The 59408-nt window shown below is 33.3% G+C and overlaps 2 protein-coding genes across 4 annotated transcripts; both read left to right on the plus strand.

Annotated features, from left to right (window-relative positions):
* Nucleotides 1-1391: 1391 nt before the first annotated feature.
* LOC127738070 (uncharacterized) lies at nucleotides 1392-14358 on the plus strand. Of its 2 annotated transcripts, none has more exons than XM_052249150.1 (4): nucleotides 1392-1677; nucleotides 8994-9552; nucleotides 11401-11458; nucleotides 12902-14358. In XM_052249150.1, the coding sequence occupies exons 1-4, from the start codon at nucleotides 1564-1566 to the stop codon at nucleotides 12909-12911; spliced, it is 741 nt and encodes a 246-aa protein (XP_052105110.1). In that variant the 5' UTR covers nucleotides 1392-1563; the 3' UTR covers nucleotides 12912-14358. The 2 variants fall into 2 exon arrangements, with proteins under 2 accessions (XP_052105110.1, XP_052105109.1); XM_052249149.1 differs by having other exon boundaries at nucleotides 1401-1677; nucleotides 8994-9556.
* Nucleotides 14359-20218: 5860 nt separating this feature from the next.
* On the plus strand, nucleotides 20219-43937 carry LOC127738071 (uncharacterized). Of its 2 annotated transcripts, XM_052249152.1 has the most exons (6): nucleotides 20219-20303; nucleotides 20900-21025; nucleotides 23506-23617; nucleotides 40440-40984; nucleotides 42268-42301; nucleotides 42586-43937. In XM_052249152.1, the coding sequence occupies exons 3-6, from the start codon at nucleotides 23525-23527 to the stop codon at nucleotides 42817-42819; spliced, it is 906 nt and encodes a 301-aa protein (XP_052105112.1). In that variant the 5' UTR covers nucleotides 20219-20303; nucleotides 20900-21025; nucleotides 23506-23524; the 3' UTR covers nucleotides 42820-43937. The 2 variants fall into 2 exon arrangements, 1 of the variants encoding a protein (XP_052105112.1); XR_007999933.1 differs by lacking the exons at nucleotides 20219-20303; nucleotides 20900-21025; nucleotides 23506-23617 and adding an exon at nucleotides 34426-34831.
* The last annotated feature ends 15471 nt before the right edge of the window (nucleotides 43938-59408 follow it).

Raw genomic sequence — 59408 nt, forward strand, 5'->3', positions numbered from 1 at the left:
TTTAGTAGACAGAAACAAAACGTCTCTATATATTTATATTTAAACACAAGTTCTTCATTTCAGTATTACATAATAACGATAGAAGTAAACAATATTTTTTATATTGACTGTACAATAGTACATTTACTAATTTTGATTTTTAACACCATCTTATCAATTATGCAACTGGTTTGCTTCTTCTCAAATTCAAGATCATTATGTAATTAATCTTCTCTTTCTTTAAACAAAAAATATATAAACAGCAAGAAGCTGCCATAAGAGCCTGTACCGCTCACCTGGTTCATGTATTATGGTGTATTGTGGGACATTGAGATCATATTCTCCCAAAAAACCTTCACGGTTTTTCATTCAATACTATAAATATGAGTAAAAGGGTATACACGGACATTTAGGCAAGCTTTCACGTACTGTGCATATTTAAATCCATGGGAAGTAAAATCCCGAGTATTGTCTTTTTCTCAAATTGTTTATTGTATTTACACGGAATCCATTGAATGTGCACTGACTGATTTTAGTATGGGAACATGATCAATATATTAGTCGTAATTTGCTTTGAACTAGCTTTAAACATATCATGTCTTTTTCACCTGATTTTTGTAGTTTGTTCTTATGTTTATTATTACACCCTTGTTCCAGGTAAGGGACAGGGATGAGCGTTCACTGACATGTTTAACCCCGCCCCATATTTATGTGCCAGTCCCAAGTCAGGAGCCTGTAATTCAGTGGTTGTCATTGGTTGCTGTATTCATATTTGTTTTGCGTTTTTTTGTTTTGTACATAAATCAAGCCGTTGGTTTTTTCGTTTGGAGTGTTTTACATTTTTTTTTCATTTCGGAACCTTTCATATACTAATATTTATTGGTTTAATATCAGAGAGTTTTTATTGGTATTTAGACAAGTGCAATTTTGAATTTTGTGTAACATCCTTTTTCCAGGTATATTTTTTTTTATAGATACTCCCGGAAGGTTAACCGTCACACGAATCCTATATTTAAGTAAGGAGATAAATTTGATAAATAGAATGTTAGATTATGGATGTACTATATATAGCTAAATTTGTGAAACAATTCAAAAGAGAAAACCAACGACAATTCAAAAGAGATAACCAACAATAATTCAAAATATAAAACCAACGGCCTGATTAATTACATTAAACGAAGATCAAACATTCATGGTCAATGTACGCCAAGTGATTGCAATAACGCAATCTGTCCCTTAAACCAAGTGAGCCAACAAACTGAGAAAAGCATCGTTGATATTATGAAATAAACATTCTTCAGAAACATTCAGCTTCTAATCTCACAAGATTGTAATTTATAGCTATCTTTTAAAATGCTAAAACTTCGAAGCAACGTCATTCATTTTATAATTACATGTACTAGTACTTGAGAGAGAAAAAGTTTAGAATCAAGTGTTGAAAGTAAAACAATTATAAACCACTTGACTCAGGGAAAGTTTGATAAAAATAGATTATGTGTGAGAGTATTTATTCTAAGTAATTAGGAAGCGGATATATTTACATTTTGTACAAGGAAATGATACATATCCAAGCTAGCCAGTGTGATGGTTGGACTATTGAATTATATTACATTTCTATTGGCATTCCATGTTACGTATTCAGAGGACAATTCCACAATACTGTTTTGTAACGGAATAAACGGTGGTTTCTGTTCAAAGGTAAGACATGTGTGTTGCAATGTAATGTCATTCATATCACACCCATATTTGTAAAGGATTAGCCATTTAATCAGTTTACTCAAACATACACTGCATTTAGTACTTAATCTGAAAATCTGAAAAGACAATCATAATATATTGAAGTGCCTTTCCTTATTAATCTTAATGTGGAATATTCTCGGGTTCTTTTATAGCTTGTATCGAAGGGAATATTTATAAAACAGCTAAAAATGATTTAATTAGGTTTAGACAGAACATACAAAATATACCAAACTGAGCTTTAACACAATACCTGAAACAAAGTACAATAAAGGGGTACGCAACAGATCAACTAAAACATGTCAAATACTAAACAGTCTGAGCAGAGTGGATAAAAAACGCTTCCATTGAAGGGGTGACAGGATAAGTATACAAAACAGTCTGAGCAGAGTGGATAAAGAACGCTTCCATTGAATAGGTGACAGGATAAATATACAAAACAGTCTGAGCAGAGTGGATCAAGAACGCTTCCATTGAAGGGGTGACAGGATAAATATACAAAACAGTCTGAGCAGAGTGGATAAAGAACGTTTCCATTGAAAAGGTGACAGGATAAATATACAAAACAGTCTGAGCAGAGTGGATAAAGAACGCTTCCATTGAAGAGGTGACAGGATAAATATACAAAACAGTCTGAGCAGAGTGGATAAAGAACGCTTCCATTGAAAAGGTGACAGGATAAATATACAAAACAGTCTGAGCAGAGTGGATAAAGAACGCTTCCATTGAAGAGGTGACAGGATAATTATACAAAACAGTCTGAGCAGAGTGGATAAAGAACGCTTCCATTGAAGAGGTGACAGGATAAATATAAAAAACAGTCTAAGCAGAGTGGATAAAGAACGCTTCCATTGAAAAGGTGACAGGATAAATATACAAAACAGTCTGAGCAGAGTGGATAAAGAACGCTTCCATTGAAAAGGTGACAGGATAAATATACAAAACAGTCTGAGCAGAGTGGATAAAGAACGCTTCCATTGAATAGGTGACACTATATATATACAAAACAGTCTGAGCAGAGTGGATAAAGAACGCTTCCATTGAATAGGTGACAGGATAAATATACAAAACAGTCTGAGCAGAGTGGATAAAGAACGCTTCCATTGAAAAGGTGACAGGATAAATATACAAAACAGTCTGAGCAGGGTGGATTAAGAACGCTTCCAGTGAAGGGGTGACATGATATATATACTAAACAGTCTGAGCAGAGTGGATAAAGAACGCTTCCATTGAAAAGGTGACAGGATATATATACTAAACAGTCTGAGTAGAGTGGATAAAGAACGCTTCCATTGAAAAGGTGACAGGATAAATATACAAAACAGTCTGAGCAGAGTGGATAAAGAACGCTTCCATTGAAGAGGTGACAGGATATATATACTAAACAGTCTGAGTAGAGTGGATAAAGAACGCTTCCATTGAAGAGGTGACAGGATAAATATACAAAACAGTCTGAGCAGAGTGGATCAAGAACGCTTCCATTGAAGAGGTGACAGGATAAATATACAAAACAGTCTGAGCAGAGTGGATCAAGAACGCTTCCATTGAATAGGTGACAGGATAAATATACAAAACAGTCTGAGCAGAGTGGATAAAGAACGCTTCAATTGAAGAGGTGACAGGATAAATATACAAAACAGTCTGAGCAGAGTGGATAAAGAACGCTTCCATTGAAGAGGTGACAGGATCAATATACAAACCAGTCTGAGCAGAGTGGATAAAGAACGCTTCCATTGAAGAGGTGACAGGATAAATATACAAAACAGTCTGAGCAGAGTGGATCAAGAACGCTTCCATTGAATAGGTGACAGGAAAAATATACAAAACAGTCTGAGCAGAGTGGATAAAGAACGCTTCCATTGAATAGGTGACACTATATATATACAAAACAGTCTGAGCAGAGTGGATACAGAATGCTTCCATTGAATAGGTGACAGGATAAATATACAAAACAGTCTGAACTAGGTGACAGGATAAATATACAAAACAGTCTGAGCAGAGTGGATCAAGAACGCTTCCATTGAATAGGTGACAGGATAAATATACAAAACAGTCTGAGCAGAGTGGATAAAGAACGCTTCCATTGAATAGGTGACACTATATATATACAAAACAGTCTGAGCAGAGTGGATAAAGAACGCTTCCATTGAAGAGGTGACAGGATAAATATACAAAACAGTCTGAGTAGAGTGGATAAAGAACGCTTCCATTGAAGAGGTGACAGGATAAATATAAAAAACAGTCTGAGCAGAGTGGATAAAGAACGCTTCCATTGAAAAGGTGACAGGATAAATATACAAAACAGTCTGAGCAGAGTGGATAAAGAACGCTTCCATTGAATAGGTGACACTATATATATACAAAACAGTCTGAGCAGAGTGGATAAAGAATGCTTCCATTGAATAGGTGACAGGATAAATATACAAAACAGTCTGAACTAGGTGACAGGATAAATATACAAAACAGTCTGAGCAGAGTGGATCAAGAACGCTTCCATTGAATAGGTGACAGGATAAATATACAAAACAGTCTGAGCAGAGTGGATAAAGAACGCTTCCATTGAATAGGTGACACTATATATATACAAAACAGTCTGAGCAGAGTGGATAAAGAACGCTTCCATTGAAGAGGTGACAGGATAAATATACAAAACAGTCTGAGCAGAGTGGATCAAGAACGCTTCCATTGAATAGGCGACAGGATAAATATACAAAACAGTCTGAGTAGAGTGGATAAAGAACGCTTCCATTGAATAGGTGACACTATATATATACAAAACAGTCTGAGCAGAGTGGATCAAGAACGCTTCCATTGAATAGGTGACAGGATAAATATACAAAACAGTCTGAGCAGAGTGGATAAAAAACGCTTCCATTGAATAGGTGACAGGATACATATACAAAACAGTCTGAGCAGAGTGGATAAAGAACGCTTCCATTGAAAAGGTGACAGGATAAATATACAAAACAGTCTGAGCAGAGTGGATAAAGAACACTTCCATTGAAGGGGTGACAGGATATATATATACTAAACAGTCTGAGCAGAGTGGATAAACAACGCTTCCATTGAATAGGTGACACTATATATATACAAAACTGTCTGAGCAGAGTGGATAAAGAACGCTTCCATTGAAAAGGTGACAGGATAAATATACAAAACAGTCTGAGCAGAGTGGATAAAAAAACGCTTCCATTGAAAAGGTGACAGGATAAATATACAAAACAGTCTGAGCAGAGTGGATAAAGAACGCTTCCATTGAATAGGTGACAGGATAAATATACAAAACAGTCTGAGCAGAGTGGATAAAGAACGCTTCCATTGAATAGGTGACACTATATATATACAAAACAGGCAGAGAAAAATTGTCATAGTAGAGTTATTTAGAAATACTGAATACACATAATCGTTTTTCAGAATAGTTTAAACAGGCAAATTATATTAAATAAAGAATGAAGTCTATAGGAAGAATAACTTCTTAAACTGATAACACCATTGGGGTAGTAACCATGGCAACAGACTGATTGAAAGGCACAATATAGATAGGGGATAGAATAGTTCCGTCATTAAAACGTCTAAGATTAAAACAAAAACAAAAAAACTACAATCTTTCAAAAGTTTTTTCCAACAGTATAAACATAAAAAAAAAATATTAAGTAACTTTTTTGCGGGCGAACTTTTTTTAAATGTTTCAAAATAAAAATAAAAATCTCAGCACAACATAAAAATTAAGCAAGTATTTAAACAATTAAAAGTACATTTACTACTTGTAATATATATTTTATTTATCAACATCAAGCACATTTGCAAGCATCCCATTCCCTTTCAATAATATCGAATTTTTAAAATTGCATGAAATTGTGAATAAATGTACGTGATATATCTTCTGAATCCCTATTTTTTGTTTACCAAATTATATAATTTGAGTTTGATCCTTACATAAAGTTTTATATTATTCATGCTTGGAAGGAAATGTTCTTCAGATATAACATCCTTATTGCCAATGTTAGTTGCAATGATTTACAAAATAATTATTAACCTCGAGAAATCTCCTTTGTCATTGTAATGATTTTGTTTTCTGGAAGTGGGTCCCCCAGATTGATTCACTTTTTAAAACTTATTTTAAAAACTGTTCTTCTACTGACTATGCATACATTATTTACCAGTAGTCTTGAACAACAACAATACTTCATTCTCTAAAAACCAATACCATCAAAGGTACAGAGAATGACATGCAAACACAATATACAAATAATACATAGTATGGTAGAGGTGAGTTAACATTGTTGTAGTATTAGATAGAATTTGAAAAAAAAACAACAGAAAAAAAAAAAAACATTGAATCTAATGATATCAATCATAACTCCTCTGCAGTCGTTGGTATATCTACGAACCAGCTGTAGGAAATGTGTCAACTTAAAAAATGTTACATGATTTTTAATGATTAAAGACCACAGGAATGTTATTGTAAAATGAATCATGTACTTCAATGAATTAATTGGTATCGATACTAAATAGTTTTTTTTCTGTTGTAAGAGCTCTTTAGAGCTGATATTAGGTTTTGTATTGTATATCTGTGCCGATTCTTCATAAAATTTACTTACCCTTTTACTTAATAAGTGTAATCTTGGAACCTGACAATAGAAACATTACATCAACCGTGACTTCATTAATTGATGGGACAACTCTCCACAAGAGACAAAGTGCCTAAGCACTTTATATCTGGTGAACAAGTATGGATGGTGTTTTCTTCATTTTGTGTAGTATCTTAAGATATCTTTTCAAACTAAATGTAACCTTTGACATTTTTTAATAAGACCTACACTGTAAATCTAAGTGTTAATAAATAGAACACTGCTTGAACGCTTTTTTGTAACACTTTTTGAACGTGTAATGGTGTTCCAAATGTTTACACTAGTGTTCATCAATTGAATGTGTGGTGTTCAGTTTTTAATGCCTTTGTGTTTCATTTTTGAACACTTGATGTTAGAGTTCTTAACACTTAGTGTTCAACGATTTAACGTGTCCGAATGTTCAAAATCTTAATACGTCGACGCGTTCAACAGCCATGTAACACTTTTTGAACACATAAAAGATGTTTAAAGCCAAAGTGTTAAGATTCAGAACACCAGACGTTAACTTTCAGAACAGTTGACATAAGTGTTCAAAGTGATGGTGTTCAAATGTGGAACATGTTCTATTTTCAAGCGTACATAATTTTCCATAAGTACTCAACTTAAATAAACTGTTATAAAAACTATATTCAATCAGGCAAAATATAACAATAAAACATATTTTAACAAGTAATTCTTTATGTAATCAAATGAGCATATTATATGTAAGAAAAGTACACCAGATACCTTATGATATCACAAGTAACAGTCAGTGAAATCACATACATAATGTTTTTAAACTGACTTAATATATATCACAAATAATGATTTTCCCCTAAATGACTAGATAGTTGCAACATCATTTGTATCCTAACCAAAAAAGCATGTCAATGTGATAAGTAGATAGTTTATGATATAGGTATTTGTCACAATGAAAGTTTAAAAGTTTGCAAATTCCAACAGTTCTTGTACGATCACATACAATGTACGCTCCACTTTTCAGTGCATCTTCACTTAAAGCTATCAACTGGGTGGCATTTTATGTGGTGTTATCAACTTCCAATGTCAAAATCTTCCACATCAAGGAATGTCTATGAGCCTATATATCCTGCAAAATAAAATTAAAAATTAATAGAAGAGAGATTTTCATAAAGCATCAAATTATGCAATGCTTGTTATGCTTAATGTCGATATATACTAGTGTACAAATTGATATTCTATAGCAATGAAATGCAAGTTTTGACATTATAAATTACAAAAGTCGATTTCTTGACCTAAGGTGAACAGATAGAAATGATGCACCCACATAAGCTATTAATATACATATATTGTCATACCTTTTTTCGAAATCTTTCTTTTTTCCACCACTTTATAGCATGCAGAAATGACCTTTTTGGGATTATTGGCTACCGGTTCCTAATTCAAACATTTTAATCTAACGATTCCTGCAAATAAAATAAAAAATGCATTTTTAAGTCAAAAATGGTGTTCCAAATGTTTGCACTAGTGTTCATCAATTGAATGTGTGGTGTTCAGTTTTTAATGCCTTTGTGTTTCATTTTTGAACACTTGATGTTAGAGTTCTTAACACTTAGTGTTCATCAATTGAATGTGTGGTGTTCAGTTTTTAATGCCTTTGTATTTCATTTGTTAACACTTGATGTTAGAGTTCTTAACACTTGGTGTTCAGCTAATGTATGTGGATGTCGAAAATCATCATTTATTCTGTATAACAGACAGACTGTTTATTCATCAGTTTAGGAAATCATCAGAACAAAGCTGACAGTTATTTACGTTTATATCTAAAGCCCGTTTTTTAATTCGTCTTTTATGTTGAATAATGAAAATTTGGATATAACAGTTATGAATATTTGACAAATATATATCTGGCATGAGAAAATAACAAGGAAGCCATCGAACTACCTATGGAGATTATTCTAACTTGTTACGTACTTCTTTTGTGTTCATATGGGATAGAAGTCCCTTCTCCAGTTCTCTTTCTTATGTGTATCCATTCTTCGTTTAACCGCCTAAATCGCCAGCCGATATCTGTTTCCGGTATTTGGTATCCTGGTATATTTTTTTTAACACGAGGTGTTCAAAATTTCGAGCAATTTGAACACTGATTAAACATGTAATGTTAAAAAAATGAACGGATCATGAAATAAGATAAACATCGACATATTTTTATTACGATATTATCATAACAGGCCTCATTGATATGCATAATTATGTCACTTATAAGTAAAACTAGTATATATAAATAAATAATAAAATAAATTCATAAACTATACATATATGCCTGCTTGGAAGTTTAATATTTCACAATTACTAAAATATTAGCCAAAAATTCACAAGATCATCATCCTGCGTATACATTCATATTTTTTAAAGAATTTCTTTTTGAATTTGCCAATTGGAAGGATAGAAAATCGGACAAACGACTATCTTCTTTTTTAGATCAGAATTTGAACACCGGTGTTCACTGCGTCTAAACACACATGTTAATATTTTTAACACAAACGTTAAAACTTTGAACACGTCTCTAAGCATGAACATATGACGTTAAAATATTGAACATTCGGTGTACAAATTTTGAACGCGTCCGGACGCGTCAGGCGTCAGGCGTCAGGTATATTTACAGTGTACAAACTATTATCTTTTCAGGTTTTACAGCCAGTGGAACCTTTTAATTCAAGTAAAGTGGCGATTCTAGACAACAAACTCAGTTCGGTGACATGTCCTCCAGATGGCATGAAACTTGTTCTGTTCGAATGTACATCTTGGGATAGATGTGACTGCAATACAACCCTGGAAGTCTATGAACAATGTTTTGGTAATAAGTTATTTTGCAACGAACTAGTCACTTCATATAGTACATTTACGTACAAATGCAACAAAGAATTGCAATTATATTGTCCATCTCATACAATCTCGACATACAAATCAACATCGAGAAAGTCGTCGACATCAACAACAACTATTTCTTCGTCTGACCATTTCAGGAATACGACGAGTAAACAAACCTCCACGCAAACTTCTCAGTCAACAAAAACAAAGATATCCACGACATTAACAACCATATCAAAAGAATTAACAACGGTGTCAAAAGAATCATTACCTACACATATTCCTGAGCCAAAGTACCCAAAAGAAGAACAGAAGACAAAAGATGCCGTGAATGCAGTAGTGATCTTTAGTATTTTATGCGTTGTTGGAGCTACTGGTGGGTATGTTCATTAGATAGTCAACTCTTTAAAGAATGCATCCTAAACTTTAACCATGAACAAGTACCCAGGGAATGTTTACAACAACAAGGGTTGTATTCTACATTTACAAAGATGATGCAATACAGATATTGTTTTATATCCTTTTTATCATACTAGTACGTCCCTGGCTCTCCTAAGCTTTCCCGGTAAAGATAGTTTCGGAAATATTCATGAAATACAACAAAATCGGTATCACAAGATTGTGTTGTATATATATAAGGAATGGAGCCTAATACACACGTTGAAGTCTCTTTAAAATTTGTCCATGTTGGATACTAAAAAAACAGTAATAATAAAGTATCGGATCAGACACAATTGATCGATCTGTTGATTGATTGCTACTTTTCATTGGCAAATATTACATGCAAAATCAGGACAAGGGCAAGAAACGATAAAGTAATATCAATATCTGAAGAGCTTCGATGATTTTTCATATATTGCACAGGTATATAATCATTTTAAAAGGTGAATGGTATTTTCGGGACGTAATGATTTCTGTCATACATGTTGACTGCTCGTCAATTACCATATACCTATTTGTTATATCAAAGTGAGGTTCCGTGTTTGTTATATCAAAGTGAGGTTACATGTTTGTTTTACCAAAGTGAGATTACATGTTTGTTACATCAAAGTGAGGTGACATGTTTGTTATATCAAAGTGAGGTTACATGTTTGTTATATCAAAGTGAGGTTACATGTTTGTTATATCAAAGTGAGGTTACATGTTTTGTTATATCAAAGTGAGGCTACATGTTTGTTATATCAAAGTGAAGTTACATGTTTGTTACATCAAAGTGAGGTGACATGTTTGTTATATCACGCATCAAAGTGAAGTTACATTTTTGTTATATCAAAGTGAGGTTAACTTTATGTAACACTCAGATAATTAACTTTATATAACATCAACATTTTTGTTTAACCAAATTGAAGTTCCTATTTATATACCAAATTGAAGTTCCTTTTTCATATACCAAATTGAAGTTCCTTTTTTATACACCAAATTGACGTTTATTTTTTGTTACACAAAAAATTAAATTACCTTTTTGTTACATGTATATCAAAGTGAAGTTACCTTTTTTTATAGCAAGAGAGGTTTCCTTTATATTACACTAAGTGAAGCCACCTTTATATAACATCAGAGTGACTTTACCTTTTTGATACACAAAAGCGAAGTTACCTTTTGTTACACGAGGTGAATTTTACCTTTTTGCTTGTTTTATACCTAAATGAATTTCCATTTTATCACACAATAAGTAAAGGTCCCTTTACGTTATACCAAAGCAAAGTTATTTAGTTGTAATACTAGTACTAATTTAAAGTTAAGTTACCTTTTTGCTACACAAAAGTGAAGTTATCTCTTTTTATTATTCCTAAGCCAGTAGAATTACCTTTTTGTTATAGCAAAGTGAAGTAATCTTAAAATATTGCACCAAAGTGAAGTTACCTTTTTGTTACACCAATGTGAATTTACAAAGTGTGGATCGTTTGTGTTATAACGAAGAGAACTAAGCTACTATTTTTGCTACACAAAAATGAAGCTAATTCTATGTTATACCAAAGTAAGGTTTCAGTTTTTATATCAAAATGATGTTCCAATTTGCTTCATCAAGGTGAAATTACCGTTTGCTACCTTAATGTTACGTTGAATTCTGTCATTTTTGTTATATCTCGGTAAAGTTTAACTTTTTGTTATAAAAAGAGCGAAGTTACTTTTTGTTATAAAAAGAGCGAAGTTACTTTTTGTTATAAAAAGTGTGAAGTTACTTTTTGCTATATTAAAGTGAAGTCTAATCTTACTTTTATAGAATCTGTTTTTACAAAAATAGAAGACGAAGAAGTAGCCAAATACAGAAGGAACATGGGGTAACTTAACATTTATTGTACACCGTGTTAAAAAAAAAGGATGAATGTTATCGATAGCATGCAAGTGTCCAATAAAAAGAAAGTGAAAGATTGAATTACTATCTGGATACCCCGGTGGTTTCGTGGTGCGGGAGGTCGTGGGTTCGATATCTGGCCGGGGAAAAAACCAAAGACATGATCATTAGTTTTTACTGTTTCACCGCGAAACAAGCGGCATTTTGGGATAAGAACAAAGTCTTGACGGTCCAGAGTCAGAATCTATTCGTGTGTCCCGTTATGGTGGCATGTCTTTCTGTGGACTGAAATTAACAAGTTCAAATTCCGGCTCAGCGTATCGTTCTAGTACAAAACAGGGTTCATAATTCATATGCATATCACATTAACATATTCTCGTCTTTAATTATATGCATTTCACTTGCTCCTGAGTGTTTAAGGGTGTATTCTTCTGACGTTTCGGTCTCGTTGAAATCTCGTTCTTGAATTATTTCCAAAACATCTGATATAAGTGGAAAATATCAATGAATTTAAAAAAAATATTATAATTAAACTTAACTCTGTGAAAAAATTGTGTATTTACAATAAGTAGTTTTTGAGCAAAAAAAATTTCAAATTTTATAACCAATCAAGTCAGTCTCTTTAGCCAAAATGTTGAGATAATGGGTGAGGGGTATAAGAAATGATTTTACCAGAAACATGTACATCCCATGTCAATTTTTTCTTTTAAAATTTCTTTGATATGTTTTTTTTCAATCATTTATAAACAAAGAAGTTGAAATAATATGCTTTTTGTTCTAAAAAAAGAGAAAAATCCAAAATTGACAAAATTGACAGCATGGCAAATTTGACACGAAAAAGCAACAAAATTTTATAAAACTTTGTTATATTAACACCTACCTATAGTTTTTTTAAGTTAAATTTATTCAGATTGGTCCACTTCATCTTTAGTGAAAGTATGAAAAAAAGTTTAATTGTGAAACTGTGATTTTTTTTATGATAATAGCCCAAAAATGGGTAAAAATTGATGAAAAATGGGAAAATCATCAAAATTGGGTACTTTCAAATGGCCGTAGCAAAAAAAGAAGTGCACACCATATGATTTTTTTCTTCACCAATTATATTTTACAGTCATATAAACCCTAAAATCAGGTTATGAAAAAAAGTTTAATTCTAGAAATTTTTGGCTCCTCAGAGGTGTACATCCTTAACAGCCACCCATCATTATCATCGGGAAGTTCTTGATTAAGTATTCTACTTATGGTCGTATATGTAAGAAGATTAAATTTGATACTTATACATAACATAAATACTTCACATAAACAATAACATTTTGATATTTTTATGATACATGAAACTCTACTGAGTGTGGTAATGAATAGGGAAACACCTAATTCAGTGTAATTTTGCGGATCTGATTCATTCGATATATTCATATACTCATTTCAGAATGATATGACTCCACCCAATGGAACATTCACATACACTGACGAAAACCACGAGCATGGAGGAAATACAAAGAACAACACTCATGAACTTCAGTGTCAACAGTCCTGTGATTCTGGCGTTGTGTGCAATGTAGAAATAAATCACTACGAATAGAATATACAAACATAAACTATTTTAACATGCCTTTTAATCGTTACTTTAATGTTATATCAAAGAAAAGTTTCATTTTTGTTAAATAAAAGTTATTGCTTTACCTTTTGCTACATCACAGTGTGCTAGTTTGCATTTAAAAAAAATCGGGTAAACACATAATGCTTTACGAATATTACGCAGCTTCCAGCAAATTTATGATGATTCTGAACATAGTGTGGTTCATTAAAATCAAGAGTGCCAAAAGTCACAAATGGTCCCACAAATAATACAAATGGTCCCACAAATAAAACAAATGGTCCCACAAATAATACAAATTCTCAAGCAACGAAAGACAAACTTTATTTCCGAGAATTGTCAAAGCATAAAAAAATGATATATCTGAAAGTTAATGAACTGATCAGTAAAATAGAACAGCATCAAACTGAGCAGTCAACTAACTAAATATGATGCAAATAATGGATTCGTCGTTGGAACTATTTCAAGAAACTGGAAGTTCTAAACTATAAACGACAACTTTTCAAAATGGACACTTTTTGAGGCACAAAAGTAAGCATCTGTTTGTTGCTCTAAAAAGAACATCAGATGTCAACATTTGTTATAATGATCTTTCGTTTCTGCACGAAATATTTGCCTCTGTACTTCATGCCATCAACAGTCTGTCAACCCAAATGATCTTGTTACCCCTTGGGATCTCTTCCAAATCTCATAAATTCAACTTTTGTCTGTATTTACCTTGATACAGCATTGTATCTGACGACTACATCGTCAAACAACATATCCGTTGTTGAAAAGATACTAATAAAAGAAATTTAAGGAACTTGATAATGATATCTCATGATTATACTCTTCAAACGCTGTCTACAATCCCTATTTTTGCCGATTTATATCCAACAACATACTGGAGATAAAAAAAAAAACCTACAGATACAGCTTCTTCCTTTACGACATAGACCAACTCATTATTAGACCCTATGACAATCACAAATGAAATTTATTTACTTCTTTATGGGGAAAAAAACCATCGCCATTGCGGATGTGATGTAAATTTGAAACATACAACATACAAATACACGTACTAACTACTAAATAACCAGACCTTCTAAATTGTCTTCAAACGTCTGACCTGTAAGTTAAAATGTTTATGAGTCGTCTCTTTCCTTGAAATATCATCGGATGGCACAAAACAAAATTCACAAATATTGTCTCGAAAGTGCAGATGAGACATATTGATCTTTAGTTTAGATTTTTAAGGTAATGCTGATAATTTAACATATTTTCTTGTAAATAAAATTATTTAAGGTTTGCATACGTCATTAGTTTCATTATCCCACCGTTTATGTTTATTTGTTGTCCCTGACTTTCCCTGGCATGAATTATGACGATTTGCGAGTCTCGTGAAATGTCTAGCAATAATCGCTTAACTCATTGAGCTTTTCTGGATATTTTGAGACTGCTTTACCCATATATTTATGCCGAAAATTCCTGTAAAAAGTCGACCTTAGATTTACAGGATGGGGTCAAAAGTGTATTACCAACTTATAAAAAATTCATAGATACTAGGCTTAAAAATTTTGTAAACCAGAAGCGTATTTCGTCTTCAAAAGACTCATCGGTGACGCTGAAAAAAGTTAAAAAGGCAAATAAAGTACGAAGATGAAGAGCATTGAGGACCCAAAATTCCGAAAGGTAAAGACAGACAAAAGAAGTTTTGGGTATTTCATTGTAAATATAGGTGAACCAAACAGTAATTCATTTTTTGTTGAAAATAAATAAAAAAATATAAAAAATATGTGTTTTTTTGGTTGTTCAGTATATTCCGATTTCCAGCATAAATTAACATTTTTAGATATCTTCATGCGTCATACTAGGTTAACATTTTTCTTAATTTCAGAACAACATGCTTTTAAGTGAATTGTCTTGGTAAATGGTCAGAAGCGGATCCAGGATTTAGAAAAAGGGGGAGAGGGCAAACTAGGAACGTTAAGAGTACGACCTTTAAAAAGTCTGTGCATTTACCATATATGTAGCTCCATAAGGGAGCCTGACCCCTACACCCCCCCCCCCCCTTAAATCCTCCACTGACGATGACAAGTTGCATTTGCATGTTTATTTCGCACAACAGTTTGAAATATGTATTTTTTATATTTATGTACGAGTGTGGTTTCAAAATACGGTAAATTTAGTATGGATACCGACATAAAACCATTGATTTTGTAACCTTTTTCAATGAAGAGATTCTTTCTATTGTTCTCGCTTCGCCAGTTTGCCCACTGATATCATTTCAAAAACTACAATTAAACACCTTACAAATTGGTCTAATAAAGGGAAACCTTTAAAAATCTCTGGTCAGATCTGGACTATGAGGTACCGACCTTTACACCTTCCAATATAGAAAAAAAACCCGTAATCACCAAAAACAGAGATGGACAAACCATGGACTTAGGTAATTCAAAAGAGTAAGCCGTGATTGTCTCTAATTATACGGCTATCAAGGTTTTATTCATGTCAACTCAGTGAAATATAATTGAAAGAAAATGATGTCATCATAGGAAAAGAATTGTTTATTGTAACAATTAAAGTCATAATGAAGACCATTGAACTTATAAAGAGAAGAAACCAACATGGGAACAAACCTATTTGTCAGCTTTATTACTATACATGTAAAAATACTTTAAAAAGTTTAGTATACAATTATTTTGCTCCTTGTACATCTCAATATGATGTACTTCCAATATTAAAAGATTCAATTCACTTTTTATCGTTAGGACGGTGCGCTGTATTCAACCTGAAACTAAGTGTTACAGAGTACCGGTAATTATTGGTGACACAGGAAATATAAAGACGGGTAGTTTATTCTAATGTACCCATCCTCGTCTCAACATTTCTGTATAAGCTGAACAATTCAGCATATGCTAAATTTATTTTAGCATATGCTTTATTTTAGCATATGCTTAAATCATTAAAGGGTATGCTTAAATATGCTAAAATCATTTCAGCATAAGCTTAAATGATTTTAGCATATTCTAAAATCGATAATTATGACCCTGATTCCGCGCCATATGAATAACAAAATATATACACACATACAAACACAATTTTAAAAATACACTGCACTGGCAAAAGCTGTTATTTGGAAGAAGGTTAGTTATTTAATTTACAGTGTAATATATGATATTCAAAAGACAATAAAAACATAGTTCAGGTTCCATCTACTATTTTTTGTTTTATTAAAGACTACAAGTATTAATTTTGAATTTTTATATGTCTAAGATTCGTTGCTTATACTTATTTTGATAGATATAAAAGAAAAAAAAAAGATCTCGATGAAATTATAAGCTTGTTTTTCGTGGTCAATAAGGTGGGTTTCAAAAACAAAACTTCTATATATTTCAATTCTGTGTATTGATAGTTTTTTGTCAATTTTCCATGTTGTACCGAAAAATAGCTTTAAAAATTATTTTTAAAGGTTATAAAAATAACCACAAGAAAAGTAAGTCTAAAACAGCATAATGATCAGTATTTTTTCTTTCTTATAAAACCAACATCAAGTAATTCCCTCGCATATTGTTTAACTTTTGTCAATTTATTTTTAGTTACAGGGACGTACATTTACGATATACCCGGCATCATCATATTAATTTCTGTCCTGTTAGCTGTTTTGTCTATCCTGTTAGCTGTTTTGTCTATCATGTTAGCTGTTTTGTCTATCCTGTTACCTGTTTTGTCTATCCTGTTAGCTGTTTTGTCTATCCTGTTATCCTGTTACCTGTTTTGTCTATCTTTGTCTATCCTGTTAGCTGTTTTGTCTATCCTGTTAGCTGTTTTGTCTATCCTGTTACCTGTTTTGTCTATCATGTTAGCTGTTTTGTCTATCATGTTAGCTGTTTTGTCTATCCTGTTAGCTGTTTTGTCTATCCTGTTAGCTGTTTTGTCTATCCTGTTAGCTGTTTTGTCTATCCTGTTACCTGTTTTGTCTATCATGTTAGCTGTTTTGTCTATCCTGTTACCTGTTTTGTCTATCCTGTTTTGTCTATCCTGTTACCTGTTTTGTCTATCCTGTTACCTGTTTTGTCTATCCTGTTACCGATAGCAGTATTGCATTTTATGTATGGAAAGTTGCGAAGGTGAAGACGTTGTAACATTTAAATAAGTTTAAATAACCAAACATTTCAAGTAAAAAATATGTAGGTAATTATATACTTCTTGGTGACGTGTCAGTAAAAAATTGTCTATCCTGTTACTGTAACCATAGAATTTAGACATGTCAGGATAGACAAATTTCTTTATTTATGAATGCTGTAGTGAAATAACTACTCCCTTTTATGCAGTGCTATTATTGTGCTTCTGTCGTCTTGGGTTTCCAACACGTGATTACAAGTATATGTTGTCTTTAATAAATTTGTTGGTAATACCCCCATCACACTAGGACCACGATCCCGTTACGACCTCAAAAATTATGAAAAATTTTGGAAGATCGTAGTGGTCGTAGTAAGGACGTGTCAAGGTCTTCATGATCGTGGAAGTCTACGACCAACTTTGAAGAGGTTCAAAACATTCGTAGTGCATTCGTGGCCAAAACTAGTCATAGTAGAAGCGTATGAAGGTCGTAGTAAGGACATAGTAAGATCGGGATGGGCGTAGATGTATCGTATTGGAATCGTGGTGCAATCGGGAAGCCAATGGAAAAGATTTCGCTGCGACCTTACAACGATTTCACTGCGACTATCCCGATTTAACTACGTCTTTATTACGCTTCTACTACGATATTGATACGATTATACTACGACGAGGAAGACAAAAGTACGCTGCTGCTACGCGCTTGCCGTCCTAAGTACGACCTTACTACGATACTATTACGTCCTAACCACGATAATTGCACGACCCCATTCTGTTGATATAAAAAAAAAACAAATGCAATAACGTCTATCTTTAGTTCAACCATGGATACACATGAGCAAAACCTACTTCTGCAATCCTTAAATCAGCTGCTGTATCGATATCGATTTGGCTGATCAGGCTACACTTTTAGTTATAAGAAGAAGGAAAAGACATACTAGACAGCGTAGGTCATTTCGGGTGCGCCCTTGGCTTTCTGTTGAAAGAAGACTCCAGTTTGGGCATTACGACCGACTTATAAAAGAATTAAGGATGGAGGCTCAACAGTCATTCTTTAATTTTTAAGGATGCCTCCAGAAATTTGAACAGAGTAAGTCCTCGAATTCAGAAGACAGACACCCGATTCAGAAAGGCATTAGAACCCGGTCTGAAAGTTGCTATTACCCTTTGGCGCTTAGCTTCTGGCGATGGGTATCCAACCCTTCAGTACGATTTCAGAGTCGCGCGCAATACTATAAGTACTTTTATTCCTGCTGTTTGCCAGGCAATTGTACAGGAATATAAAGATAAAGTTATTTCCTGTCCAACAGCCCTGACATCAATCTGTGATTCAATGGTGGATTCTGGGACTGCAGATTCAACTGCAGCAGTAGACTCCTCATCCGAACCCGTCATATTTGTTATATTTTGGATTAAACTAAGGGATTGACCCCTTCCTCTACCTTAACCTCTACTTTTAGCACCACCACCTCTAAGTGTTGTGATACCCTTTTTCACAACTGGTGTGTACAATGGGAAAGTCAAGATTTTTATAGGGACGAAGAGCGCAGTAACAACGTAGTTAAAACGTAGAGAAGTCGTGTTTCGATCGTAGTAGACTTGTATTGAGATCTTAATGCGATCGGGAAGGTCTATGTAGAAGCGTACATAGATCGTATAAGTCGTGGTAAGGTCTTATTAGACGTAGCAAGAGCGTGACCAGATCGTAACTAGAACGTGTTACTATCGTAGCGGCATCGTAGCAGGATCTTATCAGGATCATAGCAAGGTCTTGGTATGAACGTGAAAACTATGAAATATTGCATATGCAAGCCGACCATACCACGATCTCACCGTGATCTTATTTTTTATAGATCGTAGTGGGATCTTCATGGTCTTGGTCTAGTGTGACGGGGGCTTAACAGCATAGACAGGATAAAAGGGTATACACATTTATTTTTTTCCGCTAAATGTCTTGAATTTTCTTTTCTCTGCACTGTTATACAACAAACTTGCCATGATCAATATTTAGTATGCTTTAATTGTGCTTTTGAAATCAGCACTGTATAGTTCCATATACTCATAGGGAGAAACATATAGTATCGTTAACAGGATAGACACGCATTTCATGTACGCCGATTGAATTTTATTTGTTGAAAAAAAAGTTGCATAGAATAATAAAGAAACTGATCTTTCATTAGAGCCATCATGATGAGTCATCATAAACATTCTAAAATAGTTCATTTTGCAGATTTCAAGGTTACCATGAAACAGGGAAAAAGTCATTTGAAATGTGTTTCATTGGCACTGAACGCATATAAATTACGCAAAAAAAAAAACGTAATGTTTAAAATCATAAATCATACAAACTTTCATTTAAACACTTACAACTGCATTTTTTTTTTTTAATTATATAAAATTTTTATATTTGTACTGAAAATTTGACATTTTTTAAAAGTGACCCATAAATAGAAATGATAATATAAAGCATATGTTTATCTGTTGAAATGTGACATTAAATGATTTTCAACTTTTGGTTGCCACTTTCGAATTGTGTGTTTAAGTATTTATTCTAAATTAAAGTGATATATATAAGTTTTGTCTGAAGACACCGCGCCCATTTCATCTCCAATATCGTGTCATTTTTATATCGGTGAAATGACGCATTTTCGGTCGCAGACTTCATCAGATTAAATAAACAACCCTGCAAAATTTCATTGCTAAAAATGGAACAGGTTTCAGTAATTGGAATTATTCGGCTTTTGGTCATTATACTCTTGACACTAGTGCGCAAAACCAAATAATATTAGTGAGATGCAAAGAAATAAAACTGACATAAACACGTGTCAAACGACAGAAATCTATTATCAGATATCGACGATATTAAATCAAGTAATTAGACAAACTGCATCAATATAATGAAAATACGACAAATGTCTTTATCATAATTGAAATCATTGTCCCAATACCAATTTCTGTCTTTTTTTTTGATTGATTATCAGTGATTAATAATATGATTTGTCTATAAATAGCAACTACCCGGTAAATTTTTCCTTTGTTGTTTATGTGTCTTTTGACACGTTCCAAATGTGTCTGTATCAAAACATGACAAAGGAAAGGGTGCATCAAGACCTACAACAATTTTGATTTTGAGGTAAGACTGAAACTTAAACTTTAAGTGAGGTCACGTATTAAACTCAATAATCCCATATGGTTTTTTTTTATCGATCATATTTCATTGTTCTTATGCATTATGAGTAATTGATTGTCTGTAACGGTGCGGTGCATGTAACAAACATGTTACACAAAAATCTTTAATTTATATGTATGTATATGTATAACGTTATGTGTTGAAGTAAGACATCAGAAACTTGCATTTACCTGTACATGTGAAATTATGCGTTCAAGATCGTGTGTTATAAGTAATGTGACTGTAAAGTTGAATAAAAAGGGGTCAAACGGAACCAATCATCCAATGCTTTTTCGTTTTCATTTATTTTATATTCATTTATCTATTAATAGTTTCACAGTTAATGATTTTCATTTTCTTTTCCATGATACAGACCGACAACAAAACACTGTTGATTGACAAATAAAAAAAGATTCCATTCGTTGCTACGTGATAACATAATGAGTACTGAAATATCACACTTATGTCTCCTAGTTGTATTTAAAATGTATAATAAAATGAAATTAACTTAGATGATCACGTTTGACAACTGTAAATAAAATTTATTTATTTACTTATAGATATTTCTGTATCATTACCAATGTTTTTAATCAAAGAAACATCCATGGCATACGTACCTTGTGTTCCCACATACAAGACAGAAATAGGTGATCTTACCTCCAGCTAGGAATATAACTAATTTAGAGGTAAGAAATCTAATTTGTGCTATATTAATACACGCACATATCTCTCATCGGGATTTGGGAATAAAGAAGAGATTGGAAACCACAGGCACCTGTCTCTGAAAAAAATTACCTATATACTTTAATGTTATATTAAAGTATATATATAGGGAGGGGGGAATTTCAGAGACAAGTGCCTGTGTTGGAAACATCTACAGAGTAAAAACATGGTGCTTGGTTAATATCTAAATATATTGATTGAATGGCAATAGAAACATCTAATTATATTTTTCATTTGATAAAATTTTCTTTGGGAGTTGACCGATCGATATGAAATTTTAAGGACTTCTAAGGATATGCCTGCAAAAACATATCCAGCCACATTCAGAGCTGTTTGATTTTAAGATTTTAAAATTTAAAATTCTAAATCTTTAACAAACAAAAAATGAAATTTACACTTTGAATGGCGAATGTCCACCATAATGAACCCCCACAGCAAAAAGTAATGATAAACAGGCTTGCTGTACATTTGGTCCATTGTGTTTATTGAAATTTGGGAGGATATTTGTGTGTTCTGATTTTGATCCATATGGGACTAATCGCGAGTTTCTAAACTGACAAAAAGTTGATGTAAGATCAAACTATTTGAGTAACATGTATAGCCAGATGATCACGGAATGCATTAAAAAAACATGTTTGTATTGTCATCAAAGATGTGTTGCGCTTCTATGGGAACTGCGTATTTTTATCGTATATGTTTACAAGAATATACACTTGATAAGTACCTTGACACTGCACTTCTTAACACTCAAAAATTGGCACGAATGGTTTGCGCATCATTAGTGTTATATACATGTCTAATTGTCTTAGTAATAAAAAATTTTAAGCATACGATGTTTTACTAAGGATCACATGCAACATTTTTATGTATCTTAGTGATGCCCGAGAGAAAAGTAACCTAAATTAATGATAAGAAACATTTAACCAGTATCAAGCTATCGAAGTCATTCAGTATGAATAAAAAAGAAATAAGATGGTATTTTTAAAACTATTCCACCAGTTACCATCATATTGATAATCGTTTGTCTACAAGCTCTGTTGCGACCAATATTTAAAACTTGGTCGGGACTTTGAACAAACGATACAACGATGTAATGGGCAAAGACATACGTTTTGCTTCATATCAGATATACTAAAAAGTTTTATGTAAAAATGAAGCAGTTGTTAACTGTTCTCTCTTATCGACTGCAAGTCGTTTGTGGTTTCTACAGCCGATATTTCTGGATTCTTGAATGAAAGAAATCCGAGTAGTTGCAATAAACCAGATACACAATATGTATGATTACCAATACTAAAAATGTAAATGTCGAATTAATAATAAAGTTCGATTTATTAAATTGATTAGTTGTTGTTTGCGCAACGTGCAGTTGCAAATATTCCGGCAGTAAAACACAAAGTGGGGCGTCCGTTTGGCTGTGCGGGATTTATAAGAATGTGGACTTTAAATCTGATGCCAAGCTAACTGCACGTTAAGAATCCTTGCAACGACTGTTTGAGGGGTCCGTAGGTAGCCTGTTGCAAGGCAAAATGTATGTCCCTATCCAATATACCCTCATTTTTAGTTGCAGTCCAAATTTCTCCAACCTTCAGCCCGGACGGCCTCTATTACATGACCTACCTGTCGTATTTATTGTTAATTTATTCTCGTCCTGAACATGCATGAAATATTTGTCACTGGACGTTAAACAAACATCAATCAATCAATCACTACCAGACGGGAATAGTCATGATGCACATATTTCTATAAGCAAGTATACCCTCATTTATAGTTGCAGTCCAAATTTCTCCAACCTTCATCCCGGACGGCCTCTATTACATGACCTACCTGTCGTATTTATTGTTAATTTATTCTCGTCCTGAACATGCATGAAATATTTGTCACTGGACGTTAAACAAACATCAATCAATCAATCACTACCAGACGGGAATAGTCATGATGCACATATTTCTATAAGCAAGTATATGCACGGATAAAGTTCTTCATTAGAACTGCATTGCCAGAAAAATTCTGAAGGGATATTGTTGACGCCACAATCTATAATTAAAATATAGTTCTCTGATTTCGTAATACTTCATATGAAGTATAGCGAAATCAGAGGACTATATTTTAATTAGATTGTTGACGCCAGGGATTTGAAATAAAACTCTGTAACAATTTTAAACCAAAACTTGTTGAATGGTAGCAATTTCATTGTATAAAATTAGGCATTTGTGTCCAATTAAACAAGATATATTATATAATTCAGACAAAATTAGCAATGGTTTATATATTTATTTATAATTCAAAGGAACGCTGAAACTTTATACTCCCCTCCATAATTAAGATAATTTCCGTTTTCAACAAGTAATGAAAGAACTCGTTATTCTACATGGTAGCCACATTTAGATAGACAAAAATAGATAAACTACACATAAAATATAACTAAATTATTCTCTTGTTTCAGGGGTTAAAATGTGTTTGTTATGGTGACTTCCACCGGAAAGGTTACTTTATTGGTAGTGTTTATGACCTCAGTAGCTCGAAGTATGGACCTCAATAAAACTATGTGTTCCGAGGTAAGTGCTATAAATTATAGTTGTCAAACTAGTTTAATTTAGTGTGAATAAAAAGGATTAGGATTTGAGTTAAGAGATATTAATTAAAGGTGTTACAAAGAGTTCAATCGGCGATACTTATAATACATGGTGTAGAAGCAGCAAAGTATCAAAATAATATAAAAAAAATCCCGTTGAGATACTAAAAAAAGTATTTCATAAAAATAGTTATTGCAATAACGTGTGGTACTAATATACTTATATCCCAATTATATTTGTTAAAAAGGAAGAGAATGCATAGCATCAAAAGAAGTTTGCTGTTAAAAATAGAAAGTCGTACAACAAAAGATAAGGCTGCTATAAGTTCCAAAACGTTGATATATCTGTTAAGTTTACAGCAGATTTACTAACTGACATCATGCTATATTTCTAGATTTTGATAAGTTGAAAGATAAGGCAACGGATATTTTCCATCTACTTCACTCTTAAAATAGAAAATCTTTCAATCGATTTGATAAAAGAATTTTATTTATACCACTTTATTTTGGCGGATCTTAAGGAGGTTGTAGCCCCTTTCATCGATTTTTAGTCCCCTACCTACGAAGTCGAAGGGGACTTTAGATTTGCACTCCGTCGGTCTGTCCATCCGTCAGTCCGGCAAATCAGTTTTCCACACTTTTTTTCTTCATACTTGAAGATATTGATTTGATAATTGGTATATTGTTTTATCATGACAAGTTACAGATCAAGTTCGAATTTTGTTCCGGTCTGATAATTTTTTGCAGAGTTATGGTCCTTGGACTTAGAAAATTCACTCAAATAATCAGTTTTTCACACTTTTTTTGGTCATGCTTAAAGATAATGATTTGATAATTGATATATAGTTTTTATCATGACAAGTTACTGACCAAGTTCGAATTTTGTTCCGGTCTGATGATTTTGTGCAGAATTATGGTCCATGGACTTAGAAAATTCACTCAAATAATCAGTTTTCCACACTTTTTTTTCGTCATGCTTGAAGATATTGATTTGATAATTGGTATATAGTTTTATCATGACAAGTTACAGACCAAGTTCGAATTTTGTTTCGGTCTGATGATTTTGTGCAGAGTTATGTCCTTGGACTTAGAAAATTCACTTAAATAATCAGTTTTCCACACTTTTTTTCGTCATGCTTGAAAATATTGACTTGATATTTGTTATAAAGTTTACACCATGACCAGTTATAGATCAAGTTAGCATTTTGTTCCAGTACAATTAATTTTTTATCCGGTAGGGGACTTTGTATTGCCATGTAATACTCTCAGAATGCTTGTTTATTATTTAAATCACATACAAATCGACTGAATTTAGGAGATAACCCCTTTTTTCCAGGTAGAACCATTAGACGCCGTTTATTTTTTTCATGAGGCAAAATTTGTTTGGTTATTTACTAATGAAAATTTGTCTGTCCTTAAATATTTAGGAACTATATTATTAAATGTCTAGATGTTAGACGAAATGTAAATTAATATATGTAATAACAATGATAATTGTAATGATTTTATGGTTCTGGTCCTGTCTGGAATAAAATGTACATGCCTTATATAAAATGAAGAAATATATGTAGCTCTATCATGATAACATCTATCTGAACTTTTAATATTTAATTTCAATGTAAAAAATGTTTTTCTGTTACAAATCACAATGCATTGTTTTGTGTGTATACATGTCATGCTGCCCATCAAGGTCCCTTGATTGGAATAATAAATATTCTTATTCTTATTCTTATTCTTCTTATTCTGGATCCGCGGCCGCTCTTTGCTTGACCCTTTTATAGACTTCATGCGCTTCTTCCAAATTTAATTGTTCATAGTTATAAAGAGTGATATTGAACATGTGGTAAACATACTACCAGAATGTTATTAACAATTTTGTGGTGTTACCTTGTTAACAAACACACATAATAATTTAAGCAATTTGCATAAACATGAATATATTTATTACATTTGACCCATCATATTTGCTGAAGTTTAAGGTCTAAGGTCATAAAATTCAAATGTCTTATAGTTATTTAATCTAAACTCTCCTTGAAGATAGTTAATGTAAACAATAGAAAATAGTACAAACAAAAGATTGAGCAATATAATCACCAAGAAAAACCGCAGTGATTTGATGGAGCTTCTTATATGCACCTATTGTATTGTCCATAATAATAAGATGAGAATGGGACACCTTAGTGAGATGTGCTATCTCCCGTTTTCAAGAGGACAAAATTGCGTTATTTTCAATGAATACGTGTTTTTTTCATGTCGGGGGCCTATTATAGTCGACTATATATATACGGTATGGGTTTTTCTCATTGTTGAAGGCCGAACTGTTGCCTATAATTGCTTACATCCACTTCATTTAAACTTTGGTGGATAGTTGTCTAAATGGGAAGTCATACCACATCTTATTTATATTAACCCCGCCACCACATTCTTTATGTGTCTGTCCCAATTTGAACATGTAATTCAGTGGTTGTCGTTGGTCGCTGTCTATCATATTTGTTTTCCGTTAATTATTTTACCATAAATCAGGCCGTTAGTTTTATAGTTTCTTGTTTCAAATTTTGTCATGTCGATGCCTTATAAAGCTGGATACACGCCGGTACGGTTTTGCTCATTGTTGAAGACTGTACAGTTACCTATAGGTGCTTACATTTACGTCATTGGGAGACTGGTGAAAAGTTGTCTCAATGGCAATCATCTCCTTTTTTTTTATAAAGTAATGGTAAAACAACCTTAGGACAACTCGGGTCTTAAACTTGGTTTGAACCAGGCCTAAACATTCTCCTTGTAACAGGCCACTTACAGTTTCCTTAATTTAAAAGGTGTTTGCGAGGTTTCACGTGTTAAGAGTGTAAAACTCTCCCTACACGAGGCCCCGTTCCGATGATGATGATGATTATGACGGGAGTGTTGGTGTTCTCGGACTTCAGACATTCGTACACTGGATATAGCACCCACTGTGAACTAGTAGTGCATGCAGTCGGGAACCAATATGCGGTCCACCGAACATGTCAAGTCTGGATTACTGTGCTGCTATGTAGGTTTGTCTGAGAGTTTTGTTGAAGTCATAAAGAGTATGTCGTGTAGCCATAGCTAACCAGCTATTCAAGGTATATATTGTGGCTATAGGATAACAGTAGCTGATCTTGCACGTCCATTCAGCTGTAATATAAATGACCGCGAGACATGACTGATGTGACCGGACGTGGCTGCGTATTTATACATCCCGATCAACCAAACGGACATGTTTGCATGTCTTTAGCATGTTATTATGCCAGATGGAAAGAGTCCAGTAATAACCATATTTATATACATCGGTCAACGTTGAGGTTGGCAGGATGCGAAACTTTCTCATTAGCTACTGGATTTCAGAGTTTGAAGTAATTCGCCATGACACAAACGTTGGAATGCATAAAAAGAAAGACAACTCCAGCTCTATATTTGAAAAGTCTTTTTCTAAGGTTTAAATATTTCATTAGTTTAGGTACTAAAGATTTATTGTTCTCCAACTTTTGATACTTTCGAATTTCTTATATCTGCTTTGAGCACCACTTTTTTCGAAATGTGCACGTGTATACGAAATAAACTTGATGCATTGAAATATTATATTGTATACTAATTCTGACTTCGTTGAATTTTTATATAATCGTTATCCATGCTTTTCTACAATTATCTCTCGACACTGAACCAGGTGGGATATCACGAAACCTGGCAACTGTACAAAGGATTTCTAAAATCCAGTACTCATCTACACAAGGGATAATAAGTATTAAATAACAAGAGTGTCTAACCAAGTCAGGAATTTCAAGTCTCAGTGTCTTTTTTTAAAAGTATCAGCCCCTTTAGTAGTTCTTGTCTGAGGAGTGTGTGGTCTTGAATCAACATTAAATTAATCTGGAATTTTTTAATTGTAGTAAAAAATTATTAATTATTGAGAATTTTCCATTCTTGCAATAGTTGTTCTACCTCGTTGATTCATTAATTGGTTTTTTTTTCTGCATTAAATGAATTAAATTAGTTTTATTGCTGCTTAATTTTCGTTAACATATGTTTTTGTTATAACACTTCTAATTTGATTATCAGTTAAAAGGTGCTCACTTGCATTTACCTTTTAAATTACATACTTGCAAACTTCACTTCTAGATTGGTTTTCAGAAAAAAAAGAAAAATTACAAGTTTCTAGATCATTCTCTGGAGCATAAATCCCCTTTCTAAATTCCCGGGCTGCACTTTAGCAAGTGATCTAGATTGGTGATAACATATAAACAAGTTGCTTTTTTAAAAAAAAAGTCAATACGTGAACCTTAGAACTTTTTTTATGCTAATTATTATTTCAACTGAATTGTAAATTATATCTCAGTATTTTCATTACCATGTGTGTGGAGGATAATATTTTCTTTTTATTGCAAATCAGGACAATTATGGCATGTTGAGAGTGGTGTTAAATATAAAGTAGGGAGATAAGGAATGTTTTTATTTCAATAGTTCATTTCTGGATGGTTTTAGCTTTCATTTTTACCAGTGTGAAGTGTCAAACTACTACCAATGGATGACACTTCTAGGGTGTTTATTGGTAGAGGTAATATTTCACATAGAATCCCTCAGTAATTTAATATATTTTTCTTTTTAAAATACATATTTCAGAGCAAGTAGGATATTTTGTTTCATAAAAAGTGGAAGTTTTATTCCTACCAAATAAGACAAAATCTACTTGCTTACCATTTTATTTTGTGCCGTAATATCCTGTTCCACCTTAGAAATGGGTTTGGATCCAGCTAAAACATTCAATTTGCTGCTTATACATGTATACTTAATATACCTGTCCAAATCCGGAGCCTGCTTTTTTGTTTGCTTATTATCGTGTCTGTTTTTCGTTTTTTTTTTGTATAAAAACATTGCCATTGATTTATATCTTGTACAACACTGGTCAATTTGATGTCATTTAGCTCGCTTTGCTAATACTCAACATTCAACGCCATGTTTATTGAAAAGTTCTCTCATTGGCAAGCATAGTTTACCAAATATTATATAATCATATCAGTCGCAGGATAATTCGATTATTATGTCAATCAACATACGTAATAAATCTCAAAACTTTACACTGTTTTTTTGCTAACTTATGTTTGTTGCCTATAATTCAGAAATTTAACAGTGTTTCGGGATTTTTTGCTTAAAGTTAACTTTTTAAGCATGGGTCCTTTTTCAAAAGTCTCCCAACTACTACCTCATATGTGAACTTAAGTATAAGGGAAATTTTGTTCGCTATGTTAAAGAAATCTTCAACTTGCTCTATTTTGCCCGTGAAGACCATAAAACCGTCATCTCTATATTGACAGTGTAATTTGATGTTTTCTTTCCATATGAACTTATCTAAGATATTTATTAATAGGACAGACAGACGCAGACATGTGCATGATGGTGAAAATATACCACCTATGGAGGGGGCGCTCCTATAATTGTTTGTATAACTTTCCATTAAACTCAAATTTATTGTTTCCTAGAATTAATTAAACAAATGCAGTTTATTAATCTTTTTTGTTGAGAATCTTTAAAGGATATTCTTTTGTGTCAATTATTTTTTCTGCATTGATAACTGTTTCTTTTAAATTACCAATGATCATATTTGTGTACATTTACGTTTCATCATAGGCAATAAGAACGCATTCCCTTTTTACCTAGTGTGTTTTATTTATGAAATCTTTTGTATCTTGAACTTTAAAGTTATGCCTCTTCAAAAATGGTTTTATATTAGATCATTTAATCTCTCAATGCGTCTCGTGGGAGAGTTACACTTATCGATGATCAGTCGTAAGGAACATTAATTAATGTCTCCTACTAGTTGACCATTCGCAATGCCTCATTAATTATTTCTAGATTAATCTAATGAATTTTTGAAAGACTGAGTTACATGTGTCCATGTTTTGAATCATTATTATTCTTTAAGAATTATATGTATGGGAATCTATTTCTTTTTTTATTCTATATAGATTATCAACTATATCATTTATTACCATATAGCATATAAGTGAGTTAGCGATCTGTGTAAAGTTCTTTATTGCCAAGTTTTAGATATCTTAACTCCGTATGGAGGTGCTCTTAATTGCAGGAAGCTAATACTAATACAGATAAGAATAAATGTTCCGAATGAACAATAATAAAGGTTCCGAATAATCCTCCATAGACTATATTTCTAACTAATTAATATGCGTGAACCCTCAGGGGTTCACGCAACAATATCACAGGTATAAAGCCAGCCGAATTTCAAATCTTGGTTTTTTACACCGAAAATTCCACATAAGATCAAAGCCATCAATTAGCATACTTATAAGACATTGGTAAGACCACAGATGGAATACGCCACGACAGTATGGGACCCGTTTCAATAAAACCACATAGATAAAATCAAAAAGTTACAAAGACGAGCTTCTCGATATGTAACCAGCAGATATAGAAATAGGTCAAGTGTCAGCAACTTGATGAAGACACTAGGATGGAAAAGCTTACAAACAATGCGAAAAAAGCTCGACTCATCGTTTGTTGCAAAATAACAAATGACATAGTAGCCATTCACAAGAAGAATAATTACATACTAAAACCAACAAGAAGCTCCAGGCGTTCAGGGCATCATACATACCGCTTCCCTGATTACAGCCATCTGAATTGTCTACGTACTGCATGCAGCCATTTGAACAGTTAATGCTGTTTTTTAAGAGGATGTAGTGATTCACCTTTAACGTTGTACTCACCTTTAACGTTGTACTCTTAGCAGTTTTATTTTACAATTTCTGATTGTAATAAAATAAATGTTAGCTATGCTTTGCCTTCATGTTTAAGGCAAATAGTACAACTAAAACAACCCAATACACCTTTAATTAATAATGTTTAGTTGATTGGCATTAAGAAAAAAACAAGCATCTCTTTCCCTCTTAACAGTATGTTACTTTATTGTTATAAGTTAAACTCTATTGCCAGATTCCTTCAAGGAAAACATATTTTTTTAATAAGAATGTACCGTTGTTAGCTTAATTACTAGTACATATAACGTAATGGGTTGTGTATTGCAATGTAAAACTCTTCTATATTCTTCATCTGTGCATATTTGTGTAGTGTCTAGTAGAAAATTATGTCATTTGTTATAAATGTAAAGTTACATCTCCCCCAGGCAAAGTTGACTAAAGATGATTATTGCCCTTAAATGAAGAATTTTACTAATTTGTTTCATTTTTGCCTAATATCTTGAAAATTATAATAGATAGAGAGACACTATAAATAGCAAATCTGATCAGCAAGACAAGATCTAAATACAAGTCAAATGAATGAAATCGTCAGACAACTCCTTATTGGAGTTATTGCCCTTAAATGCCCTATTACACCAAGAATTCCAAGTGGTAAAGTTGAAATCATCCCTTCGTAAATTTTACGGACGCCATTACGAGTTGGTTGACCGTTATGGAATATCCGTTTCACAGATGATAACGGATATGTTCCAAAAGTCATAACTACAATCCCGTCCCCTTTTCCCCGAATGTGACCTACCGACTTAGACTTATTACCGAGTTTGTACTACCATGAGCAACACAACGGGTGCCACATGTGGAACAGGATCTGCTTACCCTTCTGGAGCACATGAGATCACCCCCAGTTTTTGGTGGGGTTCGTGTTGATCAGTTTTAGTTTTCTATGTTGTGTTTTGTGTACTATTGTTTGTCTGTTGGTCTTTTTCTTTTTTAACCTTGCGTTGTCAGTATATTTTCGACTTATGTGTATGAATGTCCCTTTGGTATCTTTCGCCTCTCTTTTTTAATGACGATTTTTATCATTTTTTGGGATATCTGAAAAACTATAATAGATAGATAGAAACTTAAAAATGCAAAAATTATCAGCAAGACAAGATCCACAAATAAGTTTCATTGTTTAAATCGCTTGACATCCCCTGATTAGAGTTATTGCTCTTTTATGACGATTTTTACCAATTTTTTGTATTTTTGCCTGATATCTAAAAAATTATGATAGATATATAGAAACTTGAATAAGCAAAATGAGCAGCAAGCCAAGATCTACAAATACGTCTAAAATTGAGAATGGAAACGGGGAATGTGTCAAGGAGACAACAACCCGACCAAAGAGCAGAAAACAGCCCAAGGCCACCAATGGGTCTTCAACACAGCGAGAAAATCCCAGGAGGCGGGCTTCAGATGGCCCCTAAACAATAATGCATACTAGTTCAGTGAAAATGGACGTCACACTAAACTCCAAAACATATAAATGAGCCAAAATTAAAAATCATACAAAAGACTAACAAAGACCAGAGGTTCCTGACTTGGGACAGGCGCAAAAATGCGGCGGGGTTAAACATGGTTTGTGAGATCTCAACCCTCCCCCTATATCTCTAGCCAATGTGGAATAAACCAACACACAGCAATACGCACAGTAAAACTCAGTTTAAAAGAAGTCCGAGTCCGATGTTAGAAGTAATAGAGGAAACAATGATCAACATAAATAAACAAAGGACTACTAGCAGTTACTGACATGCCAGCTCCAGACCTCAATTAAACTAATTGAAAGATTAATGTCTTCATCATATGAAAATCAAGTACAATCCCTCCCGTTAGAGGTTTAGTATCATACCATCATAAAATATACGAGAAGAACATAACCCGTATCATGCCAACAACTGGTTATAGAATAAATGTGTTTATTTCCGATGCAAAGGCCCTATGGGTGAATCAATATTACTTCTAAAAAATGTCATCTTTAATGACCTGACAACAGTACCGTAACTATATCCCTTCTTTATAAGTCTGTTTTAAAGGTTTGGTTAGCTTTTGGTAGTGAATGACGACATGTTACATGCTTTGTATAGAATATTACCTCAAAAGATGGGATGTGAAATAACTGAACGTATAAGATGTCTGCACGTTGATTGATATTTACGAATAACGTCCTTATACCGATGATACAATTTAGTAAATGTTTTGACAAGTTTGTGATATCGAAAACCCTAGTGTAATAATTTTTAGTGTAATAATACAGAGATTTCTTTCGTTAAAATCAAATACATGGTTGAAACTGTTTGACGACCTCTTATTGGAGTTGTTACCCTTAAATGACGATTTTTACCGTTTATTTTTTGCATTTTTGCCTAATATTTGATAAACTATAATACATAGATAGAAACAAGCAAAAATGAACAGTAAGACAAAATCTGCTAATATGTCTATTGGCCGAAATCGTCAGTTTACTCTTTATTGAAGTTATTGCTTTTTAATGACGATTTTTACCAATTTCGTTTAGTGTTCTGCCACAATTCTTATATAATTATAGATAGATAGCTGTTTAAAACAGCAAAAATTATCAACAAGACAAAATTTACAAATAAATAAACAAAGCTGAAATCGCCAGTCGACTCTTTATTGGAGTTTTGGTTCTTTAATGACGATTTTTTACCAATATTTTAAGTTTTTGCCTATTATTTTGGAAACTATAAAAGATAGATAGACACTTTAAATAGCAAAAATGATCAGCAATTAAGACAAGATCCACAAATAAGTCAAATTTTGGTGTAATGCTGTTGCTCATGCTTACATATTAATGCTCTATAGATCCTCCAGTTTGTTTTTGATTTTGCCTTTCCAAACTTTTGGTCTCGAACATAAATGAGGGAGGTAAATCCAGAAACATGTGTTGTTCGAACGAAAATCATAACAAACGTGATAACCATTTCACAAATGGATTTTGGTATTTCGATATTTCACAGGAAGATGTCTGACAAAATAAGTCGATGTGAGTGAGATATACTTTGGTGTAATGTTGTTATTCATGCATAAATATTAATGTAAAGATCTGAAAATGTAATTGTACAAATGCAAGAAGTTTAAAGGCGTACAAAATATGCTAGGTAATATTTAAGAAAAAATACTGATATATGCAATAAACATGGATCCTATTTCAGACCAAAGAAAAGTAAGCAGCCATTACCAATATCTGTATTGAACATACGTGTCCAAACTTCGAGAATAATGTGATGAATTTTATATAACAAAATCATCGAAAATTCTAAACTACGGAACTTTACAAAATTTTAGCTTTTAAAAATAGCTGTTCCTATTTAGGAAAAAACTTTATAGTTCGTTTTGTTTTTTGTGTTATATTTGTAGTTTGTCGTTAACTCATATAATTTCAATTGATTGGCCATATACATAGTATCTTTTCATTGAGGTAAACCCGTCATTTAGCGAAAACGTTTGTTTACTTAATTCTAAGACTACTGAAGTGGTTCCATGTGGAGAAACTTACAATATCTATACCTTTTCCGTCGGATGTGCATTAACGGTTACGGTATAGACAAATGTGGACGAGAGACTCTAAAGATCTTGTATCGCGCTACTGGATATATAATTTCAAAACGTGTGGAGAGCTTTGGCAAAGGTCTTAAAAAGACCCAAAAAAAATCACAGGGAAAACTGATGCCAAGTTGTAGTAATATCTCACACTAGTCCTTTTAGTAAGATGAGTTGGCATGAAGATGTGGGGAATGGCAAGTAAATGAATGATACAATGAAAGGTAGAAAGACATCTTTAATATACCCCAGTCAACCCTGGGAGTTTATAAAGAGAGCTTTGTTATTTGTTATTTCATAGAAAAATATCATCCCAAAGTCCAACAAAGCCTATGCTATCGGTTTGATTTTACAATATTGACAAAATCATTAAACAAATCTCTGGAGATTAAACCTGCAACCGTTCACGGTTCACTGCGGATTCCGTGTCATCATCTGACCGTGACATACAATAAGTTTAATTGGAAGAATCTTGCTTTTTTATTATGAGTTAACTTAATAATGCAAAAAGCACTAAACACTAAAACATCACACAAAATAATCAATATAGCTTCATTACGGCTTCAACTGTTGTATAGTTGTGTTGACTATAAAAGCATAGACAATATTTGACAACACTAAAATGGACGTAATTATGATATGTTATGAGATTTTGAGATAGTCATTGCATGTTTGTAATGGTTAAAATGAAAAAATATTAGTTGTTGTTACTGAGTCGATATATAAATGGATTAAAAACAGCATGTCGTACATCTGTTACTTCAATTAATTCATAGGAATTCTTGAGATATATTGTATTGAAAACACATTCATAGTGATCTAAGTTTGAAAAGCATTCCGTAGAGAATATAGCTTCCAAAGAGGTAAGTAGTCATTTTATAATGCATTCATTGTTAAATAACTAAGAATATTTGTTTCATTGTAACAGTTTTTATGCATTTATCAAGAAAACGACAAGTATAATATTAAAGCGAAAATCAATATGACACGGGCTTTGAACACGCTGCTACATCATAATCGTGGTTTGCTTGACTCATCTTGATTTTAGATAGCAAAACATATTATTTCAAGAACACACTCGCTGCTATTACATTTTTTTAGCTCCAAGGTTGTTTTATGGAGCCATTTTTATTGATCATGTGTATTCTACAAGCAGCTCTCGTTGCCCTAAATTACCTTTTAATGTATTGACGACAGTTACTATTTCTATTGATCACACCTGTCTGAATTAATTACTATCATTAGAACTGCTTGCTGACGTGTAATGACGGCGGCTTGATGTGTGCATGGATGATTGGTTTATGAATGATGCATACATCAAGTTATGTTATTGACCAAAGAATGAAGAGAGACCAATGAAAGTTTCAAACAGAAACTTACAAATGTATTTACACTTGTTCTCCATGTTTCTGTTATTAAATATACAGGAATATAAATTACTGTCATTGATGCTGAGAAAATCACCTATCACTAAATCATGTATTAATCTACAACTTTTCCTGTTACTTGATAAAAACTTGTAAATTTTTGTAAATTTTTTTGTTAAAAATTATAAAAAAAAAAGAAAAAAAAAGCCTAAAGACGAAGACACAAGCAAATTCGTCTGTCCCACTTGGGTCCAAGTTCGCTTTCCAAAAACGTCTGTTCACTTATAAAAAATACTTTGAAACCACTGGCCAGTTGAATCGAGCATCGTTCCAATCATCCTTAGGGTATCTATGTTAGAATGTGTTCCTCGAGTTCTCGCTTATCAAAAATTTGACAACCAGCCATGAAATGCAAGTAGATGCTTCACTTAAAGGCACCCGAAAAGTTATATATTTGAAAGTAATTAATTTGATTTAGGAACAAAGTTTTAATCGCGAAAAAGATGAAACACAAATTTCAATAGGGAATATTTTACCATGTGAGCAATGTAAGCTCCTGTAAGAGCCTCTTTTAATATATTTTTGTGATCTCCGGATTATGAATATTTCGTAACGCCGCAGTTTATTGCATCCTTCCAATAAAATTTCTGAAAATTCCATTATCTTCTCAGCAGTATCAAACATCCTTATTTCATCATCAATTATAAAATGATGAATAAGCATGAAGATGAACTGCTGATTTCACCATTTATTTTCTATTTAGCATTAGTTTGGGATATAGAATTCTGCTATTGTTTGACTGAACAAAACCTTATAATCCAGATCTCCGATATTATTTAGCATTATGTGCTATAGATTAAAGAAGTTTTTGCAATGGCTGTGTGAGATCACTGCCATTGCCTAAATGGTCATGGCATCGGACACCTATTGCCTTAAGTCCTTTAATCTCGGCAACTGCCGATACTCATCTGATGTCAGACAGCTGCTACATACCTCTGTACATACTTTAAATCGCGGACAATATTATCAAAATTCATATGTTGTCAAAGTTCCTCTGTCTTTTACAGTTATTGCAAAATTCTTCTAACCTCGGAAATTAAAGCCATAGCCTAAATTCCACTGATGTGGGGCAGCCTTTATCATAATTTCTTTGAATTTAAACAGCCATTTCCCAATATCCTTTGATCATTGACAGCAATTGTCAAACTTACTCTGATTACTAATAGCAGTTGCAAAATTGCTTTGACCTCGGACAGCCATTGGCTTTATTCCTTTTACTACATCCATTTCATCTTCAATATCGTGTTTTTATTTCAGTCGTCCATAGTTTGCATTTATCAGCGAAATGAAGCAGACTGCATAATCAAATTAAATCACTTAAAACAACCCAACAAAAGTATAAATTGAATAAAAAATGGAACAGCTTTCTGTAATTGGAATTAATCGACATTTTGTCATCATACTCTTGATACTAGTGCACAAAAACAAATGATATCAGTGTCTGACCGAATACAGCCATTACCAAAAACCCTCTGCCGCCTCGGATCTAATGGTCAGGTTGTCAGACTGTATAACGGTTCGACTTTAAATCATCATAGCCATAAACTAAGCCCTTGGTGTAATCACCAGTATTATAAGAAAAATGAACACAAAACACGAAACAGTTAAAAAAGGAGATTCACTTGTTGTCGAGTATCGAGTTGCGAGTTACAAAAGTCGAGTTTCGAGTTACAAAAGTCGAGTTGCGAGTTACAAAAGTCGAGCTGCGAGTTACGAAGGTCGAGTTGCAAGTTACGAAGGTCGAGTTGCGAGTTAGGAAGGTCGAGTTGCGAGTTACAAAAGTCGAGTTGCGAGTTACGAAAGTCGAGTTGCGAGTTACGAAGGTCGAGTTGCGAGTTACTAAGGTGAGTTGCGAATTACAAAAAATATTATGTTAATCTAAATTCTTAAGAATTATATATATAAACGGTCGTATATATAAACGGTCGTCTCGTCTGATTTTTTAAACAAAATTTTCAGGTTTACTTCGCATTTGATAAACAAAACATACATGTACCAGAATTTAGTTATACACTGCACGAGGAAGGGTCCCGGTATTTTGATTGCATGATTTAAAAGAGCTGTGTGATACTTATTTATAAGAGTCTATATGTTGCAAAGGCACGCACGCTTAAATTTCTTTCATGAGAGCGACATTGTTCATTTTCTAAAATAAAACAGGATATACTGTAGATACAAGATAAAATGTATACCGTACTTAACAAATCAAGCATAAGAAAATAAACCATGTAGACAAATGAAATATACTTGCAAATTATCGACATCTCACAGAATATGGCACTGTGTTAGGCCTAAAGTAAATACTTATCAAAGGTACCAGGCTTATAATATTTTCTACGCCAGACTCGCTTTTCGTCTATACAAGACTCGTCAGTGACGCTTGAATAAAGGATATTCATTAGCATACCAAGTGCTAACTCTTCGTCTTTCGCAAAGGTTTAGGGTGATAAAGGCACAATTGCATACTTAACTTGGGAAAATATCTCATGAATTAGTCAGAAATGTGATATGCTATGTGCTTTATGTGATGAATTAAATAATTTTGAACTATGTTAACTTTGTGATTCAACCCCAAGCGGAGAGTGCATATATATATATTCAAGAGTCTATCCTAAATTGAGGTAAATTATATGGCCTTCCAAATACTGTTTCGATTCCTAACATCACTGAAGAGACATTAATTGTCGAAATCCGGATATGGTGTACTAATTTTTGCACCTTTTGTTTGCGGTATACCATCTTTTCCGCAAGTTTATTGTTTTCTTTTTGGAATTAAATTAATAGTTAAGATCCATTTTGTTACATCTGGTGATCCGTTTATTTGGCAATCGCCAATGGCAGTCAGCAGGGTTTAAGAACAACCGTTGTTCGACCTGCTAGTCAAATGCGTTTTGTTAAAATATACTTTTTCACTTTTTTGGTCTTTTGGAAAATGTTGTTTATGCTGTATTTAGACCCCTCTACCAAGAAATTTGTTTTGCATGCACACGTATAAAAAAATATATATATATATATATATATATATCAAATAGTTAATAATCGAGTTGTTCAATGTATGTATCTATATCTGAATACTACAACGCAAAAAATAAGCATGCTATAGATGTCTTTCTATGGCATTATGGTAACTTCGTGGCATAGGAGATCATAATATGGATTTTTTTTAATTTGGAAAGACGTTATTCTACAATAAGCTATACCGCTGTTACAAACAATAAAGGAACAGTTTTAAGGAATGTTATGGCGTGTGTTTTTATGGTATGAGCACGGAAGCCTTGTCAGTCACAAGTTTAATGTTTTACCTGCATGCAGCCTTGATACAAATGTTGTAGTTTCAGATATCAGCTGGGTATTTTTCTAAAATAAAATGTGCTTCCTTTTCATTTTAATATCATGCATAGCCTGTCACGAGAGCACCTGAAAAAAGTTTTACACGGGTAAGTATGGCATCAAGTTGTACTTTCACAGGCATCTGCCATCCAGATTTTGGAGAGGCGTAGGTTTTTTTAAAGAATTGTTTGATTCTGAATGCCTTGAAAAAAAATCTAGAATGGAAGTGAATAAATTTAAAGATTATTTCTACTGAAAATTAGGAGAAAAATATATATATTGACATTAAGTTTCTAATAAATTGTTCGGATTTGAATGAGAAAAAAACACATTTGGTGTTTTATTTCTGGAAATATTTGAAAAAAAATGTATCCTTAAAGGACGCATGAACCCCAAAAAAATGAATTAGATAGCCATTGTGCATTATATAAAAAAAAACGTTTATTATATACTGAGTAGACACATTGTATATGTAATACAGTCAACTGCAACTATTCTATATCCGCCACGATATGTGTATGACGTCACGTAATTAATATCTGTCTCGTTACGTCTCCGGGGGGGGGGGGGGGGGGGGGGGGGGTTGTACTTCAATACTTTATTGATAGGGGTGCCGCTGGGGTTCTGTTACCCCACCCTTTTCATATAATTCAAATTTAAAAAATGTATACCTTTTTATATATAAAATTTTCATATTTCGTAACTCGCAATTCGACCTTCGTAACTCGCAACTCGACTTTCGTAACTCGCAACTCTAGCCTGGGATCCTGGCTCACTGCTCGACAGAAGAGCCAGGCGGAATACAACGACATGGTTTCGTCATTTGGATGTTATAATGATGCATCGTGGGATAGCGTCATTTCTTGACACAAGGCGGGAAATATTTATATTGTCACGAATTTATTGAAAAATATTTTTCATTTCATATAAAATGCAAATTTCGAAAAATTTAGCATAAATAATTCAAACGTTATTGATTAACATCGTGAATCAACTGTTGATTAACGATCCGATCGATATATTCCTTGTTTATAGAACATGCACATGCGCAGTATTTCAGTCCTGTTCAGACAGTTGGTCATGTGGATTGTATAACGCCTGGTCCTATCGACGAAGTATAAGATTGGGTCAGGATGCCAGGCTACTCGCAACTCGACCTTCGTAACTCGCAACTCGATCTTCGTACCTCGTAACTCGACCTTCGTGACTAGCAACTCGACTTTCGTAACTCGAAACTCGACTTTCGTAACTCGAAACTCGACTTTCCTAACTCGCAACTTGCAACTCGACGATAAGAAACCCTCTTAAAAAAGGAACTATACAAATAAAACGCGCAGTTATAGAGGACAATTGTTCTACAGCTAGTTCTAAAAGGTTCACTTGCGGTATCAAAAATAAAAGTGAACTTTACCTTCGATGAATACATTCACGGTATTTTTGTCGCTCAAGAGAGTCGATCTGTCTTCACTAAGAATGCACGTGTAAAAATACATAATTGCAGTAGTAACCAGTTTTATTAAGTGATGTCTATATTGCCTTGCGATGATCATTATATAAACATCAGAATAAGTATAAAAAAAGTATAAGTATAGCATATCCATAAACTTATTTGTTGTAAAAAACAGACTATTATTTAACTGAAGTACAACAAAAAAAAATAGCCAGATTAAAGATATCATTGTCTCGTTAACGCGACCCATTTTTGTATTTGCAGGAGTGTGCAGGTTATAATTTTCCTTCACCACCCTCTAACAGGGATGTCATCAATTTAGGTATTCAAGTGGATGTTAGCAGCAGTACATTTATACAGAATCATTTGTGGTCATTTCCGTGTCCACCAGCATGGTGGCCAGGTTTCTGTACTGATCTCCAGTCTATCTCTACAGTAAACTTCTCTTGCCAGGAAATAACTATCCTACTAGAAGTATGCCTCAAACAAACGGAAGAAAAGTTTTATATTAATTTATTGTCGGATTGTAAAATTCATCTGCATTGCAAAGAATTCAAAAGGTTGTGTTCATCTGAAAAGTATTGGCATTACTGTGTCGACGGTACGACTCACAGTGTAACAAATTCTGTTAAAGAAGATAATGCAAAGACACACATGAATAATACAACGGAAATTACCATGGGAAATAGTGTAATAGACTCAGGTGTATCCTACATTGGACCAAACAACTGGCATGTACTTTGGGCCCTGTTAGTTCTAGTCTACATATTCGTATTTGTGCCTTGCTTTTTAAACTTTGTAATAAAACGGTAAGTGTAAATTAATAACACTTTGGTTTTGTCTCAGTCTTATTACTGAACTATTACTTTTTTTCTGTTCTTGTGTGTTAATCTACAATTTCTGCATGCGTATCTATTTAAATTATTCTTTTCATGTTGTATCATGAGGAAATATTTTAAATTATTGCCTTTAGTTTTCATCCCCATACAACAGCTGATTAATAAACTGGATGTGAATGTTTTGAAATATTTGGTTGTAAAGAATAAAATCAAACGTTATAGAATGTTGACTATGTTCCAATTTTGTTTTCATACTTCAGTGGAGTGTTCTGCGGAAGATATGAATGTTTTGAAGTAACAAGCTATTACAATAAATATGCCAAGATATTTTGATACATTTGGCTTCTAAATGTTGATAAACTTTGATTAACTTTTTATACTAGTATCACAGAAAAAAACATAAAGGTTGCAAATTAGAGGCAAGTATCAATTGTATATATCTAATTTGCACTTGTCTAAATAATCTTGTATTTGTACCTATCAATCAATGTTATTTGCTTTCTAAAAAATTACATTGGTAAAGATGGAAATGCAGATTAATGATCAAAGTATGCGTTAAAACTTAACCACACCTAGTATGTAAACCAGGTGTAATTGCTATACCGTATATCAAGGTTTCTATTGTGGGATGGAAAGTGGGGGCGATAATTCGGCGAGGTGTCTAGTACAAGTCCTTAATTATGGACCAATTAGGGGTTCAAATGGAAGCCGTGGTGGTAAGCTATAAAGCTGATCAAACTATAAGTTGAGAACTTTTCTATTGATTTCCCGTTGACATAACGTAGTATTGTACTCCAACGTGTGTTCCAACATCGGTAATTGTCCAGTGTCTCGAGCACAAAGTTGAAATAAAGACTACATTACATCTTGCTTTAAGAAAAAAACAGAACAGTATAATTGATTGTAGCTTGGTTCATGTCCAGTGGCATATATTTCATGCATATTCTGGGCGAGAAATAACAACATACGTTGTACAAAATATGTCGATCGGCAAGAAGGTTGGGAATTTCGACTGTCATTGGAAAATGGAAAATGAAGTTATGATGAATAGATGCAGATGTTTTCGCTTCCAACGGGCAACCTACGGAACCCCTCGATGAATTTTTGCAAGGGTTTATGAATTTTAACGTGCATAGAGCGTGGCTTTATCTTGACACAAGGCATCGTTCCAACCGGGCGTAGCTGTGTAATTAACATCACGCACAGTCATGCCCCTCTAGCATGGATAATAATGTGTTTTATTTCCATTGTAGGTCTCTGATAGAAAAGATTCGGAACAGATGTCAGGTATGTTTAACGATCATATAACACAATAAATACAATCTATGAGGTAGAGTAAATACGGAAAAGGAAGTGAACAAAAAAACACAAGAATAAATATATAAGTATTTCATTTCGCAAGATTTCTTGCTGTAGGATGTAGAATCACTCGTCAAAATTAACGGAATATACATGAAATACAAAATAATAATAATCATTATAGACTATTTTTTTTTACAATTGTGTATATGAAATTGTCCGTGGATTAAATCAAGGAAACCTCACATTTATTGCTTTTTGTTTTATTTTAGAGAGGTAGAACCAAAACTCTGAAGACAAACTGTGATGACGACGAACCGCCTTTAATACCTGCAGTACACAAAGAGTTACACAGTCCAGTTGACGCGGAGAACTCTCTATTTATTCCATCCAGACCAGATTCTATGACATCTTCAATAGGACATGAATTCGATTTTCCTTACGCCGATCAAAGTGCAGCTGTTTCAATGTATTCTCTGTTAATAGATGACCAAGACAGTAGATGAGAATACGCATAAAATATTCATAAACAAAGACATTTTATTTAGATAACTAACTGAGAGATGCCCGTCATGCCAATTCAAAATGTTTCTTTCAATTTACTCTAAACCTGGATATTGGAATTCAGAGTGGTACTCTGTCTTCATTTCCTCAAAATATTTTAAAATATTTCTGTAACACAAAAACATATCACACGGTCATGCATTATTGTTACATGGATATTCTGTGGTTATATGTTGGAACTTCATAGATTTTGATCTAGTCTAATTGTTACATAGATATTCTGTGGTTATAGGTTTCTAGTACTGAATATATAGATTATGATATAGTCCAATGGGCTATACCGTCTGAAAGATGTATAAACAAGAGAAAATATTTTTAAACAATGCAATTTTATGCAATTGTTTTAAGATAAAGCACTTTGTAAAAAAGTAAAACGGACTTTAAACATATAAGGTGTAAACTATATTAAACAGACAAAACAGATACATAATAATAGTACCAGAAAACTTTCGGTCAAAATACAATATCAAAGCATAAAAGAAGAAGATGCGAACCATAGCATGATATACAAGAACACAGCAGTAAAGTAAACCATAGCATAATCTATACAACTGTAAACCATAGCATAATATATACAACTGTAAACTAAAGCATAATATACACAGCTGTTAACCATAGCATAATATACACAGCTGTTAACCATAGCATAATATACACAGCTGTTAACCATAACATAACATACACAGCTGTTAACCATAGCATAATATACACAGCTGTTAACCATAGCATAATCTATACAACTGTAAACCATAGCATAATAGTGATAGGCGTTTTGAATCTGTATTTAAATCATACTATTATTGTAAACAAAAGTTGTTTATTAGAGATTTTACTCAGGTTTAAATTTGAATTGCATGAAAAGTGTTAAATATAGTATATGCTCAATGCCAAATGTATATTTTTTTGATGATTGGGAGAAGGAAATGGCGCTTTTATGTAAAATTGCTTTTATTTTTTCTTTGTTATATGTTGTAGTTATTATTGTAACAGTGAAAATTAAACAACAATTATTTATTTTGAATATTTGAATGGTGAGAACAATAAATTAGTTTTGTAACTCTTTTATCTTAATCAAAAGTAGTACAGAAAATCATTTATTCCTGAAAAACAAAATCTGACCTACATTTGCTAGTTGTGGCTCAAATCCACATATCTTTGTCAAAATTACACAATCAATTATATACAGGTTAATTTATACATGCATAATTTTAATCCAATCAATTCACAACCCCACCCCACCCCCCTTTAATAGACCCTCCCACTCGTTTATGTAACCATCGTAGAGGTGTAATACCACCAAAACTTAGTATGTCACATCGAAAGGGTCCAAAAAACATTCACTTGAATTTGAGTAGAAGTAGTGGGAAATTAACCCTGCATTTCATTGCTGATTTTTTTTTCTGAGTCATAAACATCTTGGGTGTTTCTTTTTTTATTTGTTGTGTCTATAAAATATTTTAGAAACTTGAGTTGACATGGTTACTAAAAGATGTAAACAGGGGGAAAAAGGGGCGAACCTTTGATTGGTTTAATCCGGTGAAGGTTATTTTCTTATATGTAATGAAATGTTGTGTTAAATTTTCACTGAGGTAATGGACGGGATTAATATTACACATGCCAAGTATTTCTTTATTTGAAACAAAGTTAAATTCTGCACAATTTTTAGAAAATGCCAATTGATCAAAGACAAAGAGGGGAAAACCATGGTGGTATCATCCCTAGAGCAATGGAAAATAACGACTAAATTATTCGGGTCAGCATAATTTATGGATAATGCGGTTTGGATTCAATGGATGTTTTAAGGTTTTCATCTGATCATGGTGTAAGATAAATTAGTAATCTCGTAAGAGGGACTTATAGTTACCTATATATAGTTTACTTATAATAGGGTGACCTATATATTGTTTGCTTAGAATTTAATTAATAGGCATTTTCACTTTTGATTGTCTATTGGCTCCTATCAAAATATCATAGTCCAAATAACGTTGAGGTAAACAATTATAGGTCACCGTTCGGCCTTCAACAATGAGCAAAATCCATGACGTATAGTCGACTATAAAAGGCCTCGACATAAAAAAAAATGTGAAATAATTAAAACGAGAAACCAACGGCCTGATTTATGAGAAAAATAATAATCGAAAAACAAATATGACGGACAACAGCAACCAATGACAACCACCGAATTACAGGTCTTGACTTGTGTTAAGCATACAAAGAATGTAACGGAGTTAAACATGGTTGTGCTCAATCATCTCCTAACCTGGTACAGTGGTATAACGCACAACATAAGAAAAACTGTAAAATTCAGTTGGAAATGGCTTTTCTCATCAGACTGTCACACGAAACACAAAAAAAAATCAATTAGCATAAAAACAAAAGACACAAAAGTACCAACCTAATCGTATCGCAATTGCTGAAAGTTAGTTCAAAGCCATTTACAACCAATAAATACATCATGTTCTCCAAGAGTAAAGTATCAGTATATATCTAACATATATATTTTTGCAAAGACGCCATCAATACTCTGAGAAAGACATGACCTTGTGAAATGCCAACATGTGAGTATCGACATGGTTTTCGTTACTGTATAGCAATACATACAAATCAAATCAAATCAAATCATTTTATTTGTGTAAAATCAAAATATTGGGTTGTTACAAAGACAAACATGACAATATTTACAAACATACAATATTTAAATTTAAGCAACATTCATATTATATAAGTATCTCACATATTTAGATATTTTTGAGGAGGTGATACTTTTGCAAATTTGAAAGTAAAAGTACAATATGAATTTAGCTATGTTTTAATTTAACAAAAACAAACTCACTTTTAGTAATGCCTAGGTCACACATTTACGGATCATCTCGCCGGTTCCACTACGGATTAAATCTCACGGATGATCCCGGAATTGCAGCTTCCGTTAGTCTGATATGGATGCACAACGATATGACTACGGGCTTTCACGTATCTACCACTGGTGAAGTAGGAAAGGGGTCATTTGGCGACATGACTTACGGTACGACACGATTTAATACGGAAATGACACGGTTTAATACGCAACGGCACGTGTCGGGGCGTATGTACTGCGGATAAACAGCGGTTTGCTACGGTATAAGTAAGGGTTAGTACGAGTAAGAACGGTCTGATACAGAATAGTACGAATCGCCACATTTTCTAAGCCGTCAATCATTTCTCTTTTCTTTATGGCAGTTAATGTTTTTTGTTTGTTTTGTTTTATTAAATCAGTTATCGCTCTGTCTGTACCAGGTGGTTTTATTCGTAATCGTCAGACCAACGGCATTTAGCAGTTCTTGAATCATATTTGGGTCTATTCTGTTAAAGTTCTTAAATGCATCTGGATTTTCCGCACACAGTTCAGCCATGAGTGTCTAATACTGGCCATGGATAAGTCTTCGGAGAAGCCAGTCCCAATTCCACCATCTCCTCTGCCGCCGGTCACATCTACGTCTGTCATCAAGTAGTTCGACCACTGTCCTGGCATTTTGTGCCATATCAATATCCAATTCCAGTCAATTAATTGCAAGCATCAGTTGTTGATTGTTTATGTTGGATAATGTTATGTATTATACCTCTACGGCAAGACACAGACTAGGGGCCCTATAAGTAAGTTATTTATGCAGAAGCCTGATGCCAGTTTGTCGTGGGCAGTAATATTCCGTAATTTGTCGTGTTGTAACGTAATAAATTGTAAAAGACTTTAAGAACCCTTGGTGATCCCTAGCTATCCGTATTGCAACGTTATGAAATCGTGCCGTTCCGTGACAAATTCGAATTTTGAGAAAATATCTGAAATTTCGAACTCATTTTACTCAAAAAATAGCACATGAAGGTATATTTTTTATTACATATTTGATTTAATCAGGTAAAAAATAGCCTATTTGCAAATTTTCATCAAATTTTCATTATGGGATCAAAACTGTATCGTATGCCCTTAACAAATACGTGATGTAACCGTACTAATACGTAGTTCTCCGGAACAGACCGTAGAAATACTTCGGGCATACGAATAAGTACGGATTAATACGGTTTTAATAAGGACTAAAACGGATCAGTACGTTCAAATACGGTTTAGCAAGGATATACTACGGTTGTTTGATCCTTGGTCAAATTTTGCGCATGTTCAAAAATTGTCCCGGATATACAAGTACTACTACGTATAACTACGGTTACAATACGGAAATCTACGGACTAATACAGATTGCCACGAATGATGCTGGATCGCATCCGTAGCTAATCCGGCGTCAAATCCGTGAATGTGTGACCTAGGTATAAGGTTAAAACAATATTCAAAGGCCTAACTACTTCATGTACGCTCACTAACAAATGCCGATATTCTAAGAGTCTGGAAGGCCAGGTTAATGAACAAAATAATCAATCTGTCGGCAGAAAATTGGACCAGTAAGTGAAGCAAGAACTTCTTACCTTTCTGGGAAAAAACAACGTTGACCTTTGGTTAAAGCAGAATTCGTGTTGATTAATCTTTGGTTTTATGTATTGTGTTTTGTGGACTGTCATGTGGTCATGGTGTTATCTGTCCCTCCTCCGACTTTTAATGTTGGGTTCTTCTTAATTTTTCGAAGGAATCAATGAGAAAAGGTAGTGTCACTTTTCTAATACGAATATGTTTTACAATGTTAGGGTATATTCATAGCTGAGGAGACAATTCATCATCTAGATTCGAATTATTTTTTTGTACGACTGGAAAGTTGTGCACACGTTATGTGAATGATGTGCGATGTCGTCATCCGCTTGTATACACTGGCTTTTTTTGCGAACTGTACGTACTGTTGACTAATCATTTTGAAATTTTTAACACATTTTCCCTTGGCTCAAAACGAAGGTGGCAATGATTTTGATGACATAATTTCACCCATTTCTGAAAAGTCCTAAGCAATGCTTAAATTGGATTAGATGAACAACTTTTGTGTGTACATTTTTCATAGGCTTTGATTGATAGCTACCCTCACAAATTGCATTCACTGAACTTTCGGAGATGGGTTTCATCAGTGGTCTTTTAATCATCTAATCATGCTAATACCAAATTGTGATGAATATTTCCACCTATTCATTTTAAAAATCGTATCAACTCTAGAACTATTTTGCAAAACATTCCCGGTTTGCATAGACCCATATGCAGAGAATTGATACAGACTCCGTAAAAGATAACGTTGTTCTTTATTTCGAATACTGATATACACAGGCCTTCACAAGAAATGTCAGAAAAGATCTAGGATACCTAATGCTGATATAAACCCTGTTTATTCCCAATGTGTCTCGCTTCAGACGAATCAGTTAAAAAAATGGGATATGTGTGAAAAGGAACCCAACAACAAACAGACATCAAATTAGGTCTAGACAGATGGGATTAACTGACTTGGAGCATGTTCATAAACATACATCGTTTACCTTTAATATGTTGTTTTTTTTCTAAATTGTATGAATATGAAATATTTTAACAGAAGAAAACTGTTAACAAAAAATGTGTTTTCTCAAAAAGAAACAATTTGCAATCTTCGATACAAGAGGTAATACCGACAAGTGAATACAAATGAGAAATTACAGATACATGTCCTACTTCGACTAGAAACATTTTTTATCACTTTAATGCTAACAACAACATTCTCACAATTGCAATATGTTCTATTACATGAAATCGAAGGTTACAATATATTGATTCTTGATAGCATTTAAATACAATATGTTGCAGGACTAGCTTGATAATGTTTACATCAATGTTTACACCAATGGTTCATTAATTCTATTTTGATCTAACGAATGTGTTAACTATCTTATAAGCTATATATGTTCTCAATAAATGACAAATATCAAAGTTGTTTTATAACCCTATAAGGAAACGACAGTATTGATTTTGTAAAACAAACATAACTTCACTAGAGATTCCTACTTTGTAAATTTTTAATGCAGTAGTTGCACTACAAAGGAAGCGGATTTAATTCATTAACTAGGTGTGATGTGAAATCGTTACAATTAGAACAAAACCATCAAAAGTACATTTGTTGTATATTGTCGGGGTTCAAACAAGGAGGTGTTCTGTCATGCTTTGCTAACATATCTCTTTACATTTATGCGTCCTCAATTAAAATTTCTACATTATGTTCCATTTGTAATCCCTGCTAAGGTGATTCTAATGATTTTCAGTGTTAGGTGTTTAAATGATTTTCGTCCATTCTTCAAGATGACACAAACAAGTAATTATTCCTTTTGATTTGACATTGAAAAAAATTATGTATAAATGAGATGAATTATTCTGAAGTTATAAGACCACAATATATTGTGAACAGATATATCATATCATGAGGGGTACATGCGAAAAATTCCAGTTGTGAGAAAATGTTGTCATTTTTTGCTCTGAGTATCTGCAGTATTGGACAAAGGGTTATGTTGTCGTATATCATGTAAGTTATAGTTATTGAACAAGCAACTCGGTATATGTCATTTAATCTCGGAAGACCCTACTTGACCAGAACGACCTCGGAGTTCGGGTTAAATGGTCATTTCGACCGTGCAGATTAAATGACATATACCGATTTGATTGGCCATAACTATTTTAACACATGGCGCCATCATTTTACATGAATGTTTTGTAACTATGCGGACGATATTGAATGAACGGCTCCTTGGAAAGTTCTCTTGTAGGGTAAAGAAAGGGGGAAATACGCTTTTAAGTAGAAAAAGGTTGGTTTAAACTATCTATTTTTTTTATATTCAGGCTTTCTCCTAAATTGTTACATTGTTTAAATTAATTCACAAATTTCTCCACAAGAATATGCTCATATGAAAATTAACCGAAGAGAGATGTGCCTAAATTTGTTATAGTGCAAAGTAAACAGGATAACAAAAAGTTTTAATTTTCAATATTTAACTTCTCCACTCCCCACCAACACCGCCACCACCACAACAACCACCATCACCGCCACAACCACAACCACCACAACAACCACCATCACCACCACAATCAATTTTTCAACTGTATTCCACGATTCATTTTAAAGTCGAGTCGCATCTTATTAAACTAAGTCTGATTGATCTGCTACTTATATATTTTTCCAGTTTTGGCACATACTTATATATATATATTTATATATATACGCCAAAAATAGTCACTAAAAAGGAATAAAAAGTCGTAATAGATTCCATTGAGCACAAAACTAATCCAAATCTGATTTTGATTATTTGTATACATTGTATTTTTAAAATACACTTATTTTTTGGCAGAAATTAAAAAAAAAATTATCTGATTTAACACGGATTTAAGATTTACATTGTACACAAGTTTTAGTATAAAATGTTCTCAGTTTAAGGAATGAGAAACACTTCCTTTTTCATATTTTGAAACAACGAAGTTTGTACAAAGTTGTTGATTGATCAATCAATTATGTCGTGGTGGATTCCAAAGGGGTTGGGGGCGTAAAAGGCATACACCTCCTTTGTTTGGAAAATATATAATGTTTTAGAAAATAAAAAAAGTTTTTTAATGAACTGTTCAGTATATCTGAGGTAGTTAGTGCACATCGTAGGTGTGTATTATCCAGATTATTGCACGGTAAATACAAAGAGATTTTGCTCATGGCATGTGTAAAGCCCAAATAATTATGATGCGTTTCGGAAAATATTGACAAAGTCTTCCAAGACCTTCTAATTTTTTGGACTTACTACTTTGTGTTCATTTTCATTACTAGAAAATATCGATTAGATCAAATAAAATCACGAGCGGAATATAGTAGTAGTGTCGATGTGTGGCCACAATCTCCCCCTAAAATTGTCAAAGATAGTGGTCAAAGCATCCGTTAAAAGTGTAAAGAGAGAATCGGAGAGAGGGGGAAAAGTATAGAAGAATTTAAAAAAAAAATGAAAACAACACGTTATAAATTTCATGCGTCCGAAGCGCTCTTCTGGATTAACCTTCACCAGGAACGCTCAAAGCCGAATATTTGATAGCAAAGGATGTATAACAACCGAAACAGTTGAAGAGCTACCTTCAAACTAGTTTAACCCCGACTAATTCTGTTTGTGCCTGTCCCAAGTCAGGAGCCTGTAATTAGTGGTTGTCGTTTGTTGCTGTGTAACATATTTGTTTTTCGTTCATTATTTTGTACATAGATTAGGCCTTCAGTTTTCTCGTTTGAATTGTTTTACATTTGTCATTTCGGGTTTTTTATAGCTGACTATGCGGTATGAGCTTTGCTCATTGTTGAAGGCCGTACGCCGACCTATAATTGTTAATTTCTGTGTCATTTGGTCTCTTGTGGAGAGTTGTCTCATTGACAATCATACCACATCTTCTTTTTATGTATATAACCAAAAAAGACCTAAAATAATAGCCAAATCCAAGCAACGTGTAAGCAACTCCTCAGTTGATCTGCTGGGGCCACAGACGATCCCCTGAACTCTCGCATATTGTTCACATCCCCAAAAAGGCAAATTTTGGATCCACCTTGCAAATACTTCATTATACCACTCATTCAACTACAGAGATCAATAAGAATTAAAACAAATTATTCAGAGAACAATTAAAGGTCTTTCCACAACTATTTTCTAAATAATTAATAAGAAGGTACTTCCGGTTTACTCAAAGTTACTATTGGCGTCCAATCATAGGTTTCTTCATACTGATTCAATAAATATATGGTGTCTTTATACTTTTCTCTGAATTAAGTGACATATTTGCCAACTTCAAATTTGTAAAATGTCACTTCTGGTCTCATATGATAGCTGTTTTCACACTGATTCCATTAATATATGGTACTTGTCCATGAAATAAGTGCAAAAATTACTACTTCCGGTTTACTCAAGGTCACTTCCGGTTGACCTTTTTCAAGTTCATATGTAATCACAGACCCTAAGGCTTTTTCATGTAACTGTTTTAAACAAGTTGGAGTAATAATTAATTAACCTTAAATTTAACCATTTCAGGGACAATAAATCCTATAAGATGTCATTGAATTGTTTCAGACCAAATTTATGATATCTTCATCACAATAAAGCAAACATTGTGCACTAGTTCTTTTATATATATCTTTAAAAGTGTCAGAGGAGATCATAAACAAGGAAAAGTCAAAATTTAGAATATGACCTTGACCTTTAACCTTGACCTAAATTTCATTTAAGAGAACAAAGGACCTCAGTTCAAAATACATTAGGTCCCTATATCTTACCATTCATGCTATACATTAATATATCACTTATGTCAAATACAGAAGGGAAATAACATTCATATGGAGTCTTCGTGTTTCTTCGGTCAAAATTGGACAAAACATCCTGAGGATATAACGAGCAATTTGGTAAAATAAATTTGTCGATTTGTTGTACGGTTACGATATCATATACCAAACCTTACGAAACAAAAGTTACACGCAAGAAATAAAAGTGGCGTAAGAAGAAAAAATAATAATAATCAAAACAAAATAAATAGGTCTTTCCACGGAAAAGTGGAAAGACCTAATAACAAACATAATTTTAATCATATGGTCTTATTCCGGTATAATTAATATTGGTACACAAAATTATCTGACTTACCTCCCCTAGAACATTAAATGTAAGTTTTGAGAAAATCAATTATAATATTTTCTAGTGATCGAAAAAAAAAATAGCACATTAAGTGCTTATAGTTTAAATTTTGTACATATTTTTTATTTAAACTTTATAACGTTCATAATTACCGAAGTATTATAATAAAGGATGTAAGCGTCATTTTTAATAGAAATTACTATGAATAATTCGGAAAAGGACTAAATAATGTTGTCTTGGGAGTAACGTCAATTATCGTCATCATGATAATGCCTGATATTTTCTGGTTTTTGCACGCATGTTATTTTAGAGTTACTTCCCTTTTTTAAACGCAACAGAGATTTGGCCAATCGATTCAGCAGTAGCATCATGTGCTGGCTGTCATCAAACTATTTCTCAGAATTTGCTGTCTGTCAGGCTTCAATATATTTATCATCATATGGTTCCTGCCGTCAAGTATTATACCAATTATTTTCTATTGGCAGCGTTTTTAGCACAAACATTTGTCTAAAAATAGTTGTTTCTTTAATGAAATATAAAAATAACGAAGAGGGCATTATCGTGATAAATAGGATTCCCTTTGGACAATTGTAAAGATTTCACCTGTGGCTACGGTACTATCAATGTTTCAGTCAATGCTATTGTACTTTTGACAAACTATGCACTACGATCAAATACATTTCCATTTCATAAATGGCTATTATGCTAGAACAGCTAGGCATTATTGAACCAAATCACTCGCCGTGAGCCGCTTATATTGTCTTGGTGAAGAAATCAGACGGCTTAACTCGATTCTGCGGAGATAACTGAAAAATTAATATGGAGGCGAAAAATGACGCGTACCTAGTATATGCCCCGCATGGATTAGTCCCTTGACGTCTTGTCATGAGCCGCTAAGATATTTTGTACCGCGGACATAGCAAAGCCTCACTTTTACTAATTATGTAAATAAAAATACTTTCATCTTGATCGATAATTGATTGTTTGCCTAAATGTTTTCTTCTTTTTATTTCTTCACGCGTCCTACAAAGAGCACATTTCAATCAAGGTTCAGAACATTAATTTTAATTTGACAGTACATAGTATATTTTGTGGGAAAATAGCCATTAAACAATTCTTCAATTAAGATGATAAAATGATTGATTGATTGATTGATTGGTGTTAAACGCCACTTTCAACACTATTGTGCTATTTCGTGGCGGTCAGTTTTTATTGGTGGAGGAGCCGGAGTGCGCGGAGAGAACTACCGACCTTCGGTAGGAAAACTGACATTCCTAGTCAATTAAGATTGGAGTCGAGCGCACCTGGCACGTGCGCGATTCGAACTCACAAACTCAGTGTTGACTGGCTAGTGATACAGTAGTTCGATTACTTAGACCATTCGGCCACCAAGGCCCCTTGAAATGAGAAGAACCATATATTCAATTTGAAGTCTGTTATGATGATCTAACAAACTGTTCTCCAACAATATATATCACGTCATATCACTGCATATATAAACCAAGTATATTCCTGTTGTTCAGTAGTTGTCGTTTGTTGATGTGGTACATAAGTGTTTCTCGGTTCTCGTTTTATACATGTATATAGATTAGACCGTTGGTTTTCCTGTTTGAATTGTTTTATACTAATCATTTTGAGGCCCTTTATAGCTTGCTGTTCGGTGTGAGCCGTGATGAAGGCCGTACTTTGACCTATAATTGTTAACTTTTTACACATGGTGACTTCGATGGAGTGTTGTCTCATTGGCACTCATACCACATCTTCTTATTTCTATGAGTAATACGTTGGATTAACCGAAACGACACAAAAATAAAGACAAAAAAAAAAAAATTCGGAAGAGATTCACATTTTGCAGGTTTAATCCAAAGCCGAGAGTCATTAAAGAACTCCTTTAGTTAGAAGAAATATAAAAATTAAACACTATCTAGAGCAAACGTTAGTGTACTTGTTATTCAGATTTTAAAAACAAGTTGATCAGTTAATGAGAAAACAATTAGAAATTTATTATAGTCGTCAAATGGTCAAAGGTCATCGAAATGGGCTTTCGATGAAAGCGCAAAGTTTGTGCAGAAATTAGTCAACAGCACTATTTTCGATCATGCATCTGTATCTGTCAAAGAATATAAACAAAGTAACAAAGTAAAAATATATGAGTAGTTGAAACGAAGAGTAAATATTACTTAATTTACCATTCACGACTTTCTGAGTTTTTTCATTGCAGCCTTATTTTTTCTAAACAGTACTGGAATAGTCAACAGTCAATTTTATACGCATCACATTGGTCTTTTTACAACTACCAAAAAAAAACATGTATTAACAATTTCATTGCACTAGATAGTATAAAATAAAATAAAAAAATACCGAACTGCAAGGAAAATTCAAACTGGAAAATTCCTTATCAAATGGTAAAATCAAAAACTCAAACACATCAAACGAATGGAAAACAACTGTCATATTCCTGACTTGGTACGGGCATTTCCTTTTTTGGAAAATGTTATACCTATTAACATGACTTGGTTATCGTTGGTAACACAAGCAGAGTGACGTACGTTAAATATGCTTAAACAGAGAAAAATATTATTACAAAGCAAATAGAGGCTCACAGAATGACATCGCAACCTTATAAATAGAGGGTTTTAGTAAACTATCGTAAATTTAATTGTACAACAACAAATGGAAGTTTTTAACGACCTTGACTGGCTATACAGCCCTTGCACGGTCGGCCCTGGCTTGCGCCTTTTTGGACATTTAATAATTTAATTTAATTGTTAATGTGTGGTTTTGCTTTTATACTAGCCATTTAAGTAATCATTAGCATATCAAAATGAAGTATAATACATACAACTGTTAAGAAATAAGCCAAGTTCATCACAACCATTTTATGTCAGCTTAAACGGGCATTTTTAGAAAAACGTCCTTTCTAAATCTACCTTTTACACCTGCAGTAAAATATGCATGTAAAGTTATTGAAATGAGAAAGTTTTTAGGCATTCAACAGGAAAACTGGTCAATATCATGACGGGTTGAATTCAGATTACCAAAGTGTGGAATGACATTACCAGGAACCACAGGAATACTTGTTAATTCACAAGAAAAGGGCCTTTAAGGTATAGAACGAGTTAGTTAAACATGGACGAATATTATCATGAACCAATTTAGAGAAAGGACTATCCCATGAACTAAATTATAGCGGATAGACCTATGAGAATCCCCAAACGCAGGTCAAAATCAGTTGAATGCATACATGATCATGCGTGTCAGTCGTGGAGTATTCTAGCATTCAAGTATTCTATCAACATGTGCTATGATCCTATAATTTAAAGTTAAAGGAGACAGGGTAGGAAGCGTCTTTTAATCAGTGAAACGTTTTGTCTGAGGAAAAAATCTGGAGATGGATAACAACTACAAATGAAGAGTACTTCATTTATACTCTCAGTTAAGTCAAGAGATAAGACAAACCTATCACTACCATCACGGCTAATGCTTCAGAACAGGCCTTGAAGACAAACCAACAGTAGACATTTGACCACACTAGGTTAAGGTAGGTGCACAATAAAAGGAAACTTAACAACCTCGGCAATATCCGAGTTCAAAGGAAGAGTGTTAATCTTTATTTGTTTCTGATGTTCAATGTCAGCAAAAAATACAAATTTGAAAATCTTCTTTCAGACTTCCGGTAAACCAGCAACCAATTTCCAAAGATAAGTACTAGATGGCAAGTGAATTGCCGTCGTTTTGATTCAATAGTAAAATAAAATCTGTAATTTTAATTTTGTTTTTAACAAGAGATTTGAATTGTTATTTTCTAAATAAATGTAATATTTGACACTTGATTTTCAAAAGATGCCAATAGTTATTTAAAGTAACAACTCTAATCATTCATCATACTTGGAAAATCGATTGAAAGATGTTTTTGTACTTATTAATTAACTAATTATAATATAAATGTTGATTCTGATTCTGTTCTATTCCAAAAATATATGCCATACCTTTTAAGAAAATTTAGTTATAATTCCTCTCTGTGTTTTTTAATCAGTTCTCAAGTATGGGTGTTTCTGGAATAACTTTACAAGTAGGCTTGAAATCAAATGTTTTTTTTGGAAGCGGGAAAAAGAGACATTAGAACATATCTACTGACAATGGTCAGAAAAGACAGGTTTGTCTATGGTAATTGAATTCGTATTTTAGTACAATTACCTTATTTATGAACAGAAAACTTACAACCCCGAGGCACTTGAAATTTTTAAATCTTGTTCACCCTTACCTAAATTCATACATCTACTGCATCGAATTGGAAGAAAGGATACGAAACGCGCGTATGGATCGTTTTAATTTATTCGCACAAAACGTTATATATATATATATGACGTTTTGTGCAAATAAATTAAAACGATCCATACGCGCGTTTCGTCTACAAAAGACTCATCAGCCTAGTGACGATTGTATGAGTGTATGTCTCAGTTCCAATTTAAGAAATTGTAAATTAGTAGAAGTAAGTTAAGATATGAGATTGAATTACTACATATATATCTGTGGTATCCTTTCTTCAAGTTCGATGCAATAGATGAGTGCAACATAGTCACCTAATTGTACATTACGTGTATTTAATGAGAAGCATATTCTATATACGGGAACAATGAGTTTAAGAATAATGCTACCTTCTTTTTATTCTTCCTTAGAAGCTCCAGTATAAAGTCTGTTTCATAAGAATAAAGAAACAAGTAGGCAAGGAGAGGAGCACAAGTGCTTCCCATAGGAATGTCGATACTTTAATTGCATGTTTAAACCACGTCATCCAAACTTAAATCGGTTACTGCTGCTGATTGTACGATCATGGTAACGGATCAAACATGTATAATGTCCGATTTTGTCTACTTATGATTCTTTAGTGTATGTTTCTTTGGTGTCTTCTGTCTTATTTCTTCTCATTTTATATTAACTGTTTCGGCACATACACTTGTCTCTGAAATTTTTTTTCATTATTACTTTAATATTAAAGTATATAGGAATTTTTTTCAGAGACAAGTGCCTGTGTGTTTCAGGTAGTATTTTCGACCTTTGTTTTACGTAAATAAACACACTTGTATTGGTAAGTCGCACAGTAGGTCAAATCGTTTACCTCGTATTGTGAAATATATGGCATGAAGTATACTAATTGTTACATATGTGGTTTTTTTCAAGGTGAATGAGTGTCACCATAATTACCTTTAATAAAAAAACTTGAATCTACCGTGCTTGTGATCATGAAGTAATATTTGTCTTTACTCTGCTATAATTGTAAAGTCATGCAAGAAGATGCTCGATCTGACTTACTCTGTACTGGACTAGGGCAGATAAACTTTTGACCAAACTACATTTTGGCCGTTGGTTTTCCCGTTTGAATGGTTTTACACTAGTAATTTTTTGGGGCCCTTTATAGCTTACTTTTCGGTGTGAGCCAAGGCTCCGTGTTGAAGACCGTACTGTGACCTATAATGGTTTACTTTTATAAATTTTGACTTGGATGGAGAGTTGTCTCATTGGCACTCATACCACATCTTCTGATATCTATTTATATATAATTGATTTCTTTCCATAAGTTATAACCGGTATTTGGTAATTTATATACGGTAGGATGTACTTTGATTTTATGATTATTTGTGCTTCAATAAGAGTTTTTTTTTTCTTCAATTATTGTCTATTTTCAGACCCTGACCACTAAAGATTCAGTTATTAATTACTAACTACCATACCATGAAAGCCACACAAAGGAATATATGATTTTGAAGTTGATCAATTCATCATTTTCATCTCCCGAGGTGTGTCGCATGGATTCATGTTTTTCTCCGTCATTTTACGGAAAATTCTCTACAAACTATGTATAGATGGAGCGTAATTAAAGTTTACATGTAGCACCGAAAATGGTAATTTCCTCCTTCTTGCTTCATCATGCCTAGATGTGTTTAAACGTGACCTTTTGTGAGAGTTTAACTGTCCAGGAAGCCCACTTATTAGCATTTTTCGTATCAAATAATGAATAATAATCAATGACACTTTATGCTATTTTGTTTGTTTGTTTAAGAGTTCCTCATGAAGGTAAATCCAGAGAAGTGTTTCGGACGTATCAATTTATATAGTGTTCTTCTCATTTTATAGAATTTTATAGAATTGAACTACAGTTTGCATTAAACGGAAAATCTGGAAATAGCAAATACGCCGACGATTTTTTTTATCATATTATCATATATTTTTATAATCTTTAATGCTTACTTACTGACGTGCATTGAGGAAAGGATCAGGAGTTATATCATTCAATTTTGAAAGTAAATACCAGAAAATTTTATCAGTGTTAGTGCATGTCATATCTTTAATGTATATATTTATTTTCAATCTTAACTTTCTGACTTTTGGTATTGAATCAATCAATTACAAACAAGTGTTTATTTAATTGTGTCACTTCTGGGTAAGTATGTATACAAATACACTGTGTCTGTGTGTGTGTGCATATTCTTGAACTGAATAACAGTTAAAATGGTTATTTATTGAAAATTACACACACATCATTTCAGAAACTGAACCCTTATTTTCAAAGGGCATTTACTCAAATATGTGAAATAAAATTGAGAATAGAAACGGGGAATGTGTCAAAGAGACAACAACCCGACCAAAGAGCAGAAACAGCCCAAGACCACCAATGGGTCTTCATCACAGCGAGATAATACCATACCCGGAGGCGAGCTTCAGCTGACCCCTAAACAATAACGTATACTAGTTCAGCGAAAATGGACGTCACACTAAACTCCGAAACATATAAATGCACCAAAATTAAAAAAAAAATACAAGATTAATAAAGGCCAGAGGTTCCTGACTTGGGACAGACGCAAAAATGCGGCGGGGTTTAACATGTTTTGTGAGATCTCAAGCCTCCCCCTATACCTCTAGCCAATATATTTAATCTTATCAATAAAACTAATGATTTACATACATTTTATATGCT

This window comes from Mytilus californianus, unplaced genomic scaffold (assembly GCF_021869535.1).
Source record: "Mytilus californianus isolate M0D057914Y unplaced genomic scaffold, xbMytCali1.0.p SCAF_4, whole genome shotgun sequence".
In the NCBI taxonomy this organism is placed as follows: Eukaryota; Metazoa; Mollusca; class Bivalvia; order Mytilida; family Mytilidae; genus Mytilus; species Mytilus californianus.

Excerpts from the sequence above, each read along its gene's own strand:
- LOC127738070 (XM_052249149.1), top strand. The coding sequence starts at position 1,564 with ATGGTTGGACTATTGAATTATATTACATTTCTATTGGCATTCCATGTT. Across the intron at positions 1,678-8,993 it reads ACGGTGGTTTCTGTTCAAAG|GTTTTACAGCCAGTGGAACC; the intron begins GTAAGACATGTG and ends TTATCTTTTCAG. Across the intron at positions 11,459-12,901 it reads AAATACAGAAGGAACATGGG|AATGATATGACTCCACCCAA; the intron begins GTAACTTAACAT and ends TACTCATTTCAG.
- LOC127738071 (XM_052249152.1), top strand. The coding sequence starts at position 23,525 with ATGGTGACTTCCACCGGAAAGGTTACTTTATTGGTAGTGTTTATGACC. Across the intron at positions 23,618-40,439 it reads ATAAAACTATGTGTTCCGAG|GAGTGTGCAGGTTATAATTT; the intron begins GTAAGTGCTATA and ends TTGTATTTGCAG. Across the intron at positions 42,302-42,585 it reads AGATTCGGAACAGATGTCAG|AGAGGTAGAACCAAAACTCT; the intron begins GTATGTTTAACG and ends GTTTTATTTTAG.